The 72089-nt window shown below is 34.0% G+C and overlaps 5 protein-coding genes across 5 annotated transcripts; 2 read left to right on the top strand and 3 right to left on the bottom strand.

Annotated features, from left to right (window-relative positions):
- The first annotated feature begins 6591 nt into the window (after positions 1–6591).
- LOC133305909 (RING-H2 finger protein ATL54-like) lies at positions 6592–7806 on the top strand. Its single transcript, XM_061506162.1, has one exon. It carries the CDS (start codon positions 6631–6633, stop codon positions 7768–7770), a length of 1140 nt encoding a protein of 379 aa, XP_061362146.1. The 5' UTR covers positions 6592–6630; the 3' UTR covers positions 7771–7806.
- Positions 7807–23564: 15758 nt separating this feature from the next.
- Positions 23565–24867, bottom strand: LOC133305892 (transcription factor bHLH96-like). Its single transcript, XM_061506145.1, has 3 exons — positions 24352–24867; positions 23800–24216; positions 23565–23660 (listed from the first exon to the last, which is right to left on the bottom strand). Exons 1-3 carry the CDS (start codon positions 24865–24867, stop codon positions 23565–23567), a joined length of 1029 nt encoding a protein of 342 aa, XP_061362129.1.
- Positions 24868–51193: 26326 nt separating this feature from the next.
- LOC133305860 (RING-H2 finger protein ATL34-like) lies at positions 51194–52354 on the bottom strand. Its single transcript, XM_061506106.1, has one exon. It carries the CDS (start codon positions 52352–52354, stop codon positions 51194–51196), a length of 1161 nt encoding a protein of 386 aa, XP_061362090.1.
- Positions 52355–56464: 4110 nt separating this feature from the next.
- LOC133305870 (RING-H2 finger protein ATL11-like) lies at positions 56465–58307 on the top strand. Its single transcript, XM_061506116.1, has 2 exons — positions 56465–56755; positions 56924–58307. Exon 2 carries the CDS (start codon positions 56963–56965, stop codon positions 58145–58147), a length of 1185 nt encoding a protein of 394 aa, XP_061362100.1. The 5' UTR covers positions 56465–56755; positions 56924–56962; the 3' UTR covers positions 58148–58307.
- Positions 58308–58979: 672 nt separating this feature from the next.
- Positions 58980–59811, bottom strand: LOC133305853 (uncharacterized). Its single transcript, XM_061506094.1, has 2 exons — positions 59605–59811; positions 58980–59447 (listed from the first exon to the last, which is right to left on the bottom strand). Exons 1-2 carry the CDS (start codon positions 59809–59811, stop codon positions 58980–58982), a joined length of 675 nt encoding a protein of 224 aa, XP_061362078.1.
- Between the last annotated feature and the right edge of the window lie 12278 nt (positions 59812–72089).

Here is a 72089-nt window from a genome sequence, read left to right as displayed (position 1 = left end):
CCGAGTATAAAGACTGGCCTTCTTGAGGATCTCATATCCGTGACCGTGAGTACGCAAAGCAATTTCGGTAGTTACGGACGCATCAACGTCTCCAACTCTGGGCTTATGAGCCCACGTTCAGAGCCCACCAGGCCACTACTAAATTACTGTACAAAGTCAAGTTGGTTCTGTAAAAGAAAAGGTAATTAAAATTGCTGGGTTGTTTGTTAATAGATGAATTTTTTTCCCCGATGTAAGGAAATTTTGTTGACAAAAGTGATAATGGGAAACAGAAATGTCAAGTATATAAGTTGAACCGGGCCCATCTAGTATGATGGACGAGCAGGGCAGTGCTCCATCAAATGTCTCAGCTTTTTATAATATCAACACATTAGGGAAGGTTTCTTTAAATCTTATTTTTAGAGTAGCATTAATTTGTTAGGATCCTGATTGTAACTATCACGGTTTGTTACCTTGTATATTAAAATAGATTAGCTTGATTTATGCTTTCTGTTCCTTAGTTTTAGCTGATTTCCTGATGTAAATAGATTAGCTTGATTTATGCTTTCTGTTCCTTAAGTTTAGCTGATTTCCTGATGTAAATAGATTAGCTTGATTTATGCTTTCTGTTCCTTAAGTTTAGCTGATTTCCTGATGTAACCAATTGTAAATCTTGGTCTATATAATAGACCCAATTTAATATATCATCAAGCTGCGAATGACAGCAACTTCTGTTATGGTATCAAGAGCTTGACGATCAACAAGCCTTCATTTTTTTTTTTTTCATCATGACTTCCGCACCTAAAACCTTCAAGGTTTCTGATTTTACACCAGAAGTTCTAAGTCACCCTTTTACCTACACCCATCTTGGATCATCGACAGTGGTGCATCCCAACACATGACGGGCACACTCTCCTATCTATCCAATGTGCATTCTATTTCTCCTTGTTCTGTGGGACTGCCGAATGGAGTTCATGATATTGCTACGCAATGTGGCAGCATTACTTTGGGCTCTTCTCTTCATCTCTCCAATGTTCTTTATGTCCCTTCGTTGGCTTGTAATTTGATTTCTGTATCTCAGCTTCTGCGCCAGTCTTGCTTGGCATTGTTTGTTAATTCTGTTTGTTTGATACAGGACCTAAAGCAGAAGAGGACGATTGGAACGGGTGTTGAACGAGAAGGGGTGTATATATTGTGTGCATCATCAGCTTCTGCTCATGTTGCCAGTACGTCAGATTCTGCAGCACTATGGCATCGTCGTCTAGGACATCCATCTTCCCGTTATTTATCTTTGTTACCTTTTATTTCCAATGCAAATAATTTGGCTCCTTGTGACGTTTGTTGTAAAGCCAAACAACCACGAAGTCCTTTTCCTATTAATAATAAACGTTGTTTACATCCTTTTGATTTACTTCACTGTGATATATGGGGGCCATATCATATGGCATCTACAACTGGTGCCCGCTATTTTTTAACTGTAGTCGATGATTTTAGTAGACATGTTTGGATTTTTTTGATGCGCAATAAAACTGAAACTTCCACATGTTTACTTCGGTTTCTCCACTTGGTTCGCACCCAATATGATGCATCTGTTAAGCGAATTCAGAGTGATAATGGGACTGAATTTTTGTCATCTGTAGTCCAAGAGGCTCTCTCATCCTACGGTATTCATCATCAATTATCATGCACTTACACCCCACAGCAAAATGGACGCGTTGAACGTCGTCATCGTCACATCCTCAACGTGGCTCGTGCTTTGCGTTTTGATGGTCACTTACCTATATCTCTTTGGGGAGAATGCATCTTGACCGCTGCTCACCTCATCAACAGGACACCGACTCCACTCCTTGGTGGTCAGTGTCCCTATGAAGTTTTGCATGGCACTCCACCAAAGTATGATCACTTACGGGTCTTTGGGAGTTTATGTTACACTACTGTTTTACCCAAACCACATGACAAGTTCGCTCCTCGCTCCCGTAAGTGTGTGTTTGTTGGCTACCCTTTCAACAAAAAAGGATGGAAGGTCATGGATATCTCCACTCATGAAATATTTGTTTCTCGTGATGTTTTATTTCATGAAACTATTTTTCCATTGGCTGCAACTTCATCTGCACCTTCTGTCCATGTACCGTCACCACAAGCTGTCTTCACCGATTATGATGTGGCACCTGTTACTGCTATTGATACTCCCACAGCGGAGCTTGATGACAGGGGGAGTTCGTCCTCCCCAGTTCCGGGTTCTATTACTTCATCCACGGATGTCCCTGGTTCACCGGTTCCGTTGACAGAACCCAACACTGCATCTGTGGCAGATATTCGTGAACAGCGTGCCAGACGTCCCCCATCTCATTTAAAGGATTATGTATGCAACACAATGACTACACCCTTTCCTCGTCTCTCCACTTCTCCAATCGACTCAGGTATTCAATATTCCATTGATCATTATGTTTCTAATGCATTATTTTCTTCGCACCATCAGATTTTTCTTGCCGCCGTGGATAGTAACCTGGAACCCAAATCATTTAAAGAGGCTATGCAATATCCTCATTGGCAGAAAGCCATGCAAGCCGAAATTGATGCATTGGAAGCCAATCATACTTGGCAAATTCAACCTCTCCCTTCTGGTAAGAAAGCTATTCCATGTAAGTGGGTGTACCGCATCAAGTACAATTCTGATGGAACCATTGAACGCTATAAAGCGCGTCTGGTTATTGCTGGGAACAATCAGATCGAAGGAGAAGATTACACTGAGACTTTTGCACCGGTGGCTAAAATGACAAGTGTGCGTACATTTTTATCTGTAGCTGTAGCTCGAAAATGGAGCATTTTTCAGCTGGATGTTCAAAATGCCTTTCTCCATGGCGATTTGGATGAAGAAGTCTTTATGCGTTTTCCTCCCGGTTTCTCCCAAACCAAGTCTGGTCACGCCTGTAAGCTTCAACGTTCACTTTATGGTCTCAAGCAATCCCCACGAAATTGGTTTGCTAAGCTTCGTAGTTCTCTCCTCAGTTTCGGCTTTGTTCAGTCTCGTGCTGATTATACGTTGTTCACTTACTCGACTGGTTCCCATTATGTTGCTATACTTGTCTATGTAGATGATATTTTGTTGGCAGGTAGTGATCCTTCTCTCTGTGACCGTGTCAAAGCTCATTTACAAACCTGGTTTAAAATCAAAGATCTTGGTCCCCTCAAGTATTTTCTTGGCATTGAATTTGCTCGAAGCAAGACCGGTTTGTTTCTTACTCAACGCAAATTTGCTTTGGATATTCTTAAGGAATGTGGACTTCAAAGTTGTAAACCGGTTGCTTATCCTATGGATCCCAATCACAAGCTTGCTCTTGCTGAAGGACCTCCGTTTGATGATCCTAAACGTTATAGACGTATTGTTGGCCGTCTTGTATATCTCACGATTACACGACCAGAACTTAGTTATGCAGTTCACACACTTTCTCAGTTTTTGCAGCATCCTATGCAGATACATTACGATGCGGCTATTCGTGTTCTTCGGTACATTAAGTCCAATCCTGGCCAAGGACTCCTTCTTCGATCTGACAGTGATCTTCTTCTTCGTGCCTATTGTGATTCGGATTGGGCTAGTTGTCCCTTGACTCGAAAATCAGTCACTGGTTATTTTGTTACTCTTGGACATTCTCCTATTTCTTGGAAAACCAAGAAGCAAAACACAATATCCCGCTCCTCTGCTGAAGCTGAATACCGTGCCATGGCAGCTGCGACTTCTGAGCTTATTTGGTTAAAGTCTTTTCTCAGCTCTCTTGATATTCCTCATGCAGCCCCTATGCAACTGTTTTGTGACAGTCAGTCTGCTATTCATATTGCTTCTAATCCAGTGTTCCATGAGCGTACCAAGCATATCGAGTTAGATTGCCATTTTGTTCGGGACTATCTTCTCAGCAAGACTATTTCTACTCAACATATCCCCACTAGTTCTCAACCCGCAGATATTATGACCAAAGCACTTGGATCCAAACAATTCGATTTTTTGACTTCCAAGTTGGGCATCTCCTCCCTCCATGCTCCACCTTGAGGGGGAGTATTAGAGTAGCATTAATTTGTTAGGATCCTGATTGTAACTATCACGGTTTGTTACCTTGTATATTAAAATAGATTAGCTTGATTTATGCTTTCTGTTCCTTAGTTTTAGCTGATTTCCTGATGTAAATAGATTAGCTTGATTTATGCTTTCTGTTCCTTAAGTTTAGCTGATTTCCTGATGTAAATAGATTAGCTTGATTTATGCTTTCTGTTCCTTAAGTTTAGCTGATTTCCTGATGTAACCAATTGTAAATCTTGGTCTATATAATAGACCCAATTTAATATATCATCAAGCTGCGAATGACAGCAACTTCTGTTAATCTTTATATATTAATTAATGTAATTTATTTCCATTAAGTACATTTTAAATTGTTTAATTGATTTCAGTGACAAAAATCTAAAATTTTCCTATTAATCGAAAGAGAAATTAAATGATTTACTCCTTTGACTGGTACACTTTATTTCTTGAAGTATAAAAAATTTATTATCAATATTTTTTTTTATGAACCACATGTATCCTCCATTGAAGGCAATTCTATTTGGGACGAGTTCTGCATTAAGGTTTTAAACATCTTTCAAAAATAATACTGAAGAGAATCGAACACATACTCTCACTCCACCTGTTCAGTTCAAATACGTAAACTGAGCTAATTATCAATATTATTTTAACACTATGTTCGGAACCTTTTTAAGTTTAAAATTTTTTGAACTCCAACAATCAATTATTTTGTCCTATAATCGTTTATCTGAGGGTCTAGAAACTTAAATTTTAGAAATCGTGTCACTTCACTTATTCTAATTGGTCATTAACATGTTAAATGGATCATGACAGTATGACATAGTAAGATAAATTGTACATCAATTACCGATTGCCTGCTAATGGAGAATTTTAAATTTGAACCTAAATCATATAGTTAGTTTTAGTAGAAGGTTGATCAAGTGAGTTAACCGATATTGGCCAATAAACTTTTAATAGATTATGAGAGTAAATTGTACTAACAAGTAATGTTTAATTCTCATTAAATATATCTAATTAATCTTGTTTAATACATAATAAACAAAGTATCAAATGAAAAAGTAGGTATACCTAATATTTTGATGTTACAGAAAGCATTTAATATTTTTTATTTTAGAATTATGATGATTGATTAAGGGGATACGAAATTATTCTTTCATTCATATATCTTTGTCATGTAATTCTTTTAAAATTAGTTTCTAATTATTACAATAATACATTATTAAAAAATAACAAATTTCCCACTTATAATGCCCCAAATTTAAACTCATGTAAGAATATATAAGTTACATATGGTATAGAAGAAAAGGAAACGGGGTTCGGTGCGTAAAGATCAAGGCAAATTGCTATCTCAAGCTGTTCAGCGTCACTTCGTTGAATTTTGTTTGAGCTTTGAAGACGATATCTGAATTCCCCAAACTTTAAGTTGGGATATGGTCATCCTGATAAGGACTTTATACCAATAACATTCGGAGTACTGAAAAATTATTTAGCGGACTTTGAAAAAAATGTTATGATTTTACTCAATGGACTGCATTTAAATTTTATTATTGTTGAGCCACATAAGTTCAGATAAAGCCACACAGCAGTTTGGGTAAAATTTATGTAGTACCAGGATGGACCAATAAAATATTTTATGAGTTCAACATTTGAGTTTTTGCTATGAAGAATATTTCTTATCACACTCGTATAAAAATGAATGACTTTTATTGTAAAAAAAGAAAAAGAAAAAATTTGTGAAATCTATTCACTTTATATGAATGTGATAGGAAAATATTCTCTATAGCAAAAATAAAATTATTTTTCCCATATATTCATAAAAAGGTATTGGAGAAAAGCCGATTTTGAAATAGGTTTGTGTAAATAATTATTTAAATAAAAAATTTTAAGGTGTTGAACGAAGGCTTTTTTAATGGTTTATATTATTCTCTAACATACTCCCTCACATAAAAGTCCTTTGGATTTGAAGTGTGTATATTACATAAGTCCAATTTTTTTGGTTTAGCTTGTGCTTATTTTAATTCCATGTGAAGAAAATAAGAATTGAACTCCTGAAGGTTTTGAGTTGAATTAATTATTCATATAGAAATTATTGGATCCTTGGCCTAAATAAATAAATATATGTTTAGCAATTCAGAGAGAGAGAGCAACGAAGCATTCCTTACAAGAAGCAAATAAATTGCAACAAGAGTAGCATAAATTGAACAAGACCAATTTTTTTACCAGATTAATAGACAAAATTGCAATAATTTGTACATGGTGGACATGGAAAAATGATGACACCTGAACTATCTAAAATTTTCTTTAGGTGAGACCTGTATTAATTTACTTTTTACTTGTTTAATAAACAAACCAACCAAAAAACCAAGGAGGTATGAAGGTTCTTTCAAACTTGTTATCGATTACCAAACACAACAAACACATCACAGTCTACTAAACCTTCGAAAGAGACAGCAAAACAAAGAAAATTATTCCTTCTCTTTTAATTCAGGAAAATCCAGCTCAAGCTTCTTAGCAACAATCCCATTCCTCATTTCCTTTATGTCCAATTGTGTCTGTAAATTTCTTCTAAAAACACTCCAATGGCTAGGAAACACAGAAAACTCTTTCCTGCAGAAACTACCACAAACCAAACCCAAGACTGTTATGGTTTTTGTGACCCAGCATGCCCTTACAACTGCTACTCTAACCCAAACTACTACTTTTATCCACCACCACCATCTATTTCAGCTTCTGAACACTCAAGCCAAGTTAACCATATCTCCTCCTACTTAATCATCCTCGTTTCTATATTCACAGTCATATTTGTTGTTGTTGGTTTCTATGTGATCAAAATAAAGTGCTATGCTGACTGGTGTGGCTGGAGAGTCAACGGATCAGTTCCCTCTCAGCAATCAGAAAACTCTGATGAGCTTCTCAATGAGAACCAAGTGGATCACCCTGTGTGGCTCATCTCCACAGTTGGTTTACAACAATCAATCATAAATTCCATTACAGTGTGTAAGTACAAAAAGGATGAGGGGTTGATTGAAGGAACCGAGTGTTCTGTGTGTTTGAACGAGTTCAGAGAAGATGAAACCTTAAGGCTCTTGCCAAAGTGCAACCATGCTTTTCACATCCCTTGTATTGACACTTGGTTGAGATCTCATACCAATTGTCCTCTTTGCCGAGCCGGTATTGTCTCTAACAATGTTATTCCTGAAGCAGCCATGTCAAATTTGGCTTCAATGGAGCAAGAAAATACCAACTTGGGAAGAAATCAAGAGACCCTGATAGAGAATTCAAGGAATGATACTGGATTAAGCAACAATATGGTTATCACTGGAGCCTCTGAAAACATAGCTGGAACTGGGGAAGCAAGTGAAGAAGTAGAATTCACTGATGAATCAAATTCCAAGGAGCGAGTGAATGTTGATAGATGTCATGTTCAAGAGGTGCTCAATGATCAAAATCAGAGTCCTGTGGTTCAAAATGATGAGATACAAACAGAGGTGAAGTCTGTTTCACCTGAAAGCCACCACGTTGTTGGTCATACACAGGATTACACTGAGTTTCACACGGTTGATGGTTATTACTCAAAAATGTGGAAAACAATGCGTCGTGCCTCAATTGAAGAGAGTTTACACATAAGCCCGGTCTCTATGAAAAGGTCATTCTCCTGCAATGGAAGGATTCTATGTACGAGAGGTTACATGAGTCTAAACTCAACTTATCCCTATTAGAATTTTCAATTTATTAAAGATTAACATAGTCATTGCATGCCGTTAGATATCAGTATTCAGTAACATGATGTCCTTTGTACTATTAGCATGGCTTTGGGGGCACCCTTATTGTTTCCATGACCGGTTAGGTTGGACATCGACAAGGTATAAACAGTCAATGGTGAAACAGAAAGAGATCAATTTTAATGAAGTTTTGCTTCTAAAGAATAAAATGTTATATTATTTGAAGTTTTGCCAAGTTCTGGGGACATATGAAAAATAACTCTGCTATATGCATTTATCACAAACCACAATGTTCAGTGCCAATGCAGAAAGGTTTAATCCCACGACAAGGAATGAGGTACATTTAAAAGAGTTCAGTACTCTTATCTTTTGCTTTTGCAAGCTTTAAATTGCGGCTGGTCGCGGTCATATTGCATGCACTGTGAGCCTATGAAGCACCGACACTTCAAAATTTCTCACGTATCGTGTTCAACACTTTCCGACACTTCAATACTCGTTACAAAGACTCAAAAAATGTTCAAAGGTTACGTTGCGTTGCATTCTGAGTTTTAACAATTAGATTCGTTGGATTACGATTACTATTTTATTGAGTTTAAATCAAATATTTGGAATATCTTATGTTTCTTTGCAAAATTGATCGATATTATAAGTTTAGCTTTATTTTTTTTGTTAGATTATTGAATATTAAATATAATATACACTACATAAATTAAAAATATTATATAATATCAAAACGTGTCTTAACATGTCAAAATTTAACATTTTTTAAAATTAACGTGTCAGAGTGTTGTGTCGTGTCGTATCCCGTGTCCCGTGTCGGTGTCCGTGCAACATAGTTGTAAGCTGAATCAAGCTAATTGCTGTCGATCCGATGGATGCAGCTGCAGCCGCTGCAACTTTTATCTTTTTCCTTTTTTTTTTTTCTTTGTACTTTTTATTTGGGTAGCAACTCTAATTATTTTGAAATAAAGGTGGTGTTATGTAGAGTTATCTAAGGTAGTGTTTGGTTGAGGAGTTTGCCATTGTTTCCCATCAAAGTGATTCTTAGATACTTGGTTGTCCAAGTTTGGTTCACTGATTTCATGTTTGTTACCCATCAATGTCACTTCCCTAGCAAACCGGTTTGTGTGTTAAAAAGCATGAGTTTCACTATTGAAGAAAGCAATTGAGAAGGTGGTATTCAGTAAAAAATCGGAGAAGTTATTAAAGTATAAGAATACAATAACACAATTACCCATCACACAATGTATTATGTACACACAATGGAGACTCACTTTTAAAAACAGTAAAAGAAAAAAAAGGGTACTTTAGTATTTTCATACAATTTTCCCATCAATATTCTATCTTCAACCAAACATACACTCAAAAAATTTAACCCAATTTTTCCGATAAACTTTTGGCGAACCAAACAATTTTTTTTACATTTTCCTACCAGAATCACTTTCCTACTATATTCCTACTCATTCTATTTCCCTAGTAAAAAAAAATTTCTCCTAAACCAAACCCCCGATAAAAAAATAGACAGATACAAAGATATTCAATAGGTATGCTGTCAAAATTTGTGGAAACTTATTTGATTTATTTGCATTTATCTCTTTCTTCGCATAATCTTTTCATATGAATATCTCGATACGAAAAGATCGAATCCCAATAAATAATAATTTCCTTCACATATATTGGAAGAAATTTGTAGTATTACAGGAGGTCTTGCTCCTATTTTTTTTAAGGAAAATACTTTTCTTATGTTGTAAGAAAATAGTTACCTTATGTTGTAGAAAATAAAATTATAAGTGAGACTCACATGTAAGAGGAGAGAGACAAAAAAAGTAGTGGAATCTATCTCTCTTTTGTGTGTGTAAAAAAATTATTTATCTCATGTCAAATAAGATAAATATAACCTTTTTTTAAATATTGTACGTGATGCAATAGTTTTAGTTATTAAAGTAGTATATTACTTTCTACCAAAAAAAAAGTAGTAGTATATTACCAAATAAAGAAAACACAATAGAGTAGTATACTAGTAACATGGAAGTGTCTTGTTTAGCCAACATACTAGTAATACGTCACTAAATTTTGTTATGGATGGTATTATTATTTATTGGGAATCCAAATAGTGTAGTAAATTTTACAGTAGTAAAGGAGTGAATGGACCCATAAATCTAACATTAAGGTTTAAGGTTTTCAATCAAGATGCAGGGTCGAACTCACTTATTGTGATAGATTGTCGCTTAATCCATTCAATTGTAGTTCTTTCCTACATGGTCTCCCCTCCTTATCAAACTCTGGTCGAGCTCACTTGTTGACGCTTAACTCACATTGGTTAAAAATGGACTAAATGACAATCATAGGTTGACCCTTAAACCTAAGGTTTTAGGTTGAAATATGATATTGAGCTCACTTGTTATTGTCATTTAGTCCATTTGATTATAATTCTCTCCTACCATGACCTCCCATATTACCTATTAATACATTCATTCATTCATTCTCTTAGATTCATATATTTAATTGTTCCCTTTTTTTAGTTGGATATTAGTTAGAATCTTTCTTCTTACCCAAGAATTGTTGGTCTAGTGACAACTCAACTAGATCTTAGGATTTGACCTGCCCAAAGGATAGTGGATTTGATTTATGAGAATCGCAATTCTTGGGTAGGGTAGAGCTATGAAGCACCGATACGTCCAAAAATTTTTTTCCAACGTATCAGACACACGTCCCGGTAGCCAACTGTCGCGTCGCACCACCATAGACCCACCTCGAGCTCTTCCGCGTCGTTCGCGAACCAAAGCTCTGCGAACACCATCTTGCTAGTCTATTGGTCTTCTTAATCTTCCAGCTGCAACACATCACCACTGTGTTTTTTATCTTCCTTACCCAAAACTAGCCATCGATTGAGATGCTTGTAGGTTTTCAAGAAAGTAAAGATTAGATTTAGTGATGTGGATATTTTTTTAAAGAAATATTTGGCCATGTAGTTTGTTTCGGTGGGCTTGGTACACTATGCCCATTAATCTTGGGTTGTTATTTTTTTAAAGTAGTTATTTGTTGTGGTATAATATCATAAAATTAAAAAGACAAGTAATTACAATAAAACTAAATAAATAAAGCACCAAATTAAAATAAACAAATATGGATGTACAGAATGGGTGTTGTTTAGATTCTCATATTTTATACTCATGTTTAGTAAATAAACAAATACCTAAATAATGTGAAATACATTTATATATTAAAAATATTATTTAATACTAAGACGTACCGGAACGTATCAAAATATTAGTATTTTTGAAGTAACGTATCGATGTCCCATATCGAAAACATATCAAAAACGTCGTGTCGAAATCGGTGCTTCAAGGGGTGGAGAGCCACAAACCTGATACCGGATTAGTCGGGTCCGTTAGGACTTCAAACACCGGTTGATATTTACAAAAAAAAAAAGAGAAAAGCTTTTTAATATTGTTTTAAGCTAAAAAAAATTCTCTTTTTTAGATGTTTGAGGATTAAAATTGAATTGTTTATATATCGAGAAACCATCATTTTTACTCCTTTAAAAGTTTAACTTAGATGGTCAAAATTGGATATAAGAATAAGTAACTTACAAAATTTTAAGAGAAATAATGAGTTTATTTGATTCTAGTTCTTTTAAATGTGACCTAAAAATTTTATTTTCTGGGAATAGATCTTGCCTATGTAATTTAACATGACCATATTATATGAAATACTCTTAACTATTTATGGAAAGGTTAACAATGATAAGATATGAGAGAAAAAAATGTTATGATACGAAGTGACAGAAATGGTTAAGATTGATTATATAACATGATATAATCATGTTAAATAACTCATGAGAAAACCAATTCCCATTTTTTTAGTCATCAAGAGTGTAACCAAGCTAGGTTTAAGAGAAAAATGTGTTTAAACTTTAAACCACTGGGCATGGCATGGTTATAGCGGTTTGGAAAGGCAATTCAATTGGTAAGGGGAGCTTCAACTGGGTCGTTAGATGGCTATGATGTAAGTAATCCTACCATTTTGGAGTGTTTTTTTATAGGGTAAAGTGTGTGTCATTTTAAAGGATGTAAAGTTGTGTCATTTTAAGAGAGAGAAAGATATAGATAAAGAAAGAGAGAGAGTTGACAAAAAAAAATAAAGGTGTGGGTCCCACCTCTTTGTGAAAGTGAAAGGATATAAGTTGTGTCATTTAAAAGGATAAACATTTTTTCCTTTTTTATACTAAGAAATTCCATTCTTCGATGACATTTAATTTTTTCATTTCGTGATCGGATCATTTGAAGAGGCAAATGATGCCTTCCTTGATCAAAAGAAAAGGGTTTACGAAGAGTGTATGAACCTTTCTTGTCTAGAGTGATAGCTAAGGGTGGTCTTTTTTAGCCATCTCCTCTTTGCTCGCCATATTAATAGGGTGGGAGCGGGAGTTTTCATCTTCCCACGGGCAGAGCTAATGTTCTAACCAAGTTTAATGGGCCAGTTGAAGTGAAATGGCCTAAAGATGGCCACACAGTCTCTCATCCTTGTACGAAATGAGACATAACACCTAGTTGAGCTTCAGAGAAAACGTGACCATAGAGGGTAGGCCGGTGTTGTTGTTGAGGACTCATACTTTCTTGTGGTGTACCAACTAGAGGTTTGCTTAAGAAATAGGTTGTTAGAGATTGTTTCTTTTCACTATTTATGGGTATTTGAGGGGTAGTAACCATCTTAATTTTAATGGGCAAAGGGTGTTGTGCACCTGCAATGACTTCAGCGCTCAAGTCAGTGTTTGAATGTTATGGAGTTTTGTGTAGAGGAATGTGTGTGCTTGAGGTAAAGAGACAATGTCAATTTTGGTTGGAATGACCACAATAAGGATGCAAAAATGCCTGCTAGGAAGAACTTAATAAAATTACAAAATTATTTTACATATAAAAAAATTTTGCTATATTTTTTGTAAAATTTTCGTAAAATGTATCATACTTTTTTGCTTCCGAAAACAAGGGTCTGATGCACTGTCCATTTCAACGAGGAGCTAACTTTAGGACCGTACTTCGAAGATAAAATAGCTGGAGGAGGTTGTATGGGAATACCTCCAAACTATCTACCAAAAATATTTTTTTGCATTAGTGGGTGAGTTGGAAGACTAGCAAAAATCTAAAATAAAATAAAATATAATTAAAAAAATTAAAACAACACAATATGTATTTACAATTTAAATCGAAAGGCGAAAGCAACATAAATAAAGAAGCCTCGAGCTCTCAAAATGTTACACTAACACCAATGTGCTATTTTTTCTTCTAATATTTAAATAATAAAATTAATAATGAAAAAAATTACTGGAGCAATTTTAGTCACAATGATAGAGAATGGCAGAATTCTCAACATTCCTTGCCAACTTAGCAAGGTGTTTGTGGATAAGGTGTATTTACATATTGGTATGTTTTCATTTCCAAAGTTATATATTACTAGAAAAGTATGATATGAAATCATTCAAATTCATGTTTATCATAAATTATTTGTTATTTTGCACAAGCCACTAGAAACAATTATTTTCTTTCGATCTTATTATGCGGATGAACAACCACATATTAACAGTAGTAATGATTTTATTTTCCAAATTTTAGGGGGGGGGAGCCCACCCTAACCGGTCTGCCTATGCACTAATTTAAGTAGTAGGGCGTAGCTCTCAATAGGTGATGTGCAGGAGGGGTTATACTTTTGTGTAGATCCATACACTACCACGGTGCTATAGTATAGACTGTAGACAACACATAACCCTTGCATGTGCTAGTCGTGTGAAGCGTGAACATGAAAAAAAAAAATTGGACTAGTTTAGTGGATCTACCTATTGATGCGTGTAATTGATGTAAAATATTTAGTAATACTATATAACGAAAAAAAATTAACTCAAATTTTGATGAAATTTAACTATGTTGAGGGTAATTGTTAAATAAAATACAAATAACAGAGACCATGTATAAACATGTCAGCTCATTTTATAAAAAAATTCAATAAAATCCTAAATGTATAACATTCGCAAAGTGGCTGAGCCACATTATCTTTAGGTAGGGCCTTGGCCCAGCTACATTTCAGTAAATTATATTTATTATATATAATTATATAAGTAACTATAATTAGGCCCTATCTAAAATTGTAAGTTGGCCTAGCTAAATTTATAACAGTGGTAACAGACGAAGATTTTGAGTTGCTTTGTGTGTGTGATCAGATAAACGCTTTCTTCTTAATTTCTTATTCTTCTTTCATCTTTTTCTAATTAGGATTTTCTTCTAACTTTTTTTTTCTTATTCGCACTCACCACCCGAAACTCAGCCATTTTGCGATAATGTACGATGTTTCATTACTTTCTCAAGATTTTACAGATACATGTTCTTAGAATATGCATGGGTAATTATATTATCCGAAAGGAAAAAAATTGATTTACGTTTTTTAACATTGTAAAAGAGAAAAAATTTGTATTGCTGACCATTATTGTTTATTGGGTGTTTCAAACATGAGTGAAATTCATGCCCTTTTTTTTTTATTTACTGTGTGGTTGTTTTATTGATTTTTTTTTTAAAATGGAGTGTTGTTTTACGTTTACTTTTTTTTATAAAAAAAATAGTTTAATGTAGAGCTACAATTGCTATTGGTAATGAAATTAAATTATTTCTTTGTGTTATTTGTATTTGATTTCACAACAGGAATAAAAATTTTGGCGATTAATCAGTGAAAACTGTTAAAGAGAAAATTCAATGAAGATATATGTATATATATGGAGTATGAAAATTTCTTGTACATTTCCATTAATAATTTTTTTTTTTGTATTTTTAAAAAAGTTTAAATATTAAAATATTGATAAAAATGATTTATGTGGATCCAATGTCATTTAAATGATTTTAGACATTTATCGCTGATTGTTTCATGTTTCTTTTTAATTGTGAAGTTTGCTTTGTCCCTCTATGTTCATGTTCTTCACAGGTTACGACTAGGGGTGTAAATGGAACAGGTTAAGCCTGCAGGCTTTGGCTTTAATAGCCTAAGTTTATCTAAAATATTTAGAGCCTATACTGATTTATTAGCATATTAAAGGCTTGATATATTGGTTTGGCCTGACCTATTATAAAAAACTAAAAAACCTAATGCAGCCTGTAAGGCCTACCAAGTTGCAAACCATGGGGGTGTACTGGATTAGGATTTCAGAGGATTTTAATGGATTATTTTGGACAAAAAAATCTATTGGTATTCTTTTAAAGGATTGAAAAAAAGTCATGTGGTATTCAATTAGGATTTTAAAATATTAATTTAGACTCTGTCCAAATCCGTTGGTATTCAATCAGGATTTTAAACAAAGGAAAAACAATATTGTAGTATTCAAAAAATATGACGATTTTAATGGAATTTTTATTGGTGTGGATTTCGTGAGACTTTTTAGTGAGAAATATAAATAAGATGTCTCTCTCACAATCTCACCCTAACCCCTAAGATTTCTTGAGATTTCTCTACTGCAGTATCTCACAATCTACTCTAGCATTTTCTCAAAGCCAATATATGTTCTTTTTTGACTCTCATATATTTTCTCAGGTTTGGGTATTCTTCCTTCATGATTAATGATTGTGTTTGTCGTATGTATTTACCAGGTTTTGATATTCCTCCTTCATGATTAATGATGTGCTTCATTTTATTTTTTACCAGAGTTGTATAGAGTTGACGATAAACATATATATAATCTCTAAAATTGAACTAATAAGCTTACCACATATATTCTTTGTCGACCTTCTTTTGTATATTGTTTGGATTATAATGAGCATAAAATCCTAATATTCTTCGTGTTTGGCAATGATACATATTAAAAATCTTAATAATCCGGTGGCAAACTCTATTAAAAATCCTAATAATCCTAATATTCTTCGTGTTCAATCTTCGTCATGTATCATTGAGAAATGTAACTGAGAGGATATTTGACATATTTAAATCACTGTTCACAATTTTTAAGTCAGCACCTCCATTTCCATTTAAAACACAAGGAGAGCTTGTGCTAGCATGTGTAGCACTACATAACTTTCTTTCCAAAGAATGTCGTTAAGATAAATTTTCAATTGAATCAGTAGATGCATCTTCATCTTCAGTATCACCTGTTAATGAAGAAGATAATTTTTAACTCATTGGTCAAACCCAAGAGCAGGAATAAGAAGATGCTGCTGCATGGAGGACTAGTATAGGTTTAGATATGTGAAGAGCTGGTGCTTAGTAATTTTGAATGTTTGTTAAAAATTATATTAAATTTTACTGATTGAAAAAATTATATTAGGTTTTACTTTTTTATTAATATCATTGCATTTCTTTATTATTATTTTTATTGACTCTTGTAATTTTAAATGTTTGTTAAAAATTTATATGATTTTTTAAAATCGTATAAATTCATATTGTCCTTTTAAATCTTATAAATTCTATTATAATTTATAAGATTTTTTATGTCAAAAAGAGTCTTTTAAAATCATAATTTAACACACCCCCTAAATGAAATAAGAATGAACATTAATGAAGTACGAAAAAATATTTTTCAACATAGTTATATATCTCTAAATTTAATGGTATTTATTATTTTTATAAAAATTTTAATGTCTAGCACTTTAACTGGATATAATTTTTTTGTTACATATAACGGTGATACTGAAGTTTGAATACTTTTCAATCAAATGAAAAAAATTCTCATTTAGTTAGTTATTAAGTTAAAACCCTGACAATTAGGGGTGATAAACGAGTCAGGGCCTTTCAAGGACTTTTAGCTCGGCTCGTGAAGGCCTGTGCTTACATGCCTAATATTGGTTGTTGGAATCAGCCTTGGACTTATATAAAAGCTCGTTTAGTAAAAAGACCTCATCCTCCAATTCAAAAGCTCGGCCTTGGAGCCTCTCAGGCTGACCTAGTATATTAATTTATATTTTTATTTATATTTTTTATACTATTTGTAATAGCCTTCTCTCCCCTCTCAATCTATTTCACCCCTATTTTATTAGTTAAATAAACTTTTTGAATGATTTTGTTCTATATTATGCTGTTTGGATATACATTGAATTTATGAATATTTTTGGAATTACTAGTGTTGTTGATTGTATATTCTGTTTGGATAAATTTTTGTTATCTTATTTTTTTTTCTAACAGACTCTTTTACTTTTTGTAAATAAAGCAAGCCACATGCCGATAATTATATTCGTAACAGGTAACAGATTTGTTAAGACTGACACATTTAAATACAAACTTAGTCTTTTAAGATCAAAGTTTGACTCAGCTCGGCCCGTTAACACCCCTACTGACCATGACAATGATTATAAGTTACAAGGCTGATAAAAACTTGCCGAAGCCACTTCAGACCAAGAATTTTATTTATTCACTATTGCTACTTGTAACTTTTTCGGCCCAAAATCCAAGAGTTTTAGCACGAAATAGATTATGGGCTGATGTCATAGCTTAATTAAAGAAATTTCAAAGCACCAAGGCCCAGGAACGCAGAAGGCCTATTACTGGCTTTAGAGTTCAGACGGAGAGTTTTATCTTACGCACGCAGGCTTTAAGAATGGATTAGATTATGTTGAATTTGGTGCAATATTATTTTGTTATAATAATTTTTTAATATCTTATTTAATTAATAATTTATTTTTATTTGAATTAAATAAAATTATAATTAAAAGATAAATGTGAAATTATTAATCACTAAAAAATTATTGAGAAGATAGTTTTAGGGGTTTTATGTTTTAATTAAAACAAAGATAAAGTAGAAGTCACCTATCGAACATAATAGAGAAGAATTTTGAGAGAAGTAATTTAGGTGCTTAATAGTTGTGCTGCAGCTCAATATTTTTAAAATTTATCCTTTAAATAATTGCTGTCTCTTTTAATTTTTGTCTGCGTTGCAGTTGCAGCTACAGTGTTGTATAAAATCTTCGTCAGTTTTCCACTTTAATTAAATTATTTATTTTAATTCTCGAGGTGGAAACAAAATGATTGGCATATCATATTACGAAAAAGTCGATGGTAGAACATTCTGCTCGCAAAATTTTACTTTTGGGTCTTGTCATTAGTCAGTTAGGAACAAAATGATGCGGGAAATTCCTTTTCGAATCCTGATGATTTAAAATTCCACATTTCGTTTCCCAAACTTCGTGGCACCTACAAGCCTACACTGACAATCATGTTAAAGCTCCTCCACTAACAGTATAGTTGAACAGCCAGTGATTATAGCTTCATTGGAAATGTCTCGTATATTATTGAATGGATAAGAGAGGTGGGAACGCCCATTGGAAACTTCTTAAGAGCAAGCTAGGTGCGCCTTTATAGCTCTCTCCTTTTTCCCTAAAGTAGCAACAAAATATAATGGATCGTTTGTGACTTAGATGTGAAAGTTTATTAAATTGGTTTTATTGATAGTCACTTGTTTGGTTTTTGTGGATGAAGCACATACACAGAACATAAGGATCATATATAGATAGCATGGGTTAATTATTGTAATTAATAATTATATATACACTAATACACGGTCCAGCTTTCCAATCGAAAAATATATGGTCCTATTCAACCTTCATTACTCTGACTAAATTGTCCACAGCAGCAATTAATCGAGGACATTTTCCTAATGCCGTGTGGTTATAACATGACAACATGGACGGTATTCTAGTTAGCAATATCTGTGGACTTATATAGGTAGCACGTTGTATTGATCACATTGAAAAAAAAGAAAAAGAGAACGATCCAAATCTTTGTTGAAATGGACGTATATCGAAATATTGTATCCGTAGTAAACATGCAAATACTAATGGACCAATTTAATTTAAAAAAAAAAACAAACAAAGGACCATGAACAGTCACCATTCTATTAATTATAAATTTTAGCATCTTTCTTATTGAATATTGATGGCGATTTTTTCATTTGGCGGTGTATAGCATCCTTGTAATTCATGAATTATTGCTAATTTTACTTAATTAATTGCAACCAAAAACTCTGGCACTGATATGTTAATGAATAACACATGGGTGGATTAACATTTAACATAATAATATCAAATAGCTGAGTGAGAGACGGATTATCTATTAATAAGTTCTTGTGTAGCGGGGGGAAATTAAAGAGAAGTGGAGAAGAGTGGGTGTCAAATTGAAGGTATAAAATACAAATTCAAGATTTTGTTGACCATCACGCTGTGAGCATATATTTATGTTGTGCAATCTAATACCCGTTGAAACTTAAAACCAACGACGACCTTGATGACACAAAAAGTCGAGACAATGATAATGACCATCTTAAATTTTCGGCAGAGCTCTTTTCCCCCCCGAAGATTTGTCCCATTACTTTTGCTGGTTGTGAAGGATCATTAATGAAAAAAAGATGACAGTATTAATGTATTATACAATTATTCCAAAGGACACATATCCTTCCGTTCTCCACTTTTAAAACTCTAAATTGGGTCATCATTAGATACTTTGTGCAACTGCGAAGCAGACAAGAGAAAAAAGTGTTCAAGAATATTCATACGTCAAAAACAATATGAAAGGTGTGTATATAATGTACCAATGCTTTTAATGAATCCCTAAGAATGGTTCATGTTGTTGTCAAATATTTGTAATGATTCTGGCGGGCACTTATTAATTAAATATTCATAACCCAATATATATCTAATTCTTACTGTATAGATTCTTTTATAGTTTCTTTTAAATTGAAAGGCACGAGAGAAGATCTTTGTCGAAGCAAAGAGCCCAACAACGTTATCGCCTAAACCACGAAGGAAGAAAATTTGCTGCCTGCAACATTTAGCTAGCTTAAGGCCATTGTATTACTGTTGTAAAATTTTAACTAGATATCGAAACTTTTAAGTCTTTCAAGTCGTAGTTAATTGGGTTAAATCGTGATTGAACTAAAAAAATGCTTGAACCGAAAAATATATAGTCAATTCATTGCCTGACCGATTCTATCGGTTGGTTTAGTTTAATTTTTAATTTGTATGATTTCCTATGTACTCGCCATGATGAGGGTTGAGCCATGTTGTAGAGGTCTCTACTTTCTAAAACGCATTTTTCTTAAAGAAAAAGAAATGTGATGTTTCTTTTGAAGGGGAAGTTGATAGTGATACATGGAGAGATGTAATAGTATGAACTAGAGCTCATGGAGATTATTGTGGAGGTTACAAACAAGCTAAGGATAAGTGGAGGTGAAAAGGTATGGTATGACTACGAGAAGTGATTTTTGTAAAGTACCAACAACCAGGAAAAAGGTTTTTGAGAAGATGACCCCTCATGGAGGACCGAGGATACTTATAATGTGAGAAGAGTCATAGGTGTGAGAATGATAAACCTATAACCCATTTTAGTCCTTTGGACCATATTGACGTATGAGATTACGTAATTTTTCATATATAACGGTTATGCATGTGTGAAAATGAGCATCAATTGAGTTTGAAAAAACAATTCATCCTCTCATGAAAAGTGAGCTGCGTCTGTCAGGCAATTTTATATGTAAAAATGTTTTTTTTACAATTTTTTTTTATAAATTTTTGCAAATTACACTATTTACTTCTGAAAGCAATGTTATTAAAATCGGTCCGATCATTGATCCGGTTGAGATACCAGGTCACTGGTTCAACCGTATTACCCGATGATTATAGATTTATAAATCTATAATTTATATTAAAAAATTATAAACATACTCAAATAGTTGAAAAACATAATATAAATTATAAATATTTTAATATAAAAAATAATAAATTATACATTATAGTCCAATAAAAGATCAAACAAACATATAATGCTTGTGATATTGGTGTTTCAGGTTCAGCGAATGACATCTCAACTATAAATCAAATCAAAATTTTCTATATAATGCACAACTTGACATAATATTAGTATTATAGGTACATAATTTATATAAGTCAATAAGCAACAAATCACTCAAATATGTCAATTATGAAGAAAAAAATTGGAATTTTTTTTTTGGGAAGTTTTTTTTTTAATAAACCGGGTCGGGTCACCGGTTAACAGACCGGGTCACCAATTTTCACCAAAATCGACCGGGTTGGACTGGGTCACACCGGGCCTGGTACTTAACCGATCCAATGTGATAACCAGACCGGTCAAAGATCGATTCATCGGGTTCCGGGTCGATCCGATCTGATTTTCACAACATTGCCCAAAAGTACATAGTGTATCCTAGTGTACCTCCGGAAGTACATAGTGTAGTTTGTAAAAAAAAATTTATAAATGTACCCCTCCCTAAATATTTTTATATGTAACTGGTTGAGAACAAAAACTTTCGACTTCAATAATAAAGCAATTTTATATGTAAAAAATTTAGCGCATTAAATAGTTATTAAAATTAATTTATTTTCTGCTCACTCTCACGTATTAATCTATTACAAGGTGAACCAAGCACAAATCCACCACTATCAATATTAAACTTTATAATAACGAATTTATGTGAAATATCCTTTTTAAAAACTCTACAAAATGCAGTATTGTTAGAAAAACTAGCGCTATTAATATTTTAATTTAGATGAGACAGTTAATATCATCATTTATAACCGATTGCTAGTTTGAGGGAAATTTGAAAGAAAAAAAATCGACTTCGATTCAGTCCTAATAATTTAAGGCGATAGAGGTTATTTTTTTATTTAAAAGATAATAGTTGGATAAAAAAGAAGAATTACATTTAACTTTTGAGATACAACCAAAAGAAAATCAACCCGATTTTCTTACAAAAAATAAAATTTGAATTTAATTTATAAATATTAAAGTCACATTAATTTTAAGTATTTTTGTCATCAAATTAGTTCTACAAAACTTATATTAATATATTAGTCCGTTGAAATTTTCTGAACCAAATTAATTGCTGAAAAATATAAAATTTTCACCAAATTTACCATCTTGTACCACCACTTTATTTATAATATGGATGAACTTAATTTTTGACACTTCAATTTTCTTATAAATGTTTATACTAAAAATATTTAAACAAAATTAAATATTTACTTTAAGATAAAATAATTGGAATTAATGTCTCTCATTTCGTAGGAGATAAAATTATCTCCTACGCACACATAAAAATAATATGTGAGGACCATTTGAAGAAAAGAGAGAGAAAATATGAATTTCATACACTTTCATATATGTATATGAGATAAAATAGTTATCTCTTATAATATCAGAAAAACTAGCCCGAAAATAATTATACAATTATATGACATAATGTAGCAAGCATCGAATAATTGGAATGTGCTTCGCACCCATAGATGTCACATGGGAAGGACACAAACACATGTAGGTTCTTGGTCGGTTCCTAGAATAATTTTCGTCATTTCAATTTCGGACAAAGAATTCATACATTCTTTCCAAATCTTGTATAGAACTCTAACATCCTTATGAAAAAAAAAATAATCATTTTTCAACATGGACAATGCTGCATTTAATCTTAAAGGGATCAAAAGGGAAACCAAAGGTTCCACATTATATCAACTGTAAAATCAACACCCACCGGTTGAAGCGGCGAAAAGTTTGATGTTACGTGTGCCCTTGGAACAAATAAAATGGATTAAGAGAGAATCGCGTCCTTCGTAGAGTCCAAAAGTTGTATTAACTAGTTCTCTGATAAATCGGTTGGCAAAATTAGCGTTATCAAATTTGGATCAATTAGGGCGTTGGATCAATGAACTAGTATTTCACTGATTTATAGAAATAAATTTATATAAAAATGTATAATAAATATAATAATATATTTATTAATATGACCAACATATAATATTAACTTAGAGAAAAATGTGACAAGTCCCAATATGCATAAGATATCAAACGTTTAAATAATGAGGAAATGATTTTTGCTTCAAATGCAGAAATTTTTTGTCTGTCTCAGAGAGAAAAAATGGAGTAAGGTCCATCATGCTTATGGTTTTTCTCTTTTTATGGTTTCTCTGACATTTTTTTTCTTTACGGAACAGACAAATAGTTTATGTCTTTGAAGCAAAAATTATTTCCCATTAAATAATTTACTTAAAATTCCAAAAATCAAGACCTATTTAATATCGGTTGAATTCCATTTGCTAGTTTAACATTGGTTGGTATGTAGAACCGGTCAAATAATTGGGTTGTTGGTTCGATTCTTAATTAGAGCAATTGAGTCCAATTTTTTTTTTTTAGTACAGAATCCAGTCCAATTTTTGTAACACCGGGGAAGACCATTTTTTTTAAATAATAATTCAACACTGTAAATTTTTTTTAACAAATAAGTACAATGTATTAAGACAAAATCACGTCTTCACTTTTCGTTATAGGTGTAGACGTGTGGTATGCCTTTTGTTTCTCCTCTTCTTGTGTTTTTAAGCGGTGTGTGAGTGAATTATTTAATGTCGAAATCTTCTACAGAACAAAAAATAATTGTGAGAGATCCGCAAACATTCCGAGGAAATTAACACGCTAATAATTCACAAGTGGATACATACTTCGAGTAGGGGGGTCCCACCACAACATAAATTAGTTGTCGCTTCCATCTTTTATTCTTTTTTTCTCAGGCTAATTTGTAGCCGCAGGGAAAAAAGCAAAACGAGAAGGAAAAAAAAAACCTATAATTATGCGTCTCTTCCTAACTTATTGAATTGGAACATGTATATTCCCTTCAGACTGGTGACGCAGATGCATGTACCTGCCTATCCCTTGTTACATATATTACTTGACGGGCCACACCCTTGAACACATCTCAACTAGGATAATAGAGATGTTTTGCAGAATTGGAGTCAATAGAGGGTAAAAGCCTTTAATATTTCAGGTTTAATTCAGCTGAAAGCAGCTTCACCCTGGACAGTGCGTGATAGTTGATTCACAGCTGCTGCAATTTCATCCACCGTGTTCAGCTGACACCCTTCCTCTACCTATTCCAATAAATTAATACAAAACGAAATTAAGACTTTTAAAAAAAAAATGTTACTTTTCATAAATAAAATTTAAAGAAGAAAACAAATTAATTAAAGGAACCTAGCTAGCAGAAAATGGCAAAAAAGGCAAACCAACCTTTACACTAACTGAGGTAAGGACCATATCGTCCACAGTGGTAACATTAAGGTGGAGAATGCCGAGTCCAAGACTTTGTAGCCCAACAACCATTTTCATAATCTGCCCAGGTTGTTTCTTTGAGAGTATCTTTATGTTGGCATGGCTATCCACCAAGGTCACTTCTATATCTGCTACGGCCCATGATTGATTCTTGTTCTGGCTCTGTTCCATGTACGAGGATGTGCTACTCTGAGTTGCACGAGTTGAGTACTGAGGGAACATGAAGAACTCAGCAAGGGGTGAGACTGAGGAGGCACTGGAGCAATTCTCCTGAACTTGTTCCTTTGTTTTCTTTTGTCCCTTCATGCACTGTAGAAGCTGCTCCAGCTCCTTCACGAAGTTAATTGCGCCTCCAATAATAGAGGCTTGATCACCCTGTTTTGGAACCAGACATTATTAGTACAGTTAGTTAGTATTGACATTTAAGGTCAAAACAATTTTAAAAACAAATTAATCAAGGTCATATCAGGTTATGCTCTTTTTGGGGTTTCTAATCAAATCGAAACTGACCCTTTGTACATAAGAAGGAGGCATCAAAGATCTGAGCACAGCGAGGTACTCATTCATCTGTTTCCTTCGATTGCGCTCAACTGCAATGTGGGTCATCCTCTGGTTCTCGATTTCCTCCATGTTCTTTGCGCTTTTGGTGCGACGTCGTTTGCGCCGACTTGTGGCGGCAGCGGCGGCGGCGGTGGTCACAGTGGAGGAAGGAGGAAGAGGGGAAGCAGCTCGGGGCATGGATTGATCAACGGTGCAAGCCTCTGGGGAGGAAGAGTGTGAATCCCATTGGTCCTTGACATTTCGCAACACCGAGGAAGAAGAAGAATCCCAATTTGCATGGAGATTGTGCTCTATGTTATTGTTGATAATTCCAAGAATGGCTTTCTCTTCTGTTGCTTGGAAACCGTAGTCGTTGTTCCAGGTTGAGTCACTAGCAGCACTTCCTCCTCCTAATAAGGAGTACAAGTAATCTTTGCAACCATAAGAAAATGGATCTTGTGGGAAAACCACAGCTTCAAGGGCCATTAGTTATCACTTTTTATATAAAGTTGAAATCGCTGATATGGAGAAAGAGGTCCCGCTCCTTGTAGCTCACTAAGTAGACACTACTTTTTTTTTTCTTGAAAAGGATGAAAAAAGAGAAAGCAGAGAGCTGAGGAAAAAGGTTTGAGAGAGAAAAAGAGAGATAGATATGGCTGAGGGCTGAGGCTGTAAATTAAAGGAAAGTCTAGACTGAGATGAAGTTTAATGATTAGATGCTAACAACAGTTTTGGCAAAGAAAGGAAGATGAAGGTTAATGATTAGATACTAGAAATAGTTTGGCAAAGAAAGAAAGGAAGGAAGAAGCTTGACCAAAAGCCAAAGCACGAGCACTAAGTTCCTAATAGAGCAAACAAAGTAGCCCTTTTATCGTCATCTTATGAACAAAGCCCCTCTGCCTTCAAATCTCTAAGAGGATTGTTCATACAAACAAAAAAGCTACAGCACTATGCACGTGAGGTTTGTCACTTTAGACCAGTTCCTTGATCGCACAAACTTAACCACAGGGAAACACAGGGAGAGAGTGTGAAATTCTCTTGTCACTTTCTTAATTTCTCAAACTAATAATCATACAAGCAATAAATTAATGACTCCTGCAATAGTTTGTAAAGAGAAACAAAAACCTCCATATTATGTGTAATAGATATCAGATTGATTTGGTACGAAACCACATCTATGGTTTTATATTTAACTCTAATTGTCACCTTTCCTTTTTTTTTTTTTATCATATGAAATCCCCATTTTTTATTTTATGCATAATTTTTTTCCGAAAAAAAAAAAAACAACTCTGAAACTTAGAAATAAAATGTAATCGTTTGATTTTATTTTTTTCTGGAATTGCTTAACCTTATGCTCAAATGCATCATCACATTCAATTCTAACAACAAATTATAGCCGAAAATAATGTGTGTGTAAGTGTGAAACCACCGGTTGGTTGGCAAGGGGACAAAAACATATGAAAAAAAACATACATACAAATATACAATAAACTGTATCAGATACCTATTTCGTCAAAAGGGCAGAGTCTTCCCTGTTGTGACACTCATGGAATTTTTTTTTTACCAGTCGATATAGATAAATTATCTATATTGGACTCAAAATAACAATGTTTTAAGACAAAAATAAAGGTATTTTTATAAAGAATAGATTATTCTATCTACTATTTTCTTCTGCTTATCTTTGTCTATTACTCTCTAATACCGATAGATCAGAATATCAAGAGGAGAGAAACAGATAAAGATTAGTTGAAATTCTGATCTAATGATATTTTAAAGTGATAAGCAAGATAGACAAAAAACAGTAGATAGAATAACTTATTCTTTTTTATAAATATAATTTATTTGAGGTTATAATAATATTTTATAATATAATTTTTTAATCTTTCAACTTAAAATGATGTCATTTTGAGAGTAAATAAAAATAACATATTTATATTCGTTATAGAAACGTTAAAAGAATTGTTAATATTATAGATAACTTAGGTTGTCGATATCTGTTTACTATATGTTATGCCAAAGGATAAAGTGGTCCTTTTCATCTACACAAGTTTCAATTGTTAATATTATAATTTTAATCACATCATCAATGAGGAGATTGGCAAGCTCTATATATAGTTTATAAATTTATAAATTATTACTTGAAGATCTTATATTTTTTATTACCTATTAATTTGCTAAGTAATATGTTATTAATTTCTATCAAACTGTTAATTAATTAATTATTTAATATATGGTTTATTTAAAAAAATTATTTATATATTAAAATCATTACATGATTTGGACATAAATCAAATAATTAAGAAATAACAATAATGAGTGAAATGAGTAATTAATTCATATTCTGTTTTTTTCATTAAAAAAATAGAAAAAAATTTCTTCACTAAAATTAAACTCTTCTAATAGCTTTTTTAATTGAACGAACTGATAAAAGTATAAATGATTAAAATAAAAATTATATATATATATATATAACATAAAGTGGTTATATTTATAATTTATTTTTGCTTACAATCTCTTATAATTAATTTTTTATCCTTGAATTAAAATAAAATTAATGACTATAAAATGACATTAAGTGAAAGCTGTTAAATTATTTTGATCCAAAAATAAATAAGTAAATCTGAAAAACTATAATAAAAATAATTATAAATACAACTTCCCTTATATTCATATTCATATATATATATATATATATATATATATATATATATATATATATAATAACTTCCCTTATCCACAATATTCTTAGCGATACATATTGAGTGGTATATCGGAAAGAGTATTGCATCAGATGTATTATATGATATGAAAATAAATCAAAAATTTTAATATTTAATTAAAAAAATAAATATTTGATTTACGATTTAAATGAAAAAAATCTACAAAAGTTATTATTAATAAGGAAAAGAAGATAAAGATTTTACTTAAATCAATCTTAAAGTGACAAAAATGATAAAAGTACAAGTGTCATCATACAAGAACAAGATAATGACAACAAGATTGATAAACGAAATGATACTGCCAACAAGAATGATAAGGAAAAATGATCTCAGATTATTGAACAAAAATGATAAATGAGTCAAATGACTATATTAATGAAGAGGATAATAGATTAATTATGTCATTGGTAGATACTAATAATGATAATAGTGATAACATTAATCTTGACGATTAATAATTAGGAGAATAATTGATTTGCACTTTAATTACGTATGTATTTTGCTGATGGAATCTTTTTTGAAATTTAAATTTATATGATATTAAGTACACTATATATTTTTAAATCATTTTTATTATATTTATATATTTTACTATTCGATATAATACACGATAGAAAAACAATAATACACTTAAGTATTGTGATTTAAAAACCTTGATTTTAAATTAATTACACTCTGTATTGGGGTTTGGACATGAGACAAAAGCTTCTAATAGCCTCCCAGACTTAACCGAGGGCAAAAAAATTAAAATAATGTATTTAAATTAAATAATTACGCATTTAATGTTGTTTTGTAAAAAATTACACATCTACTGCACAATGTGACGCTACTTTTGGGCGTCACATGTGACGCCCAAAGATGGCGTCACATGTGTGCTCTATATATTTCCCCACCCCCTCCATTCAATTCACACCTCTTATCTCACTCTTCATATCTCTCTTCTCCACCAACATTCCTTTATCTTTAATTTAGTATTTGAATTTTAGTTCTAATTCTATTTAAAAATGAGCTCAAATCTTGATTCTGTTCGTGTTGTGTTATATTACAATGGTAGGAAGGTAGAAGGTCGACGAGGTGTCATATTCGAAGGTGAAAAAAGCCGACATGTATCCAACGCAACACAACCATTGGCGAACTGCATCAGAGAATTCGGGAGAAGTTAAGTCTTCAAGACAACCAATGTATCACTGAGATCACAACAAGGGTGTGGCAAGGTGATAAATACATTAGTTTGAAAGTGCTTGACGATGAAGACTTGGAGATGACAATGGAAGAATTTTGCAACCAGTCAAGGACAGATTTTCTAGAGTTGTATGTCGACATCGTCGCAACCGAGAATGCTCCCATACCGGTGATGTCAGTTTATTTAAATTCTCCCCGTCTTCCAGCTTTTCTTGCCGCTCATGCGTCTCCAGTTGGTAACTTTTCTGAGGGAGATGAAAATGATCCGACTTGGGAAATGCACGACGAAGATGACGATGACGACGATGAAAACATGGCAATGGAAGAACATCATCTGGCGGAATATGCTAGTGCTTCAGAAGAAGATGAATCTCGTGAGATGGGTGCGTCTGAAATCCCAATATTCCATCAACCAGTCGTCGCGCAAATGCCGCAGTTGAATGACGTTGCGTCTGCTCCGTTTGGTATTCCACAAGAAGGTAATTGATCCCATTCGTCATACTGCGTGAATAAATAACTGATTTAATACCTGAAATAGTAAGTTCGTATTAAAAAATTATAATCTGCAATTGCAGGTGACACAAATGTTATTCCTTTTTGGGAAGGAATTCCGCATTATTTTTACATTGATTGGAGTTATCAGAGCGAACAAGAATCATGTACTGATGGTTCGGTGTCTGGATCGGCTTCAATACAAGGTCCGTGGCAACTGAGTGACATGTTATTTGTCAATCAAGAATCAAAATTATTTATTTAAGCATATGCGTCATTTATTTAACTAGAATCAAAATTTATGAAGTCCCGCCAAAACGTAGAACAATTATTTATTTACAATTAAATAATAATAATACATCGGACAAAAATAATATAATACTAACTGAATACTTAACCCTAGGTCACTACCAACTTGTCCAATACGTACTAATCATCACACCTAACTAACTACAAAGTTATGCACTCCCGCATTAATAACATCATACATTCAAAATTTACGATGTCTCTAACACTATTTATAAATCACTAATTAATATGCTAAACCCTAATGCATAATTAAAAATTAATAATAATAACTACGTAATAATAAAATTACTATATCATTACAACATTCATAGCATGCCACAAAATTTCCAAGTGACTATCCTAATGTTCCAAGTCTCTAATATACAATCAATCCTAACATGTATTACTAACTAGCACTGTAATTTAAATGTATACATATGAGGTATTATGACCTTACCTACGTTGGCAGAACTTCGCTACGAACCGCGGTTAGAGAGAGGTTGGAGAGAGGTTAGAGAGGTAAATGAGTAAGGAGTGAAAAAAGGAAAGTGGGGTATATATAGGTTGCACATGAGACGCCCCCTTTGCGTCACATGTGACGCCCCAATGGGGCGTCTTCTCCAAGGGAGAGACGCCTCACTGGGGCGTCACATGTGACGCCCAAAGAGGGCATCTCATTGTGCAACAGATGTGTAATTTTTAACAAAACAACATTAAATGCATAATTATTTTAATTAATTACGTTATTTTAATTTTTTTCCCTTAACCGAGTGGTAAGGCTGCCCTAGTAGGTCTAGTAACAATCAATATATATATATATATATATATATATATATATATATATATATATATATATATATATATATGTGGGGTAGGATATTCTTACACCGGTGTAAGAGTTAGAAGTCTTACTCCCAATCTTTACCATTGATCCACTTGTATCCAATAACTCACATTACTAAAAAATTTGAACCTTTAAATATAAATGAAATCAACAGACAAGATTGAGAATGTAACTTACACTGGTGTAAAATGATCCTTATCCTATATATATATATATATATATATATATATATATATATATATATAATTCATTTATTTTATCAATTAAGGTCTCGGGGATTTCATTTGGTAATAATTTGGTCGGACACCTGGGCGTGGAATAGAGAAAGGTCACCAAAAGCTGGTAATAGCTCAGAGATTCTTAGGAAGATTCATAGCAGAGAGCAAATGAGGGATTGGCGAAAAAAATAAAATAAAAAAAATAACTGCCGATTAGCTTAGTTCAGGCTGCAGAGGAATCCATGTGACCACACAAAGGGTCACTCTGTAATCATCTACGATGAACACGATTTTTCTCCCTCTCCCCGAGGTCCTTGTGGCCTGCGCTCTTTTTAGTTACACTATTCTCAATAAATATTATGTTTTTTCTATCGCTCATGTAAGCGTAAGACCCATTATATTCTACTTTTACCGATGACTGAATGACATACTTGTTTTGTTTCACACACAAACTACTAATTAACCATTTGACCACATCTCGACAAGACATTCTGTAAGTTTTCTTCCCTTTTTTCTTGGGTATCCCTTCTTTGGAATATTGCCAACACAATAATACTAGTATACGACCATTCAAATCGAAATCTGTGTTATTCCTTTGAATGTTTATTATATCTAACCACTACAATATTTCATCTACGCGTATAACATGATTAATCTAATGCATAAAAATCCAAACCCAACTGGCATTCCTTTGAATGTATCAGAAAAATTTGTAGATTATGGGATTCGACGACTGCTTAAGTCTTAATTACAGGGCAACTTGCTAATTAGGATCTGCTGTTGCTACTCCATATATATATATACACATACCACAACAATATAGCTCTCTAAACAGTATTATTAATTTTTGTTATTTAATTAATGGTTGAGAAAATGATCGTTAACTGCGTCGAGTGTCATATTGTGCAAGCCAGCGTGTCACGTTCTAGCTATTCCAATATTAAACATGCCGCTCCTTTCTTCAATGAATATGTTTATGGTATATTTATTTTAATTTAATGTAAGACGTATCATTATTAATTATTTGATAAGGTATAACTTTCCATCAAGCTAATTACTTATGGCCTATGGGTATAACCATTTATTTAATCACACTGTCCACACCCACGGCATAGCTCCGGAAATAAAGGTTTGTCTTCCGTGTGTGTGACTTTGATCTTATAAAGTATAGGTTTTAGGTATATTTTACTCTGTATAATTATTATTTATTTCTTAGTTATATACTCCTAATAAGATTTGGATTTCTCAGGAACCAATGCCTTAATTAGTTGAACTATATGTATCAGTTAATCATAAAAATATAGGCATTTATTTTTTTATAACTAAAAAATATGTATTAAAAACCAAATAATTTAAAAATATAGAAACTGATACTCAATAGTAGGAGTAAAAAATCAAATATGCAAAAATGTAGAAAATAAAACCTAATCAGGTGATAATAATTCTTTTCACTTGCTCGAAAGTCATGTTATATGTTGATTTTCTTAATATGTTAGAATAAACATTGTTAAATTAATTATATGAAACTTCATTAAATACATATCATTCCGAAGTCTTTAAAAACATGCTTTCAGATCATTATCATGCATGATGGCTTATAATGGTAGATTAATGTGGGACATATTTGACATTTGTTTAAGTTGAATTATATATGTAACAGCTGATTAATGTAGAAAATGAATCGCATAGTCCCTAGCTAATCTATCACATCTAAAACTTTTGTCTCTTTCTGAGACACACGACTGCACTTAATGAAAACAAGAGTAATCCAGATTTTTGTGCAATTAACAAGTCATTTTGTTCTCTGTTGCTTAACTGCATGTGCTTCAAGCATAAAACACGCTACCAGCAACTCTAACCGAGGCATCCGGGCACAAGGCACGTATAATTTATACCAATTTTATACAATAATGTAGTAAGCAGACTGATTTGGTCAGAGATTTGATTTTATTAATCAGCTAAAAGCCTTGTTCATTCATAGGCTTGTTGACTTGTTCAAGAAAACTGTGTGTAGGAAGGTACCTCATCAAACCTGAGTATTGTTTTATAGAATGGCGTTTGCTGCTCAAATTCTCGAGTCTGAACATGATTCTTCTATCCCGTGCCGCGCGTCACCGCGGACCATAACCATTACCAGCATTCCACTTTGTTTTACGGTTCCAAATTTCAAGCTATTGTTTTGTAACTTTTATTATGTACTTCTTCAAGGTAAATTTGGGTTATATATAAGACATTTTGCTAGCTCCTTTTTCATTTTAGTATTTTGGTTATAGATTAAGCAATAGTTAATATTTTTCAGGGTGAGATATATGGTTAGGAAAAGATAGACATTACTGCGTTATACATGGTAAATTATTTACGACAGAATTACAGAAACGATTGATTCAATTTGTTTAAATATAATATTTTGCGACAGATACAATAAATAAAGTCATTGTGTCTAAACAATATATATATATATATATATATATATATATATATATATATATATATATATATATATATATATATATATGGGAAAAATATTTTTATAGCCACTTTCGATAAGGTTGTCTACAACTATCCCTTTTTAACTAAGTATGACCAGTCATACATTAAAATTGTATTTTCTCTCTCCGCCATGTCAGCCTACAGTGTATGAGGAAACAGAAAAAAAAGAACAGCTTTATTGTTATAACTAAGTATGACCGTTCATACTTAGTTAAAAAGGGTAGCTGTAGATAACCTTATCTAAAGTGACTATAGAAATAATTTTTCCTATATATAGAAAGGTTATATTTACAAACTTTTTGTTTATAATCTACACTATGTCTGACCAGTAATACACTCTTGAGTAGAGTATTACCGGTCAGACATAGTGTAATTTGTAAGTTTGTAAACGGATCCTTCCCTATATATATATATATATATATATATATATATATGAGGAAGGATCTGTTTACAAACTTTTTTTACAAATTACACTAAGTATGACCGATCATACTTAGTGTAGTTTCTAAACAAAAAGTTTGTAAATATAACATTTTCATATATATATATATATATAGTAAAATTATTCATCAGCCGCTTTACGTACAACAATGACATGTGTATGGTTATGATTGCCCATATTTAATACTTTCATCTTTTTTATGATTATGATTTCCCACATTTAATCTTTCACGTATATATATAACAAGTATTTGACTACTGAACTACAACGACTGCAGAAATGTAAACTCATTTATATATATACTATTATGCACGGACACGGACACGGGACACAGGACACGACACGCCGACACGTAAATTCTAAAAAATGTCATATTTGGACACGTTGGGACACGTTTTGATATTAAATAAAATTTTTAATATGGGAAAAATATTTCTGCAGTTACTGCAGATAAATTATCTGCATTTATTCCTAAAACGACGTCGTTTTGGTATTGAAATCTTAAAAAATTATAAATATAAAGACCATTATAACCCTGAAATAAATTAAAATTACATAAACACCATGATTTCCGCCCCAAAACGACATCGTATTGGGCTTACTGCAGATAACTTATCTGCAGTAACTGCAGAAAAAGCGAACCCTTTTAATATATATAATATAATTTATATTTAATACATAAAAGAGTCCATAATAAGTCATATAACCAATCAAATATTTAAATTTTATAACATAAATATAAATATAAATAAATTTCCGTACTTTGTTAATTTTTCATGTCAAATTTCATAATAGAAAAAAATTAATTTATAAATTATTTCTTTTACATTTAGTTAGCAAAATAAAAATAAAGTTTATTAAAAAAAAAACGTGTCCGAGCGTGTCCGAGCGTTGACTGTGTGTCCAAAAAAGTTGACCGTGTATCCGAAAAACGTGTCGGAACGTGTCGGAGAGTTGACCACGTGTCCCCAAATGTTGACCGCGTGTCCGAGCGTGTCCGTGTCGGACACGTGTCCGACATGCAAATTTTTTCTCACGGAGCGTGTCCGTGCTTTGTAGTATATATATATATGGTCGAGATCATTTTATACCAGTGTAAGTTACACTCTCAATCTTGTCTATTGATTCCTCTAATATCTAAGGACTCTAATTTTTTAGTCATGTGAGCCATTGGATACATGTGGATCAGCGGTCAAGATTAAGTGTAAGACAACTTTTAGACTAGTGTAAGAATATCCTGCCCCATATATATATATATGTATATATATATATATATATATTGTAAAATCATTTATGCAGCCGCTTTACGTACAACAACGACAGGTGTATGGTTATGATTCCCTACATTTAATGCTTTCATCTTTTGTATGGTTATGATTCTCCGTATTTAATGCTTTCACTCACACACACACACATATATATATAGCAACGACATGTGTATGGTTACGATTCACCATATTTAATGCTTTAATCTTTTGTATCGTTATGATTCAGCAACCACAGGTGTATGATTACAATTTCCCACATTTAATGCTTTCATCTTTTGTATGGTTATGATTCCCCGCATTAATGCTTTCATATATATATATATATATATATATATATATATATATATATAGGGATAGGTTATTCTACCTATTCCCTTCTTGCCTACCTTTTGCCTATCCCTTTCATCACCGTTGGATTACAATCTAATCCAACGATCCATAATTGTGAAATAAAATAACCCTTTTTTTCTCTTTCTTTCTCCTCACTTCTTCCCACACCCTTTCTCTCTCCTCCCCATTTCTCTCTTCCTCTACCCTATACCTATTTTTTTTCCCTTTACTTCTGATCACTGCAGAGGTGAACGCGCGCGAAAGCATTATGCGATTCATCGACCACAACATTTGAAAGAGTTCTTACATTCTAATTATTGTATTCGATTCCATCCAATCAAACAATCAACAAAGTTTTTTATTTTCGATTAACTTTTAGGAAAAGGGGTACAAGCATGGAAGGGTATCTGCAAATGTAAATTAGCTTGGTCTTGAACTGAAAAAGAAAACCCAAAGAAACCACTAAATGGTTTTTAATATCTGTTGATCTCGCATAGGATTCCAGTCATGCTCCACAAAGACAAGGGTATTTGCAGATGTAAATAGGTAGATGTAATGAAACAATTTATAATACCCTTCCCTATTAATATATAATTCAATAATACTGTAAAAACTTGATTAAAATAATAATAAGAGATGGGTTGCTTTATTTGTAATGAAACAATTCTATGAATCAATTGCAACAAATCGAACAAAAAAAAAATGCAGTACATTTTCCTCATAAAATGGCTTAATACCCCTTTTCCATGCTTTTTCTGATCGGAAAGAATTGCCACTGCCTCCATTCCACAATGAACGCGACAAGGACAACAACAAAGAGTTCGATAATAGGTATAGGTATTCACTGTGAATCGTGTTCGTTTGTAGTTCAAAAAAAATTAAAATAGGTATCGAGAGATCAGAAGGATGTGTTAGAGGAAGAGAGAAAGGGTGTGGGAGGAAGTGAGGAGAGAGAAAGGGTGTGGGAGGAAGTGAGGAGAGAGAAAGAGAAAAAAAGAGTTATTTTATTTTGCAATTATGGACCGTTGGATTAGATTGTAATCCAACGGTAATGAAAGGGGTAGGCAAAAGGGAGTAGGTAGAATAATTTATCCTCTATATATATATATATATATATATATATATATATATATATATATATATATATATATATATATATATATATATATAGGCTTTGTTTTTCTCCTTTCACATGAGAAAATGAATTCTCCTACACACACATGTTTAAGGTATGTCCCACCATTAAGAAATAAAAATAAAAATAAAAAAACAATGCACACATATCGATGTATGAGTGACATGAGAAATGCTTTCTCCATCAATATAAGAAAGTATTTTCCATATATATATATATGGAAAGTGAACATTAACCTTCTATAGAAATAAGTTTTGTGATACGAATAATATTTAATAATTTTTATAAATGTTAAATTTTATCAAACTAATTTATGAATTGAAAGTTTTCATTAAAGAGATCAGGTTTACAAAATTTCATATAATTTAAATGATAGCTCATACTTCATCACTTAACTTCATTTTAATATATGATATATTTTAAAAATGTAAGCAAATATTAACTATAAAATTGCATACTTATGAATGTTAAATGTGTTTAAAATTTGGTACGCTTAATCATCAAGATTTAAATAATTTAGTGATTATATTTGATAAATTCCTATTTTACGAAAAGTTATTACAAAATATAAGTCTGAATACTTACTCTTAAAGCATGTTTGGAGCAGCCTTTTTTTTAACTTAAAAACTAAAAATAAGAGTTTAAAAGTAAAATTAAAAGTTATTTCGTGATTATATAAAAATTTGTTTAAATTAAAAATAATTGTTTTCGGTAAAATGATTTTCATAAACTTTATTTCAAATTAAATCACAAATACAATAAAATTATTTTAAATTAAAAAGTATATATTGTAGTTGAATAGAGTGACAGAATTGAGAAATCACAAATACAATAAACTTATTTTAAATTGAGGAAAAACTTCAGTTTCACCCGTTGTAGTTACAATAATTATTTCCTAGCCCCACGTAGTTTCAAACTTATCATTCAGACTCATCATGTTTATAAAATGTATCATTTAGCCCATCAAATATCTAAAAAATGTCCTTATTATATAAAATATCATTAATACCCTTGCTAAAAAATAAAAGATTATATGTGAAATATCAAACATAACCCTAATTAAAAAATTCTAAAAATAATATCTCAATCAAGAACGAGTAAACCAGAGAAAATGTATTCAAGTATACCCCATCATCCTTTTAATCTATCTTTTCAACAACCTACAAAACAAAGTTGTTTCTAATTTTGATACCCTGATATGTTGATAGAAGAAATTACCCATGCTGTTGTGCAATGTTTTCTTGGATTGAAGAGGAATTAAAGTATCACTCTCCATAAACCCCAATTTGCAAGTTTAATGGTAATATGATTTGTCTGAGAATAAGTGTGTAATAGGCGTGAATGAACTTTAATTTATTGTGGTGTCCAAATTTTAGAATCACATATCTGACATGGACTATTCACAAAAAAGCTCAGTATCTGAAATATGTGATTAATATACTTCTTCCGTTTTTGCTTTAGTTGCTGCAGAAAAAAGCATCGGAAGCGTTACTCCTCAAATTGAGATGAAGTTTTGTTGAGATATATAGTCCCACATTGATTAGATGGGCAACTAATATGGCCTTTATAAGGCCTTGGGCACTCTCACTCTTTGAGCTAGCTTTTGAGGTGGTGTATCCTAAGGTTCTTTACATGGTATCAGAGCATTACGATACCTCAAAATGAATCCTGGCCAAGGAATTCTCCTTCCTTCCAAGAGTGATCTCAAAATTCATGCTTTTTGTGACTCCGATTGGGCCAGCTGTCCTTTAACTCGTAGGTCAGTTTCTGGGTTCTTTATTATGCTTGGAAATTCACCTATCTCATGGAAAACAAAGAAGCAGCTCACCATCTCACGCTCCTCGGCAGAAGCTGAATACCGCTCCATGGCAACCACCACGGCTGAATTAGTTTGGTTGAAGTCCTTTCTTGCATCTCTTAATGTTTTTCATGATGATCCAATGGAGTTGTGTTGTGACAATCAAGCGGCTCTACACATTGCAGCCAACCCTGTGTTTCATGAGCGCACCAAACACATTGAAATTGACTGCCACTTTGTCCGGGAACGGTTGTTATCCAAGACTATCCGTACTATTTTTGTTCGATCTCAGTTCCAACTTGCGGATATTTTCACAAAGGCACTTGGACGCGCTTCCTTTATGGCTTTCCTTCCCAAGTTAGGCATTTCATATCTTCATGCTCCAACTTGAGGGGGAGTGTTGGAATAGAAGATTCGATCTGATCTGATTGTTATTAGTTGTAGATTGGTTGTTATCTTAGTTTGTTAGGATACCTTTTTCCTAGCTTATTTTGTTATCTGATGTATTCTAGGATAGTAGCATCTTAGCTGTTGCATATATTTAGGAAGTAATTGCACCCATCAGGAACAGCCATAGGCCTATTTATTTGTATTCATGTTCACTTTATACGATAGAGAATTAATGGAAACAATTTCCTTTTGCACAATTTATCATGGTATCAGAGCACTTTTATTTCAAGCTAACTTGCCTATTAAATTCTGGGGGGAAAGTGTCATGGCTGCTGCCCACATAATTAATCGAACTCCAACCAAGGTTCTTCATGGAAAGACCCCTCATGAAATTCTGCATGGGTACACTGATGACTATGGGCACTTAAAGGTATTTGGTTGCTTATGTTACGTGGTGACGCAACCGAAACCAGCAAACAAGTTCAGCCCAACTCATGGTATCAGAGCTTGTCTTTCCTAAACACTTCCGCAGACGTGCACAACTCTAAAGCTGTGAGCAGATTTCAGTCTTACTTGAAGATGACCACTAGTGGAACGAAACCCACAGACCCGGGTTCACATTTCTATCTCGCCGGTTCAGATAATCCTGGCATTCTCTTGACAAATGTTACGTTGAGAGGGGAAGCAAATTATGAGAACTGGGCAAAACTCATGAAAAATGCCCGCAAATCAAAAAACAAGTTGGGATTCATTGATGGATCCATTAAGAAACCTGACAAGGCGCAAGCAGAGGAGCTAGCTTTTGAGGTGGTGTATCCTAAGGTTCTTTACAAGTTTCAATATATGAATAGGGGTTAAGATTATATCTACAATAATGGCTCTCAACCGTGTAAAAAAATTAGGTATTTTTAATTGGGGGTATTTTTGATATTTTAAATATAATTTAAAATTTTAATTATTAAGAATATTATCGATATTTTATATAATAAGAATATTTTAGGCATTCAAGGGACTAGATGATACTTTTATAACCACGATAGATTTAAGTGATAAGTTTAAAACTACGGGAGCTAAATGATAATTATTGTAACTACAATATAATACGTGAAACTGAAGTTTTTTTCTTAAATTTAACTCAATAAGCTTCTGCCATCAAAACAAATAGAAGACTCTCGTGCAGTTTCCCATATAGCTTCATGCAAGCTTTAAAATCTCTGTCAATCTAGAGAATGAATTAAGAAATTGACTCAGTGATTGCACGATGAATCCAAACGAGTGCCATAGTGTTGCATCGCTGCTAATTAGGAAAAAAAGGATCCACCATTGCAGGTAGTGTAATGGATCCATAAACAAATGCTAATTTGTTCTTAGATAAGAGTGCTACAATCATTGATCTGCCCAAGTATGGTAGTTTTTACTTTTTACCATTTAATGGAGGAGATACTAACATAATCGAAGGATTTTCATTGGGAAAAATTGCTAAGATTGAAAGATGTTAATTTGTTCTTAGATAAGAGTGCTACAATCATTGATATGCCCATGTATGGTAGTTTTTACCATTCAATGGAGGAGATACTAACACAATCGAAGGATTTTCATTGGGAAAAATTGCTAAGATTGAAAGATGATTAACGATCGATAAAGCTCTAGCCGAGCTAGGTTTTGGAGAGTGTAGCCCTGTCACGTCTTGGAGAGTGCCTAGCTGAGCCAAGTCTTAGAGAATGCATAGATGAGCTAGGTCTTCTACGTTGCTCATACTTGGGGTTTACAATAAATACCCTGAAAAATAAAGAGTATGTAAACTTACAAGAAGATATCATCCATTAATTGTTAGGGTGTTTATAAAAATACGAAACTCAAAAGAGAAGATATAAAGGGTTTAAGAATGAGCCACAAATGTGATATTTTAGCAGTTATCCTAGCTGGAGGCTGAGATGAAATGTTGACTTACCGACCGCCCACCCATATAAATTGTTGACCATCCAACCATGTAAAAATGCTGCCCGTCCGACCATGTAAAGTGCTAGTCATCCAGGCATATAAATGCTAGTCATTCGACTATGTAAAATGTTGATCGGACACGACATATCACTCCAGGTTGATAAAATATTGATCAACCAACCACCCGTGACAATCATTGGAAATGGAGGCATCCTTTGTAGTCATCATATTTATGAGTATAAAGTTTTGTCAATGTTACATCCACTCCTGCAAATGAATATATCAATTCTAGTCCCACTCCAACTTGGCCAACATTAGCAATATTGGCAGTACATCAAAACCATGTGCCTTTTAACCAATCTCGGTCACAAACCACTTATTGAAATGGACCCATTTAATACATATCTCGGTCGAGATTGAAACTCATTAATAACCATGGGTCGAGAATCAAAATCGAAGACAGATATTGAATATCAAATTAGAAACATAACATTAGATAATCATCAATATTAATCAATTAGGGGTGAAAATTCATTATTTATTGTACAAATAATGCTCAGACTTAGATCCCCCTTAGGTGCAGAAATATTTATTGTTAAAATGTAAAAAATGTAAGACTCAAGAATTTTGGTTTTTACTTACAATCTAGGTAGAGTGTGCTTATCAAATTTGGGATGGAAATCAGAATTTACCGCTTCCCATAGACAACAACAATGATCATATGGGTATATTTGGATATAATATGAGGTTGTGCTTGAGCTTCCATGGAATAGGCTCGGCGGGGGTTGTTGAGTGGCTCGTCGTGCCCCAGCGGAACAAGGAAATAGTGCACGTACAAAACATTCCAACGCTCAAGTTAGTAATAACGAAAGGTGTAACTGTGTTTCTTTATAAATGAGAGAGAAGACCCCTCTTATATATAGTGACTATCCAAGAGTTCACTAAGAACTAAGATTTCTCATTTAGCGAATGAACCCATGAATAATGGGCATAAGTCCAAAGTAGCATATCTATAACTATTAATCATATTTTTTTTAAGAATATGTTACGGACCTTGAGATCACCACCCCAAAAGCTAGCTCAAAGGGTGGGAGTGCCCAAAGTCTTTTAAAGACCACATTAGTTGTATAGGCAACAAATGTGAGACTTGTAACATTGCCACCCCCTTTAAGGGCCGACGTCCACGGCGACTTTCACTCTATCGACACTGACCCGACGGTAGCCCTTTCCCCTCTTTGGGCCGGCTTCACTCATCTATCAGTATTCAGTGCCCAAAGACACCTTAATCCAGCCTATAGATAGCCCTTTCCGTAGCCTCAACTCTCAATGAAAGCACCAATTGTTACGGACCTTGAGATCACCACCCAAAAGCTAGCTCAAAGGGTAGGAATGTCCAACGTCTTTTAAAGACCACATTAGTTGTATAGGCAACCAATGTGAGACTTGTAACAGAATATTACTTTAAATTTTTAAATGAGAAAATATATTTCTTTTTCCTGAAAGAAGATGTATGACAAAAGAAAAAGAAAAATAGAAATCTCAATTTCGAAATTTGTTGTTATTAATGTATTATTGTCGAAAATAATATAGTTCCTATGATTCCCGTGGTCAACTCTTCTGGTATTTACACGACAATACCACAAAAAACAAGCGCAACATGGCTTAAATCATATTGAAACTACCACTTCAAGGATTGTAACCCTACCACTTGCATATTCGAGATGCTTGTATCTCGTCGGGTAGTACTTTGGATCAATGTCTAAAGCCTGAGCTTTCGTACTCAATTGTATCTCTTGGTTTGCGGAGGTTCGCTAGTAGTGAGTGTGACGTGCCATACTTCTGCAATCTGCATGATCCCCCCTGCCTTAGCTTTAGACTACAACAATTTCCTCTCACTTTCTCTCCTACGGAAAGTACATATAGGTTACGCCCAATTTCAAACTTGCATTAATTATCCCAACTGATAATCACGTTATTGTTTAATTATATAGTGATTGATGTCGTTAAGCAACTGGTAATAATAAGAATAACTCTACCTAGATTTCCAAAATTTTGCCTCTAGATTACAGGTGGAGCTTTGTGAACTTATAGCGTATAAGGTTAGAAAATTTACGTATAGATTTCGTAAAAATAATAACAATGATTTGTTTACAATTTTTTTTTACAAATTACACTAAGTATGACCGGTCATACATTTTTTATTGAAGTATGACCGGTCATACTCAGTATAGTTTATAAGCAAAAAGTTTATAAATATAATATTTTCTTAAGAATAATAATTAATTTGTGTAATAGCACGTTCCAGAAATATATTTATAAAATAATAATGGATAAGGTGTAACAAATGTTGTTGATCCAACCACTACTCATCCAATTGAGAATACTGTCCTTGGCCCAAAGAGAGTCCAAACGAGCCAGTTATTTGATGGATTATGTGGGCTACTGAGAATGCATACGGTGAGAGCATTTATGTTTATTTGGATTTAGTTCTCTTGTATTTTCAGTATTTTGAATTTTCGTAATTTCTATTTTCAAGTTGTAACTTGTAACTGAATTGGATTTGTAAGTTATCATATTAGAATGAAAAGAATCAGAGAAAATTACCAAGATTCTTCCCTCACTTCTTCTATTATCCTACTTCTTCTTTTTTGGTAAATATTATCCTACTTCTTTCCCCTACTCTTCAACGTTTTAGCAATAATTTAAACAAGTATTTACATCATATATATATATATATATATATATATATATATATATATATATATATATATATATATATATATATTGATTGAATAATTCAAATACAAATCTTGGCTGAAATTGTTACAAGTATTTATTATATGCTAAGACTATATAATTAGTATTTAGTAATGATAAAAAATACCATCTGGCTTCACTTAACATCATGTGTTTTAATTTTTGTTTTTTTTAAACTTCTTTATTTTTCCAAGGCAAAGCGATGAAGGGTTAGGGAGAGTCATGGCTTCTGAAATCAGTGGCGCAATGACATTTTGCAGCTCACGTGATGCATTTGATAGCAAGGAACAAACCTAAAAAGTAGAACGACATGACTTGTAATTTTGGAAATGGGATAGGGATAATTTTATCTCAAATTTTCCTTTGGTTTTTTCAAGAGGAAAATTTATAATTAATAACAATAATTTGACTATTTTTTTTCCAAAAAAATTCAATCCATTTGATTTTTTTACAAATAAGGAAAAACATGAAACCAACAATCATATTATCATTATTGATAATAAGTTTAAAATTCTTTCCTCTGCACATATTTTTAAATATCATCATATAAATAAAAATAATTTAGCTTTTAAATTATTATTTGACTTAATTATTTTGATTAAAATTAACATTGTCTAGTTAATGCAATTTATATGACGAGAATAGGATTGTGAGAATAAATCCAATTTAGAATAGACGACAATGATTCTGCCACGTGACAGAGGGGCAAAAGGTATGAGAAAGTGACGGGCGTTCTTCCGTCATTATTTTAAATCGAGGTACGTCCTTCAAATATTATTTGACGTTTTTTAATAGACAAATGAGAAATATCTATTATTTAAAATATTATTTAATTTAATAAAATTAATGCCAATTTTGAAATTTATATTAACCTAATGTTAATTTCCTAAATTTAAAATTCTTTCCACTGTATTTATTCGAATAAATGGAGAAAATATTTTAATAAATTATTAACAAGTAAATATCTGACAACTAATGAGATTATACCAGAAGATTTTTGATGAGGTCCAACGAGACAGGTTTGTCAGATAGGCCTGATCGATACATCATTCTTTTTATTAAAATAATGAAGCCGCTTGTTAATAATTAATTCAACGGTTAAACTATTATGTTATTATTCTCTAATATAATGATGATCTTTTTAATTGCTAGAGAACAATGATGAATTTTTTAATTGTTTATATTATATTATTATTTTTAACATATTTTTTCATGCAAAAATTATTTAGACTTGAATGTGAATATTGCACAAACTTAATTTTTGGTTTACTTTGTGTTGCACAAGCTCATCTAATTTTTTGATTTATCTTATGCTTTTCTTAATTTTATAAGTGGAGACGGTGAGGATCCAACTCGTAATATTATGGTCACTGAAACTCTAATACCATATTAAGAATCAGTTAAACCCACCCAAAAGTTTAAACTTTTGGATAACTGCCATTTTAATAGTTTATATTATTCTCTAATATTGTTTATCATAAACATACGAGAAGTGAATTCTTTTAGGGTCCTTTTTTTTAGAGTAAATACCCTTTTTCGTCCCTGGAAATTTTCACGAGGCACATTTTAGTCCCGAACAATAAAAAAGGCTCATTGTAGTCCCTAATATTTGAAAAAAAAGGCCACGTTCGTCCTTCCGTTAGTTGGCATCTGACGGCCCAACTAACAGAGCACACGTGGACCGTTACTTTGATGAGTCACCGTTAAGTATGCCAGCGAGGAAGTAATACGACGCCGTTTTGAACATGTCTTATGTCTGGTTGGAGTTTTGGAAAGCTGAATGTCCTGTTTGGTCCCTGACAAATTTATCGAGGTCCTATTTGGTCCTTAACACTAAAAAACCACAATTGGAGCAAACCTTTCAATCCATCTTGAGTTTCCACCCTAGAGACATCAAATGAAGCAATTTTAACAGATAAAGAAAACACAAAACAAATGAACATATAACAAATGTGACTATAAAACCAACAACGTAAATGCAAGGAAAAACATTCAACTTCTTATACTGAATAAAGGAAATCTTAAATTTGTTTGGGAATGAAGGATGAAACATCTAGTTAAGAAAAGTGCACGAAACGAGAAAACCAAAAAATATCCATAAAAGGGGAAAGAAGATATGGTCAGTGAAGAAAAACGCCTTAGGTGAATCAACATTGACCAGCAACATGAGTTTTTAGTAAAAGAAAATAACGCAAACCTATATTTGAATGCCTGAACATAATATTCCATAAGCACAGACCCTCAAATATATATGATGCAAGATCAACATCCTATGTTCTTTGGCAGGGGAGGCTATGGATGTACTTTCCTGTAGTGTGAGTGCAAAATATTCTGGAAATGTCATAATTAAACTCTTAATCAATAACAATAAACAATTCTACACTTATAATACACACATCCAGTCTGTTTGTGCCCTTCAAGTGGATAATATGCATGTGTATGGATACATGCACACAGGCATACTTAGCTATGCACAAGAATGATTGCTCTTATGAACTGCACACTTAGTACTATTTACATGTCAATGAACTTCACCACCAAAAACACAGTTGGGAAATTTAAGTTTTCAAGAACTTAATAATTTTGAGAGAAAAATAATGAAAACAATAACAAATGCATATTTAAAATGTACCCCAGCAAAAAATATAAGTTAAGAACTCAGATCTGTACCAGTAAAGTGATGATGGCTTGTCCGCTCTCCAATTAATGGAACGCATCCCTTTTTCGAACACTATTGAATGCAATTGTAATGTCCTCAGCAAGGGGCAAGTCATAAAGCTCCTTGACTACTTTTCCATCAGCATTCCACAACTCTATCTTCTTTGGAAATCTTCCACAAGGTACAATAAAAGAGTATGGCCTGTGAATTGAATAAGTCAAAATGTACTGATGATCTGGGGAAGGGTCCATAGAAGTATAAACAGCTGGTGGACCAATATCCTTTGTAGTACCATCCAAAGAAGCTAAAACAAGCTGTGAGGTTGCATAGTAGTCAAACAAATCTTCATCATATTCATCCTTCAGCAAATCCTGAAATGTTCTTACTTGAATAATGTTTTCTTGCTCATTAGACTGAAATTTTGGGCCACCGGGAACCAAAGGTTTCTTTGGTGGTGCTCCACGGGATGATGGAATGGTGCAAACTAACAATGAAGAGTTACCTACCCAAACATAATTATCAAAAACTGCATTCAAATGTACATTAGGTGACTGAAATAAAGGTCTAGCTTTCCTTGTTTCCACTTCCGCAATCCATACTCTGAATTTACTACTATCACTATCCTTCTCATTCACACGAATGCTAAAGGATAAAGGGCAACCATCAGAAGATCAAGTTACAAAATTTATCTTCGCACCATCAGGGAAACCATGCACCTCCGTCTCTGGGCCCAATGTACCATCAGGAAGAATTTGATGGATCCCTACACCGGTGTAGAATGACATACGACTCCTAGAATTGCAGTTTCCATCAATACGTATACCAGCTTTCCAAGAATTTAAGATTTCCTTTATTCAGTATAAGAAGCTGAATGTTTTTCCTTGCATTTACGTTATTGGTTTTATAATCACATTTGTTATATGTTCATTTGTTTTGTGTTTTCTTTATCTGTTAAAATTGCTTCATTTGATGTCTCTAGGGTGGGAACTCAAGATGGATTGAAAGGTTTGCTGCAATGATGGTTTGAAATGTTTGCTGCAATGGTGGCTTTTTAGTGTTAAGGACCAAATAGGACCTCGATAAATTTGTCAGGGACCAAATAGGACCTTCAGCTTTCCAAAACTCCAACAAGACATAAGACATGTTCAAAACGACGTCGTATTACTTCCTCGCTGGCATACTTAACGGTGACTCAGCAAAGTAACGGACCACGTGTGCTCCGTTAGTTGGGCCGTCAGATGCCAACTAACGGAAGGACGAACGTGACCACTTTTTTAAAATATTAGGGACTAAAATGAGCCTTTTTAATTGTTCGGGACTAAAATGTGCCTCGTGAAAATTGCCAGGGACGAAAAAGGGTATTTGCTATCTTTTTTTATATTGTTGGAAAAAAAGTTATATTATCTCACTCGTTTCCGGGGAGTATATATTATAATATGAAAATTATTTTTTGCTCTCTGTTCACGTCATCCGACAACTTCTAAAGAGAAAGAAAGAAAAATTATTATTATAACTATGTACTCCCCGGAGTACATAGTTATAATGGATGACATAAGATAATTTTTTCCCAGCAACATAAGAGTATGATTTCTCATTCTTTTAAGGGTTTATTTTTTTCTTAGGTACAAATACGAGAATTGAACACATAACTTAATACAAACTATCTGAACCGGTCACTACCATACCAATCCTGGTTGCTTCTTTTAAGGGTTCATTGTTTCTCAAGTTGTAGAAAACAAATTTATCTTCTATACATACCTATAAGTATATGTGGCCCATATTTTTTTATCTCTCTTCTCCTCACATGGACACACATGAATCCTACACACTTTTATATGTGTGTAGAAGATAAATTTATTTTCTATAACATAAGAAACATTAAATTCTTTTTTGAATAAAAAAGTAAATTTTCTATTAATTAATTTAAAACAAACGCGCTCTCAAAATAATTTAAGTTAATATGTAGCAATAAAAATCAATGAGCTTCTCTTTTCTCATGTCACATGATGTAGTATCTCTCTTGCCATAGACACAACAAGTGTGAGGCTACCATTTGTTAAAAAAAGGATAACACGGATTTCAGTACCTTACAACATAAAAAAATAATCTCCTCTTTCATGAGCAAATGATTTCCCAAAATCAATATTTATCATATAAAATAAATTTAAAGGTAAAATGCTAAGTGGTAAAAATAATCTTTATCATATCAAAGGTTTAAAAATTAATCCCTAGTTCAAAATATGTAAATAACTATGGGTTCTATTTTTCTCATGTTGTTAGAGATAAGTATCTCCTATCATAGACACATAATGTGGTGGCGTCCATCATTTATTAAAAAAAAAAAAAAAAAAGTGACGTCACAACTTTTTATGTGAGAGAAACATAATATAGTTATCTCATGTAAAATAAGACAATGATTTCCCAATAACTATTATGAGACAGAGAAAAATATTTTTCGAAAAATGAAAAGAAGAAAATTAAGAAACACATTGAAATAGTGCATTTCCATCTAGCAAGCTATACAAATAATCCATCTTAATAGTTCGTCTATTTTATTTCTTCACGTACGATTGATTGATTACATAAAAAGGAAATTATTATGAACACAGATTTAACAATAGAAAAATTCAATATTGTAAAACAACGTAAAGCAGGAATTAAGTAATATAATTTTAATTTTCATAATATAATTCTTTTTAAGTTTTTATGTTATGTAATATTAAAATTTAATAATATAACTTTTTTCTTTTATCTATAATTTTTAATATATATATATATATATATATATATATATATATATATGTGTGTATGTATAATTTGGGCTCTCCCATAAAACTTCCTGGCTCCATCATATTTTTGCCATATGTGGGATGTGTTTTTTTATTCCCACATACTCATTATTTTTTTTAAATAGTTCGATTGTTTATTATTTTAAACAATATATTATTGAGTTATTTGGAAAATAATTAAAAGTGACGCATGTGTATTTGAGAATAAGTTAAATAAAAGAATTTAGTTAATATGTCTTGTTAGGGTAAATTAATTTTACATTGGCATCAAATAAAACTGATTAATTTAGTTCATATTGTTCCCAAAGTCCCTTGAACATCCCAAGAAAAAAAAAACTATAAACAAGAAAAAAAAATTAGTTAATTAAAAGTTAGTGTTATGACTCATAACACTGACCTGCCGCTAAAACAATTAATACCGTAAAAAGCATACCTCCCAAAATGAATGCTCCGACTCAAATAATGATTCTATGATCAAATTAAATCTCATAAAGGTTTTATTAATTTCATGTTAAAGGAGATGAGTTATTAATTTCATGTCATAGAGATAAATTTGTGGGTTCCACCACCTGAAAAAATAAAAAAATAAAAAGACGACACAATTATCAAAAAGTGTGTAGAAAGAAAAATTTATCTCATATAACATGAGAATAACTTTTCCCATCTCATAATCAGCGAAAACCTTTACGGGAGAAATCCATTCAAACTTTATTACCTAAAGTAATTGCAGCCATTACAAAAATACAAAAAATACAAAAATACAAAAAAAAATTAAAAATTAAAATTAAAAAGAAAAATAACTGCAGCCAAAATTTAGATTTTTAATGGTCTATATTAGGGGAAAAGTACCATTCTAAATTGACTGCAAAAAGAATTATTCAGTTAAAATTAATTGGATAAACTTTTCTAAATTAATGCAGTCAAATGTAATTTTAGTACTGACGGGTTTAGTCTCATCAATGATTCTGACGGCACGGATGCCATGTCAGCACCACGTAGGCAGTCTCGTTACTGTAAATCTTCGGAATGCCATAACTTTTGACTCGGGTATCCAAATCAGATGATTTTTTTATTTCAAATAAATGTTCGAGATCTAAGCAATGACACCTCATTTGGCATATTTTATCACCCACAAATATAGTTTGAATTTATAACAATGGTACCACAATCTTACAAACATTTAAATCCAGAAGCTCCCGAGTTTTTTCCAAACCAACACCATGAGTTATGGCACAAGCCATCGATTGACACGTTTTATCTATATGAATTACGCTATTTAATTCTCTTTCTTATTTTTCAAATATCCAACAATAATACATAATGACAATGGTTTTCTCTCCATCAATGCGCACAAGCAACAACGGATAACAAAGTTTCCTCTTACGGAAAGCCCTAAATTATTGATCTTGTTGCTGAAAAAATCGTTGGCTCAGAGGCTAACAGTTGGAAAACTAGGCCAAGAGATCGATGACACGTGCTACAGCTCGTGGTTTTTGTTCGGAAAAAACTTAAGAGCTTCGGGGTTTACATGCTCTTGTGATTGTAGAACCATTGTTATAAATTCAAACTATGTTTGTGGGAGATAAAATATGTCAAATTAATGAGATGTCATTGCATAGATCACGAAAAATTATGTGAAATAAAAAAAATCATCTAATTTGAATACCCAAGTCAAAAGTTATGGTTTTTCGAAGTTTTAGGATAACGAGACTGCTTACGTAACACTGATATGACATCACTGACGTCGCGTCAGTTTTAGTTACGTGTTTGACTGCATTAGTTTGGAGAAATTTATCTAATAAGCTTGGCAATATTTTGCCTCACAATCTTAGAAGGGTGCTTTAGCCTATATATTAGATAAGGAATTTGTTGGGAATTAAATGAGTTTAAAGAAGTAAGAGAAATATCATATTGAAAATGGATAGACAAAGGGAACAATTTGTAATCAGAACTCAGAAGTAATTAACCATGAATTCATGACCCTACTACCTTCAAGTTTTGGGTTAAAAAAAATATGTCAAGTTTGTGGTTTGTTTGTAAATATATTGTGCAGATTTTCCTGACAGAGAAAAAGAAATGACCCGTGTGACTCATGTTGATGAAGAAGTGGTAAGGGAGAATATCATCCTCAGATTAGAGGAAAATCACAATACCAGTATTTGTCTTACTAAAAAAAACATATAGGAGTCAGAGCAACTGTAAGTGAATCCTAGACTTCGGAGAATGAAATCAAATTATTGAAACCAAGCCCTTTAAGGCTTATTTGAGACCATACAATGCTCTTTGTTGCAAACATGACGATGATAAGTGGGATGAGTAAAACCAGAAGGATGAGGTGGTAAAGGACTCATGCTTGATAAGTGGGTGTGCAGGGGTTTGTTTTGCAGTTGGTGGAGTGGTATTGTTATACATAGAAATACGGTTTAATTTCTTGAATTGGTGGAGAGAATTGCGAAAGGTTACATATAGAGGAGAGAGGTTTGATTTGAGACCAGATGACAACGTTTTCATATTAAGGGCGTAATCCTTCTAGAATTTAAAGAACGGACTCAGATTTTGTGATTTGGTAGCCTATGTATCGAAGGGAATCATATATGGTTTTATCCTTTTGAAGATAAGCATGAATAGATAAGTCTCCTTTTTTGAGCTGCAATGTACTCCCGAATTGACTTGATCACTGGATAATTTTTTATAGACTAAGGGAAGCGTGATTGGGCTTCATTGAAGCTGATGAAGTGGCAGAGAAATTGAGGGGAGACAGGAATCTGATGTAGAAGAGGTCATTGATGTTTCAAGGTCTCATAATTAAGATCGAATCCCATGTCAAAGTTGGAAAAAAAGTCGTGTATTTTCTCATTAATGTAAAACAGTATACATAATAATACACATGATATGAGTATCTATTGCAAAGGATATAAATTAAAGACTGCTTTACAGGTAACTAATAAAGATAATTTCACAAATAATAAACATAATCGTAAATGAAACACATTTAGTTATTAATTGCCTATACTTATCAAACGTGTGTTGGAATAATGATCCACTTCTGCAACATTGGAGTATGAAAAGCTACCCAGGACACAAGAGATCAGAGGATCTCTCACCAACATTATTGTCCAAAGCAACTCCTGATGAACACTGAACAGGTGATTTTCTAGCCGATCTATTACAACTGTTCCTAATAAACGGTGGCGTCAAAGTGAAACCCCAATGCTCCTCACACCCAAACCCACGTCCACTCCCAACGCTTCTTGTCCTATAACCCCTCGTCCCACTGCTCATACTCGTAAAACTGACGCAGCTATTCGTGCGTTTTAACGTTGAGTTCAGCATCTGGCTTCGAACCTCATCAGGTAACCTCAGAGTAAACCTTTCACAGTTCTCACCAGGCTGTAACAACACCGAACCAGTTGAGTTTGACCGCGGAAACAAGAGAGCAAATAAGAATCCTGTTGACCTCGACCGTGTTGGACGGTTCTGGTAATTCATCGTTCGACTCCTACGAAGAAAATCAACATTTGGTGATTCCAAATCGACGTTGTTTTCTCTCTTCTGATCCTCTCCAGTGTTCTCTTCAGCGTTTAGGTGGTGCTGCTGCTCGTGATCATAATCATGATCATCCGGAATCTGAATGGACACCATCGGAGGCATGCACATGTTGTTGTTGTTGTTGTTGTTGTCATCGGGTTTTGGAACAAGGTTTGCACGGCAAACTGGGCAAGTGGAGTGAGAGGACAACCAAACATCGATGCAAGTTGGGTGGTAAACGTGGCTACACTTTGGGATCATGCGCAGGGTTTCATCGTCTTGGAACTCATTCAAGCACACGGCGCATGCCAAGGTTCCTTTCCCAATCTTGAGATCCTTCACGTTTGAGTAGAGGAACGTCGGGAAGGTATCTATGACTTCTTGGTTGAGACCGCGAGGCTCGTTTTGCGACCGGCGACCGCTTCCTCCGGTGGGAAGAGTGAGGTCTATCCTGCCTCGGATTTGTCCTCGCCGGTCACCACATTTACGAGAGTAGAGTGAAAGCAAACCTGAGATGAGGAACATAAAGGCCACGATCCCCATGATGGCCGCCACGGATTTATTGTTGTTGGGGTCCACTGGTGGTGCTGCCGTCTGAGCGGTTGCCGGCGGTGAGATTTGTATGAGAAGAAGAACAAGCCACGCATTGCCATGATTATCAAAACGCCTGAGTCTGAGAGGACTCTCCTTTTGGATGCTCATTTGCTTAATATTGTTTTTTATGAATCATACGTTTGCATGCATGTCATTCATTAATTATATCCTTTATTTTGCTAAAAGAATAGAGCTAGCAATAATACCAAAGCACACATACATTGGTGGCAAAGGTGGAACCAGAGTTGCGTGAATGCATGTGCTTTTGTTTTAATTAATTATTAATCGTTTTGAGAAATAAATAAATAAATAAAAATCTGTCTAATACTAATAGGTTTTATGGTTTTATTATTGTATTTGTGTTTAATTGGTGGTTTTCGTAGAAAACATGGGCTTTTGCCAACCAAATAATGGCAATTGAATAACTTCGGTATTTCCAGCGTATATTTTTTAAAAAAAATTAATTTCTCATGTGTTTGGGAAGCCAAGCTAGATTTGGCTTCTCTTAGTTGTGCATAGCCAATGTTACTTATCTGAACTGGTGAAGTATTAATGGTACAAACCCAAGGCCAAGGGCAAACATAGAAAACGTTAAAATGATATTGAACATGGCTAGCTCACTAGGCTTTGACCGTGCATTTGCTCGAGGGGTTATATATAATATATAGAACGCGACTATCTTTGTGGATTTCTCTCTTGATCTATTGATCAATGTCATTGTTACTTATCTTTCGGTAGCTCAGAATAGCATTGCCAACATATATAAACCTGAGTTTTTTTTTTCTTGTCTAAATCTTTATTCTCCCTTATCAAATCAATATAAAATGACTTGAGGTTTCCATTGGCTAGCTAGTACTTCTCCATGGCATACTTTCGTGTCTATCTAAAATGACTCCCTTCTTTCCTTATATAAATCTTAAATCACTGATTTAATTTATTTTACTAAAAAGAATAAATAGACGTACAAGGTAGGATGAATTTTGAAAAAGATAGGAGGCCAATATGCTTTTGTTAGTTTGTTGTGATTTTAAAAACTCTAAACAATCCAAAGATTGATTATGATGATAGGTGACGAACTGGAAGTATAGATGCTGTTTTTTTTTTCTTTTTGGAAAGTTTACTGGAAAGACAAAGTCTGGGAAAATAAAAATATTTATTTATTTTATTGCTAATTTTACTGTGTGCGTTGCTATTTATTTTGTTAACGACATATTTAGTGTTATAAATAAAGGGTTTAATGTTTGTCATTTTAAATGACATAAGTTATGTCATTTTAGGAAAGAGATAAACAAAAAATAAAAATTATGGAGGGAGAAAGTGAGTGATTTTTTTTTTAATTTAAATTTTAAATAAAATTTTTTTTGTATCTATCTCTCTTAAAATAAAATAATTTCATGTCATTTAAAATGACAAACACTTTTCTCTATAAATAAATATCAATTGTCAATATATATTTTTGGCTATTTAATGGTCAAGAACTGCTAACTACAATACGTAAGCAACCCAAATAGTTCCAAACAAGCCCTTTTTTTTTTTTTTCTGTTCTCCATTTTTTCTTCCGCAATTGATCTAGATTCCCAAGCCAGTAGAACTAGGCACCTAATTGATTTTTTTTAGTAAGATACCATGTGATTGTGCTTAAAGCGGTACAGTTACAATGCCTTCTTTTTTTTATATATCACCATCAAATTGGTAACTTGTAATAATTAAGAATTGTTTATGTGATTTTATCTTAATTCTTTTTTTTTTTATATATATCACCGTCAAAGTTAAAAGCCAAAACACAAACAAAAACAATTCATATATATTTTTAAATTTGATTTTAAAAACAATTTCAATTTTTTTAAAAAAAATACAAAAATAAGTCTTATTAAACGAGTTTTTTTATTTTAAAAACCAAAATATTATTTTTAAAAACAGTATTCAAACACCAAAAATCTCTATGCAATCCCTACCAAAGAAAAAAAAAAAGTTTCTATGCAATCGGGCTTTCCCCATAAATAGAATAGCTTCCACAAGTATCATGGGCTTTTTTTTTGTTCCTTCTTCCGTTTGACTACTGAAAAAGGAAAACGATGGGAAAGGAAACATACAGGATCATAATCGCCTGTCCATTACTTAGAACGCAACATTGTCACTTAATCGGCCCAAAGGAAGAGAGAAATAATACAAGTCCAAATAGGTTTGTAGTTTGACATAATAATTGCAATAAAATTGATAATATTATATGGTTCTTAAAGTTAAGACCAACGAATAAAAAGGGCAAAAGAAAAAAAAAAATCTGAGAAACAAGGAATACTTTATTTTCTTCAGAAGGTATCATCTATGGATAGGCATATGATATATACTATCTATTATGGCGTTGCTGTTAAGAAATCACAGTACGGGATTTGCTTCATCAATGTATTCTCGTTACTACATTATTTACCTATGTGCTTGAACTTGATGGCTTATGATTTTGTTCAAACGAAATATGATTGTATCGGATGTCCTATTACAGGATATCTTGCAACTCATTTTTAATTATGTATTTTCGGTAGTACATAAATATAATATTAAAATTATTTTTTTTAACTATATACTCTCAGAAATACATAGTTAAAAAATAATTACATGAATAAGTAATATCATTCCGATAACATGATTCTTTCGTATATCTTATTTGCCTAATTAGTAGCTTAATATATAATGATGAGTGCTTCTTAATATAAGCTGCTCGTATGATGGTCGAATCAATCACGCAGCTGTGGACTTTTCGATACAAATGGCAAGTTAGACTAGATATATACGGACGAGTGGATGAGCAATGAGCATGAGATATGATTGCTTTCGCAATCTCAGATTATTCCATATTCCTTAAGCGGGAGATTTCCGCCATTTCCCACGAATTAATTGTGCAAGACTACTACGAATGATAATATCCAAGATTTAAATATAATTAAAAATTTCACTCCTTTCGAGATTTTATATTCTTGTCTTAGTACTTGTTAAGGGTGGACATAGATTAGGTTGGATTAATTCACTTCAGAAAGAGAAAGAGAGAGTTGATTCCCCTTTTCTCCATTTAAGGGATCAAATCAAAAAATTTATTGGTCACACGTGAAGATTATTCGCCATGTGTCGTACAACATTTCACATTAGAAACACCGAATAGACCGGGTAAATTGTAAACCAGCCCTTAAAATAGAGTTGAATTTGTTGGATAACTTCGAGGAAACACCGAATTTATGCAGCACAAGACAAGAATGTGAATTAACTTTCCGCATGTCTAATAAAAAGAGAAGAAAAAGAAGTTCCATTGCCTGGTAGAAGCTGTTCATCACTGAATCACTTGCAATTGTATTCACCTGCAGTGAATTCAATTTGAAATTCGGGAAATCAAGTGCCTTCGTGTGACGGGAATCTGAATTCAAATTGCAATTAATCCACCCCTTATTATAAAATTCGGAGTGTTGAATTTGTTGGCGGAGATGCAGGCCAAAAAAACTAACTAATTAAGAAGCGCAGTCACAAGTCATTAGGATTTGTTTAATAGTAATTCGGAGTGTTGGTAATTCGGAGTGTTGAATTTGTTGTAAGAGATGCAGACAACAAAAACAAACAAATTAAGAAGCCCAATTCTAAGTTATTAGGATTGGTTTAGTAGTGAAGGGTTTGGATAGTTTACATAAGATCATAATTAAGTTCAAATCTCTCAATACTCTCATTGTATCAAAGAAGCTCAGTTATATATATATATATATATATATAAGTAGAAGGCATAATTCTAGAAGCTAAAGTAATCCATATACTAGTTTCTCAAAGCAGTGGTGATGAATCCGCCACATTAGAGGCAAGAAAAAAAATGACGAAGATGCATAACGACAAATGTACAAGTAAGTACGCAAACTTGGCATTACACAATACAGCGAAAATTCGAGTAAGTATAGAAACAGGGAAATCAAAAGTTCTCTCAGATGATGTAACATAATTTTTCAACACATATAATTCACAAGAGAGACGAGAGAAAAAAATAAAGAGATGGGGCTCATATAAATTTATATGGGTAAGAAAGTTATATTGCATCATCTAACATAATTTTGTATTTATTCACAAAAAAAACATGAAAAACAATTAACCCCTAGCCTGTATATATGAGCCCCGTTTCCACAAGCGGTAGCACAGTAAATTGTGATTTGAGTCTTAGTAGCTTACTATCACTTAAGAATTGATGTGTATCATTTGTGGTTGTAAACTTGTAAGATGTAAACATCGCTTGCGGGCCCATTCAGAACTGAGAAGTCAAAATCCAAAACCCAATCATTTTAAGTCTACCTATCGTGCCTGCCCCTCCTCCTCCTCTCCCCTGTCTTTAGCAGAGCAGCAGAGAGCAAAGTCCACTACTCTTATCGAAAACAACCCTATCAAAATAATAATAGCCCTTAACATCCTAATTACGCTATCCTGTTTATATCTTTATTTCCTTCCACCATTCTCATCCCCATCAAAAGTGGTCCAGTTCTCTATTATGTAATTATTCTTAACGCCCAACCTTTTTGCCTTTGCGTGTCTCTTTTTGTAGCAAGCAGAATCATTAATATTCTTAAATTCTTACATCGGAATCTTAAAGAACAAAAATAACACGCATGGTATGTATTAATTACGTTTCATGACAGAAAACATTCTTTCCTTGCACAGGCAGCAAAATCAAACTGCACCGCACACTTATGATCAGCTATGAGCATCCACACGGAGTCTCCTGCACCTGCTCCCACCACTCCTCTCACACTCGCAGAACTGCCGAATTTTGATTATGGCCGTGCTTTGTTTCCTCTTCTTTTTCTTTTTCTTTTTCTTTTTCTCGTGCCGCCAACCATGGCACAGGCGCTTCCTCCGTCACCGCCACTGCCAGGCCCATTCGCGAGACTGAGGTTCGACAAAACCATGGGTGTAGTCCTTGTGATCCTCGTCGTGGTGTTCTTCATCTTGGGCTTAATCTCAATATACACTCGCCAATGTGTTGAGCGAAGGATTGGTGGCAGGTTTGACCTATCCATCCCCATCATCGGAGGAAGCGAACTCCGGCCACCGCGAGGCCTCGGCAAGGCGATCATCGACACCTTCCCCACCTTCGTATACTCCGAAGTGAAGGCTCTCAAGATAGGGAGGACCACGCTCGAATGCGCCGTGTGCCTCAATGAGTTCCACGACGATGAAACGCTGCGTTTGCTCCCTAAATGCAGCCACGTGTTCCACCCCGATTGCATCGACGTCTGGTTGCTCACTCACTCCACCTGCCCAGTTTGTCGGGCCAACCTCGTACCCAAACCCGGGGACAGCTTTTCTTCCGTCGCAGTCCAGGTACCAGATCATGTTCGACCCGACCCGGAATCCGTAAATGACCCGAATGTTATTACCCGGGTCGATGACGATGGGCCAAACAGAGTAATAACAACAGAGTCTCCGAGGGAGAATTTAGGTGATCAGAGCCGTCCGGTTCGGTCTAGGTCAACAGGATTTGGAATTGCGAGATTGTTCCCACGTTCTCACTCGACGGGTCACTCGCTGGTTCGACCGGGGGAGGATTGCGAGCGGTTCACGCTGAGGTTGCCCGAGCAAGTGCGGAACCTGCTGGTGAATTCAGCCACGTTGAACCGAACGAAGAGTTGCGGCGTGACATTGCAGCGAGAGAGTAGTGGAAGGAGAGGTTACAGGACGAGAAGCACAGGGAGGAGCTATATGCAGTATGAGCGGTTCGGCGGGGAGGTTCGGCCGGACCGGTGGGGGTTCACGTGGACCCCGCCGTTTTTGTTTAGGTCCGGTTCGACGAGCTCAACTAAGGATGCCAACAACGCGAGGGTAGTAATGGAAGAAGTGGAAGTGGGAGAATGTTCTTCTGATTGTTTATTTTCCAAAGAGTGAGGATTATATTTTAGGTGAGGCTAGGTGTGGATGATAATAAGTTTGTTTTTTTCTTTTTTTTTTAGTATTCAATCAGTTCATACTTTGATTTTTTTATTTTATCGTTTAATGGAAGCCGAGCTGATGTTTCGTGGAATTTCAATTTTTTGTTTTAAACTACACTGTGAATTCATTTGTTGAAAATTAGGTTAAATTAATCATTTTGTTTCTATTTTAATAAAAAAATATCATTTTATTATTATTTTCAAATTATATATTAATATGGTCATCTTTGACCAAAGTTTGACCCATACTTGCTCAGTAAGTGACTTATCAACAATTAGGATTTGGTCAAATTTTAATCAAATAGGGATATATTGATATATAATTTAAGAAGAGATACGTATCATTCACCAAAAAAGAAGAAGAAGAGATACATATGTCTACTAAAAAAAGAAGAGAAACATATTAATATATAGTTTAAGAAATGAAAAAGATGATAAATTTTATTTTTTTTAAAAGATCAAATGATCAAACAGTTAAAACATGAAAGAAAACTTATGCAATGCACACACAAAATTTTGGACACAATTTTTTTTTTTATAGACAAAAGGCCTAAGCCAAAACAAAATAAAAAAACTAAACTAAACTAATTACTGCAAACCAAAGGCCTAGGTCTTTCTACAACTGTAAAATCCGCAAGCAGTAAGAGATGGATGCCAGATGGAAGATCCCACCAAATGCATTGCACTAGCTGATCATTAGAGTCTAGGATGTGGTTTGCTAACCAGTCAGCACACGTATTCCCCTCTTTATAAATATGAGAGAAAGCCATAGTCCAATCCCTTTGTATCTATGTCCGTATACGAAAGACTAGTTGCCCCTCACGTACTGCTACACCAGGACTAATGAGCACAGTGATCAAACTAGATGAATCACTTTCAATAATCACATTTTGATATCCTACATTCCAAAGCAACTCCAAACCCCGTAACACCCCCCAAAACTCAGCCTTGAATGAAGAACAAATACCAAATTTGAAGCCAAATCCACTAAGCCAATTTCCATGAGTATCCCGCATCAAGCCTCCATAGGCAGTTAGGCCAAGATTACCCTTAGCTGCCCCATTAGTATTCATCTTAATGACTCTAGCTTGAGGAAATTGCCAAGCAACATTGATGATCATTGTCCTTCTATCTTCACTTCTGCTCCTCAAATAATTAGTAGCTTCATCAACTTCTTTAATTAGGTTCTGGACCATGGTTTCTCTAACGTGCACCGGGACCATGGTTGCCCCATACTTCATTCTGCTAATTCCAAACTTTCCAACATATTAGAAAGAAAATAGAAAGCCAGCTACCACCTGTGTTGTCCCCAAACATCGAATCAAAATTCATCCTAATACATTGGTTTAAGTCACCAATGAAAAATTCAGATAAATAGTCATTTAGCACAAGTTTTAGCCATAATATCTTTACTTGTACACAATCCCTAATAGCATGGATTATAGTTTCCCTTTCATTCTTACAAATGAGACAAATATCATCCCCACCATCCCATTGAGCCACTCTACTTCTGGTAAGCAGTCTATATAGTGCATGACCTTCCACATCAAAAAATTTGTCATGGGCCCTTCTATTTCCACATGGCATTCCATAAGTTGCTTTTGTTCCCCACAATATCATTTTGACTCATCAAAGTGTCATAAACTTCTTTAACTGTAACGGTGCTCACATCAATAAAATCCCAAGTTTTCCTATCCATGTCATCCATCTCTAAAGGGGGAAGGGTTCTTTGAATAATACCCAACACTTTATCAAGAAACCATTAGCTAAGGAAGCCAAAGTCCCAATTTCCATTCGGGTTCAACATGTCCGCAACTTTCCTATTTAATTCAATGTTAGGATCCCACCTGATAGCATATTCCTGCAAGGATTGGTTGGGGAACAACCATTTATCCTTCCAAAAATTAATGCTCCTACCATTACCCAACTCCCAAATGATCCTACCCTCCAAATCCTTCCACACTCTACATAAGTTTCTCCAAAGAGCTGAATCACCACTACGAGCTACAAACTGACCCCCTCTGGTAACATTAGCCATATACTTAGCCTTTATAACATTAGCCCATGGATTATTAGTGTTCGAGAAAAACTTCCAAGCCCTTTTAGCAAGGAAGGCATCATTCATAAACTTAAGTCTTTTCAAACCCAAACCATCATCCTTCTTAGGCATAGTGATCGTGTTCCAGCTAATCAGGTGATGACTTCTACTAATATCCTTATCCCCCCAAATAAACCTCATTTTTGTTCTTTTAATCTCCATACAAATTGATGATGGAAATTTACAACTCTGCATCTGAAAATACAGAATAGAAGACACAATCGATTGCGCCAAAGTGACATGCCCCGCTTGAGATAAATATTGCTTCTGCTAAGAATCTAGTTTAGCTTTAGCTTTTTCCACTATTCTAGCTAGAGGTCCTTCAATGCTCTGTCGTGTGCATTATAGAGCCAACATAAAGGCCCATATTTTTAACATGCTTAAAGCCACTCTTCTGCACAATTTTCCTAACCACTTCCTCATTTGTATTTTTAGAGAAAAACACAGTAGTCTTCACTACACTTAATTTTTGACTCGATGCTTCTTCAAAGAGGGTAAGGCACTTCATTAAACAATCATATTGTGTCTCAGATGCTTCCATAAAGATCATCAAGTCATCAGCGAAAGCTAAGTAGGTGATTTATGGACTGCTTTTCTCAACTCGAATTGGTTTCCACAAACCTTCATGCATAGCAGTGGAGATAATATGCGTGTGCTTCTCCATTGCAATGACAAAAAGGTACGGAGAAAGAGGGTCATCTTGGCAGATACCTCTAGATGGCTTAAAGTATTCTGTCTTACCACCATTCCAAAGCACATTTATCTTAGAAGTCTACAAATAGTTCATTATAAGCTTGATAATGTGATCCGAAAAAATTGCTTCAACTAAAGTGTGTCTCAAAAAGTCCCAAGATATCACAGGTTTTAACCAAGTCTATTTTAACATCCATACGAGATTTTCTTACCTTCATCTTATGCATTGAATGAATCAAATTTTGAACTATAATTATGTTATCTTGGATTTGTGTGTTTGGGACGAAACTAACCTGGAAAGGTGAGATAATTTTCTCCATCAACAATTTTAATCTTTGCACAATCAGCTTTGATAAAAGCTTGTATAAAACTGGACAAAGGGAAATTGGCCTGAATTGGCTTATAAGCTCCAGATTCTTGGTTTTAGGAATCAAGGCCAGCAGAGTCGAATTGATCCCAGCAACAAGATCTGAGTTCGTCCATATCCTGGTAATAGCGTTGAAGACTTGGAACTTAACCATTTTTCGTTGACGTTGAAAAAAAAATGTTGGGAAACCATCCACACCCGAGGCTTTGCATGCCCCCATAGATTGAAGGAGTTTTGCCATTTCCTCAACCCCTGGAGGTTTAATCATATCCTCTCTGATATCTTGAGGAAACCTAACCCAATTACTAGGGGACGCAAGCCACCTACGATCAAAGGACTCTTCCTTAAAAAGATTCTTGTAGTAATTTCACATAAGGCCTTTGAGCTCAATTGGATCTTCTATCCACTGATTATAATCATTGCGAAGCCTAGAAATTTTTTTGGCATTCCTTCTAATTATTGTTCTCCAATGATAGAAGCGAGTATTCTTATTCCCGTATGTAATCCAACTATGTCTGGATTTCTGAAACCAAAGTAATTCTTCATGTTCCAGCGTTAGATCTAAGCTTTTTTAAAGTTAGGTCTCCAGCTCTTGTAGCCTGGGATAGTCAGCAAAAATCCCTCTAGCCTGAACTTTAGCAATCTCTTGAGTTAGCTTTGCCTTTCTGACATTAATATCTCCTTACACTTCCTTATTCCATCTTTGAAGATGGGGTACAAAACAACTTAGCATGTGACTGATCTCCAAGTTCTTATTCCATTTAGCACGCACTAGACAATAAAAATTAGGATAGATCAACCAAGAGGCAAGAAATCTAAATGGCCTTTCTTGCCACTAGTTACTAGACGAAGACATCTTCAACAAAAGATGAGTATGATTTGAATGTATCCTCGGAAGAACATACACCTCAGAGTCTTCAAAACACAATCTCCAATTTAAGTTACCATAAACTCTATCAAATTTTTTATAAACTCTATCCAAATGGTTCTACTTGGGGCCTTGCCAAGTGAAAAGAAAACCAGAACACCTCAAATCTTCAACATGACAACTTTCTAGAAAATCAGCAAATCTGTCACATTTAGCTTTATTAGGCCGAGTGCCTCTTTTTTCCCCTCCATTTTTAATATCATTAAAGTCTCCATCCAAAATCCATGGGCCATTCACATATTGACTAAATTGGTTAATGCTTCCCACATTACATGACGTTCTTCTTTACTGGGACTCCTATAAAATGCAGTGCAAATGAAATTTTTGAATCCACTGATCTCGACCTTCAAGTGCATGTACTACTTTGATTTATCAATAAGTTGCACTTTACACGACTAGAATTCCATAGTGCCAAGATACCACCAGAAAAGCCAACTGCTTCCCAAATAAGGCATTATTAAACTTTAGCTTTCTCATTAATTTTTTGTTGTTTACACTTCCTGTACGAGTTTCTGGTAAGACAACCATACAAATTGCATGTTTTTCTACCAACATCTTTAGAGTTTGACCAAGATTGCGTTTGGACGCACCCCTACAATTCCAAAAAAGAACAGACATTAAAAGGATTTTTGGGATGTTGCAGGTTGAGCATGTAACTGCGACATGTGTCCTGAAAGCTTCTTTCCTGTTCCACGCTGCGAACTAGCAGCTTTGCCTTTTTTAGAGATATCTTTATTTTGGCTTAGCCTTTGATTAGGAGGCTTATGCCTCTGGCTAATTTTCTATGATGCCTGAAGGGTCACCCCCTTGGAAATTTGAACTTCAGATTGTGAGCTCGCTGCACTCACACCTTTTAAATTGTCCAAAGCCATCAGCTACGGACCCTCACCTGATTGGACAAGATTTTGAGCTAACCTGGATTCAAGAGAAGATTGAATTTTTTGCAGGACCTCCATGTTATCTGAAGCAACAAGATCTTTTTTTCCCTGGTTCTTCTCAAGGTCATTGCAGACCAACTTAAAAGCATTTTCAGTCTTTACAAGCCTGACCTTTTCCTAACCTCCTTCATTCCCTTATTTAGGGAAAAAAGCACGTCCCTCTACCCACTCCCAGATTGTCTATCATTCTCAAGGTTTTCTGAAACATTTAATTCACTATTGGAATCCTCCACATCTTTGCTAACTTCTTTAGCAGCGAAATCTGATTTAATTATTCCATCACTTAACACCTTCTCTAAACCTCTAACACCTTTCCTAAGCATATTATTTCCTTTTTTAGCCCTTGAAACTACCATCCAAGGTCCAAAGCTTGAGTGTTTATCCCCCTCCATTTTATTGTTCTCCTGTAAATGACAAGGAGTGATAATTTCAGTGGAGTTTTCTTCTCTTGCAGCAACCTAATCATTTACATTCACCGCATAGGATATGTTTATGCTCTACGACCATACTTTCCATAAGACTAGCATATGAGATGGAGCCCTACATACTCTACTTGTTTATATCTACCTCCGATTAAATACTCCACCTTTAAAGATTGGCTTAGATCCAACTCCACGCAAATCCTGGCAAACTTTCCCCTCACAAGGTTTGTTGTTGCAGCATCGAGACGAATGAATTTGCCTAGCCAGTTGCCAACGCTTTTCATGAGAGAGGTGTTAACATACTCCAATTGAAAGCCTGGTAACCTTACCCATGTTGTGATCTTGTTAATGGACGATTGCTAAGTGACACAAGCTGTCGAACTCGCACAAATTAAAAATTATTTTTATTTAGGGTTCAGAAAATTTGCAGTAAAGTGGAAACCCTAAGTTGTCTCTCAAGGAAATTGTTTGGGTGAAAATCGCTACTGAAAACAGAAAATAAAAGGGGGTTTTGGATTTCAGTTTAATAATTTAAAAGGCAGAATATAAAATTGGAATTAAAATTCGTAATTAAAAATTAACCAACCTAAGGTTAGGGTTCCATAGATGTCTTTCCTCGGATAAAAAGATATCAGAATCGTGATTGGTTGTCGATTGAATCAGGATCCTTATTTCCAATTGACAACCCTCTAAGCGATCACTTAGCATTTGATCAAATACGGTGCTTCTACTCATACAATCGTAGAATATCAGCCCGCTTGATTTAAGTTCATAGGGTCAATCAATCTAATCATCAAATCTGATGATTAATCCATTTCCATAATCACAATCGTGAACCTCAGATTGAATATCCACGATATCAATCTGAGTTCATAAGGTAAACGAAACTGATTAAAACAAAGTGCAGATCCTCTAGACTAACCCATGGAATCTGTTACCCTTAGGTTGATTAAAAGGTTCTTAGCTTCGCATGACTAAGGTAAACATAATTAAAAATTAAAAAGAAAAAGAACAGAGGATGAATAAGAAGAACAGAATTGAATTGAAATTTCAGAAAAAAAACTTGTCTGTCGTCAAACTCCCAAAATCTGACTACCGAAGGGTTTCCTAAAGTCTCCCTTAAATAGCTGCCATTCAGAATGGCTAGGGTTTCATCGCTTCCGCCCATGCATAAAATAAAAGTTGAATAAAATAAAATAAAACAATAAAACATGGCCTTGGGCCCTAAACACATTGGGTCCTAATGTGAATTACAAGTCCAAACGTCAAACTAAAATTCCAACAAAAACACGTCATCTTGATCTCAGTTTTTGACCATCTTATCGTCCGAAATGGGCTTCATTAGCTGATATAGATATTGTAGCCCTATCTGTTAGGTACAAAACGCAAAAAGAACGGAGTCAATCGGACATCTGTAGAGTGAGAAATGGTCAAAATACAAAAGTAGTGTAAATTTAGAAAATTATGACGAAAATCAATTAAACCCAATCAAAATCTAGAATTGTGATTTGACCCAAAATACCTTTATTTAATTCAAATAAATCATAAAAATACCAACTAAGAGTAATAAATAAGTGTAACAAAATATGTGTTATCAAATTCCCCCACACTTATCTTTTTGCACTCCTGGGCAAAAACTAAAATTGAAAGCAAAGACTCAGATCAACCAATCTTTTCTAAATATTACCAAGCATACAGAAAATATACAAAGATCACAAGTCTTCTGCAGATAAATCAATCAGGACAGAAATTCCCTAATCTCAAATCACAAGACCTGCTAATTTCAGCTGCATATGCCAATTACAGAAAATGGTTTATCACATGATGCTCTCAATATTTTTCTCTTAAGTGTATCAGGTAATCAGTGTATCACTCAAATCTACTTAAGAAAATCATTCTACCATAGGCTTGCTCAAATTCTACTTCTCCACTGCTACTAACACAAGCATGCACAAATTAAGAGGGTTTTATGCAGGGTTGTAATGGGGCTGAGATGAAGGTATGGATGAAATATGGGAAAAGAAAGTTAAACACCCCAGAAATCTACATGAGCAAGGGTTAAGAACTACACAAAGATAATGAAAAGATAAAAATAAACACACATTTTTTTTTTTGTATTTTGTATTTTGTATTTTTTTTATAACACAGAAGAACCACATAGCAGAGAAAAGAATCAGATTGTCACCCTCCCACACTTAAACTTTTGCACGCCTCGAGAAAACCCCCACATTTAAACACAACATCACAATGAAAACCATTGCTCAGTAAATCTCCAGGGATTGGAATTAATTAGTTTTTCACTTAGGCTTGTAATGTGGCTCAAGAAGTAAAGGATATAAAGGCTCAAAGGGGCTCATCAAGGGATAATAATGTAAGGGATGACTATCTGGCTAAAGTGGGTAAAGAAAGAAATGAATGCCTCAATCATATTCATGCATGTAAGTGAAAAATGCAGTTTCAAAAAGAATCAGAGCAAGTTCTAGAGAACAAAGATCAAGAGCAGAAGCACACAAGAAAGAAAGCATGGCCAGAAGATATGCCATGTATACAGGCTCAAAACCTCACAAGGGTTAACCAAATCATGCAATCAACATCACAGCATCAATCAACAAGTATTGCAATCCAAGAATTGAGATCAAAGCCTAATAGACTTTACTAGCAAACATTGTGATCTAAGTCTACTCCATGTAACACTCAATAATAACCAGAAAGAAAAGGAAAATCTACCTATGAAAATCAAAGACTGAAATAAAGAAAGGAAAAGAAAAATGCAAATAATAGAAAGAAAAGAAAAAGAGGGAAGAAGACTCCCTGAACTCCCTAAGGAGGATAAGTAGCATCAATAAGGTGTCTCCACAGGTTGCTTCTGGGGTCCTTCATGAACAACTTTGAGGTGATGGCCAATCATTGTGCAAGTCTTCCCCATCTGCTTATCACGTAACTTTGGGGGCTTTCTTTTCTGTGTGTATTTCTTCTTCTCTTGATCTTTTCTTCCAACCTTACGCAAACTTTTTTGCATACTAAAAACAGAGGAAGAACTTTTTGGTACCCATTTCATCTTAGGTCCATGAGAGTTAGGATCAAAATCATTACCAGAATGGGGAGTCTTGCCTAACTTCACATTTAGTACACATTCAGAATTAACATTAATAGGCAAGTCATAATCCACAGGTAATGCACAATCACTAATCAATTCAGAATCAACCTTATCAGCCACATCATGAATCACTTTTATGCATAGAACTGAATGATCAACATGAACCTTAGAATGCTTCATGGAATCAAATATACTAAAATGTAAAATGCTATCACCAAATTCCATGGATAGAGTACCAGAATGAACATCTATCTTGGTCCTAGCTGTTCTCATGAAAGGCCTACCGAGTATAATTGGTGATCTATTAGTAGCAGTCTCACTCTCCATTGCTAAAATGTAGAAGTCAGCAGGAAAAATCAGATTATTAACTCTGACCAATACATCCTCAATCAAACCAGATGGGTGAATACTACTCATGTTAGTTAATGTAACCACAATACTAGTAGCACGCAAAGGACCAAGACCAAGAGACTTATATACAGATTCAGGCATGACATTAATGGAAGCCCCTAAGTCTAGCATGCAATTATGAAAAATAGAATTGCCAATTACACAAGGAATAGTAAATGTCCCTGGATCTTGACATTTTTTAGGCATAGGCTGGATGAGTTCTGATACATTCTGACTCAGGTTAACTTGCTCATCTCCTTTCAGTCTCCTCTTGTTGGTGCACAGCTCCTTTAGAAACTTGGCATATCTCAGAATCTGCTGTATTGCATCCAGAAGAAGGATGTTCACCTCAACTTTTCGAAAGGTGTCAAGTATCTCTTTATCTTGAGCCTTTGCTGATTGCTTCTTGGACTGAGTGGCTCTCTGAGGGGAAGACAGAGGGATATGGACATCAGATGTATCAGCGCTCTGCTTCTTGGAACTAGTGTCACCTCCCTTAGATGACTCAGCAGCAGCTTGGTTTGGCTCCTCCATTTGCTTTCCAGACCGCAGAGTAATAGTACTCACATTTCCGCTTCCTTTTGGATTTGGAACTGTTTGGGATGTAAGGGAGCTACCACTTGCTTGTTGATTCTGACTCATTGATGTTGCAAGTTGGCCAATCTGTGTTTGCAGATTCTGGATGGAAGACTCAGTCCTCTGCTAGAATTACAGATTGTTAGTTTCCTTCTGCTTCACTAAATCCTCCAAAGAAGGACCATTGCTACTGGCTTGCTGCTGCATTGGTTGCTGCATTGGTGGCTGCTGCATTTGCTGTAGAGGTGCAGATTGTTGGAAATTATGTCTCTGCTGTGAGGATACAAACTGCTGCCTCTGCTGTAATGGTGCACTTTACTGATTCTGGTTCCAATTGAGATTTGGATGATTTTTCCAGCCATGATTATATGTATTAGAGAAAGGATTGTTTTGCTGCTGCTGGTACTGTGGCTTTCCAGGAAAAACTGCAGCAACAGACTGATCAACTTGGAAACTGTTGTCTTGTAGAGAAAGACAAGAATCCGTGGGGTGAGAAGGATCACAGCAAATGCCATACGGGTTGCTTGTCTATTGAGCAGAAGGTTGCATTGTCTGTGTCACTGCCAACGGCCTCACTATTGATGTGGACTCATCAAGCCTGCTCTCTATTCTCTGGTTATTTGTGCTTAATGCTCCTCCTGCTGCTGCCACTGTTGGATTCTGCATTGGAGAAGCCTGCATTTGGAAAACTGCACTGCTGTTTGCTCTAGTGCCAAATTGTTGAGCATTAGCCGCTATCTCAGCAATCAATTTTTTTGCCTCAACAAGGGTTTTATTGCTCAGGACTCCTCCACTAGCTGCATCTAAAAGATTCCGATCCATAGGCAGCAACCCTTCATAGAAGTAAACAATCAGGAGATTTTCTGGAATCTGATAGTGTGGACAGCTTGCACAAAGCCTTTTAAACCGCTCACAATACTCATGCATGTTATCCCCATTAGACTGCTTTATGCCACTGATATCCTTTCTGATTGTGGTGGCCCTGGATAAGGGAAGAATTTCTCCAGAAACAATCTTGACATGTCATTCCAGCTTACAATGGAGGAAGGTGGCAAGTAGTACAACCAGTCCTTAGCTCCACTGTCCAAAGAGAAAGGAAAAACACGCAGCTTGATTTGCTCCTCATCCACCCCTGGTGGCTTCATAGTGCTGCAAACTATATGAAATTCCTTCAGATGTTTGTGAGGATCCTCACCTGCAAGACCATGAAACTTTGGAAGCAAGTGTATCAGTCCAGACTTAAGCTCAAAAGGTACAACAGGATTAGCATAACGAATACACAGGGGCTGCTCATTATCAACATCAGGGGCAGCCAATTGCTTAATTGTTCTATCATCCATGACTTTCAGAATCAAATAAATTACCAAACGAATAAACACTATGTAAAGGACTCGAACAAACAGACTCAACAAACTCAGACTCTAAGGTATGCTCAGGAACAACTCTACTGTAAGTCAACCTACGAGCTCTACTAGCAGCATGCAATGATCTCTCTATCTCAGGGTCAAATGCATATAATCATCAACATTAGTAGTACTCCTAGTCATGCATCATAGGCAAGGGTATATAGCAGTAAAATCACAAAACATACGATAGGACACAAAAATTTGCCAAAAATAACAAACAGAAGCAAAAATAAATCTACGAAAAATACCAAATGACCTCAGAATTCTATGGGACCAACTCTCCTAAACTTTAAATGACCTTACGGACTCAAAAATCATATAAATGTTTTTCAAAAAATAAAATAAAATAGTAAACGAACGAATTCGGCGAAACTAGGGCCTGATTTGTTAGGGTTCCATGGACGTCTTTCCTCAGATAAAAAGATATTAGAATCGTGATTGATTGTCAATTGAATCAGAATCCTTATTTTCAATTGACAACCCTCTAAGCGATTGCTTAGCATTTGATCAAATACGGTGCTTCTACTCATACAATCGCAGAATATCAGCCTGCTTGATTTAAGTTCATAGGGTCAATCAATCTAATCATCAAATCTGATGATTAATCCCTTTCCATAATCGCAATCGCGAACCTCAGATTGAATATCCACGATCGCATGATATCAATCTGAGTTCGGAATGGAAACGAAACTGATTAAAACAAAGTGCAGATCCTCTAAACTAATCCATGGAATCCGTTACCCTTAGGTTGATTAAAAGGTTCTTAGCCTCGCATGACTAAGGTAAACATAATTAAAAATTAAAAAGAAAAAGAACAGAAGATGAAGAAGAAGAACATAATTGAATTGAAATTTCAGAAAAAAACTTGTCTGTCGTCAAACTCCCAAAATCTAACTACCGAAGGGTTTCCTAAAGTCTCCCTTAAATAGCCGTCATTCAGAACGGCTAGGGTTTCATCGCTTCGGCCCATACATCGCTTCGGCCCATACACTCTTGGACACAAAATTTTAAATAAGCCAATGTTTGACTACAGAATAATAAATTTCTAAGTAAAATAAAATCATTGTCTATAACATCTAAAAGAACAAATCGAAAACTATGTATAAGAAAGAATATTTATGCTTTATAATTCCACCATTTTATCCTTCCTCCTTTAAAAATTTAATCCATCAAGGAACTAATGTCGTAGATATAATTAAGCGCCATATGTTTTCTCTAAAATTTATTTGAATCTACTAACTAAATGATGAAAGGCCGCAAAATATACACAAAATGATAAAAAAAAGTAATCTAATCAGTAGAAAAGATTGACAATTATAAGACCCCAAAGTGAGTTAAATATATACTTTGAATGAATAACCTATACACATTAATTTTGTAGCCATTCTCAGTGTGCTCATTTCGCATGCCACCCGCTATATCGATTAATATTATTCATATATTTGTAAGGGATGAATAAATTCATATATATGAGTAATACTTATTTTGGTTTAATGTTTCTCATGTCATAGAAGACAAATTTTATCTCTCACGCACACATAAAAATATGTGGGGCCCATGTTAGGAGAAGAGATAGAAAGAAAAAAATGGGACCTATACATTTTAATGTGTGTGTAGAAGAAAAAATTATCTTCTATAACATGAGAAACAATAGGCACTACTTATTTTCATAATTTGTTTAAAATCATGCCTATTTTAGTTTTACATTACAATTCCAACTTAGTTTTTTTAATGAAAAATATCGTAAAGGATGATTAGTGGGATAGGTGTCTAGGATACTTGAACTAGTCAAAATATGGAAATAGAGGTTTGTTCCCTAAATGGGTGAAATATGTTGATCTGATGATGACTGAGGAGAGTGAGGAGGCAAAGTTATGGACTAAGGCTCGAAGGAGTCACCATGCTAGTCTTAGGCAAGCTAGGGCTGAAAGGAGGAGGGGCGTATTTAGATGTGGCAATTTGGGTCAATATTACATGATATGAATTCGACACTAAACACGAATATATTAAACACAAACATGATACGAATTTAAAATTGACTTAAAACCTTTTACACGAGCTTGACCCTGTTATTTTGGGGGTTGACACGACACGATACAAATAACTCGCAAACTCATAGTGTATCACTTACTTTACGAGTTGACACGACACAACATGACATGAATAACCTGTCAATCACAAATTATATTACTTATTATGTAGGTTGATACGACATTGCACGAATAACCTTTCAACCATAAATTGTGTTACATATTATGTGGGTCGACACGACACAATAAGACACAAATAAGTCTTGTTTACGACATGACACGACACAAATCACCTATAAGATAATTAATACATGTCAATTTCGGGTTTGAGAGTTAACACGCGACACGACACAAATTTTTTTGGATCAATTTTTGTCAACCCGAACACGACATGAATTTGAAAATAGGTTGACCCGACATGAATTTTTGTGTTATTCCAATGGATCGTGTTGAAAAGTGTCACCTCTAGGTGTATTGTGCTCAATTATGGCTATGGTGAAGATTCAACATAATAACAACAAGCTCGGATGATGGAGAAGATGATGTATTTGGTGAGGTAAGGCTTTTTATTAATAGGATGGGAATGATTTCTTCTTAGCATGGAAAGTGTGATGTCATAATTTTAGGCCTAGGGATGTAAATGAGCTGGTTCGAGCTAGACTTTGGTTTAAATAAGTCAGGCCTATCTAAAATATTTGAAGTCCTACCTAGTCTATTAGCGTGAAGTAAGCTGAATTATAGGCTTGGCCTAGCCTATATTAAAAAACTAAAAGGCCAAGCCTAGGCTTATTAGTCTATTAATCCTATCAAACTTTAAATATATATCAAGAATTAAAAAAAGTAAATGAAATAATATTATTTTACTAATTTATAATTATTTAAATATTTATTTTTTACTTTAGTTAAAAACTTGTTTCGGAATCGGCACCGGTCGTCTATGTTGCACCGACACT

This window comes from Gastrolobium bilobum, unplaced genomic scaffold (assembly GCF_033153095.1).
Source record: "Gastrolobium bilobum isolate Gb01-03AN ecotype WA unplaced genomic scaffold, APGP_CSIRO_Gbil_v1 utg73769, whole genome shotgun sequence".
NCBI classification, from domain to species: domain Eukaryota; kingdom Viridiplantae; phylum Streptophyta; class Magnoliopsida; order Fabales; family Fabaceae; genus Gastrolobium; species Gastrolobium bilobum.
Note: the sequence above shows the minus strand (reverse complement) of the source record. Positions and strands in the feature narration are given on the sequence as shown.

What these genes read in the sequence shown, in the direction of transcription:
- LOC133305860 (XM_061506106.1), bottom strand. Translation starts at nt 52,354, where the DNA reads ATGAGCATCCAAAAGGAGAGTCCTCTCAGACTCAGGCGTTTTGATAAT.
- LOC133305870 (XM_061506116.1), top strand. Translation starts at nt 56,963, where the DNA reads ATGAGCATCCACACGGAGTCTCCTGCACCTGCTCCCACCACTCCTCTC.
- LOC133305853 (XM_061506094.1), bottom strand. Translation starts at nt 59,811, where the DNA reads ATGATATTGTGGGGAACAAAAGCAACTTATGGAATGCCATGTGGAAAT. An exon ending in CTATTAGGGATTGTGTACAA is followed by an intron (nt 59,448 to 59,604) that starts GTAAAGATATTA and finishes TATGTTGGAAAG; the next exon opens with TTTGGAATTAGCAGAATGAA.
- LOC133305909 (XM_061506162.1), top strand. Translation starts at nt 6,631, where the DNA reads ATGGCTAGGAAACACAGAAAACTCTTTCCTGCAGAAACTACCACAAAC.
- LOC133305892 (XM_061506145.1), bottom strand. Translation starts at nt 24,867, where the DNA reads ATGGCCCTTGAAGCTGTGGTTTTCCCACAAGATCCATTTTCTTATGGT. An exon ending in CTCCTTCTTATGTACAAAGG is followed by an intron (nt 24,217 to 24,351) that starts GTCAGTTTCGAT and finishes GTTCCAAAACAG; the next exon opens with GGTGATCAAGCCTCTATTAT. An exon ending in TTACCTCAGTTAGTGTAAAG is followed by an intron (nt 23,661 to 23,799) that starts GTTGGTTTGCCT and finishes TTATTGGAATAG; the next exon opens with GTAGAGGAAGGGTGTCAGCT.